General features: G+C 37.9%; 2 protein-coding genes and 1 pseudogene across 2 annotated transcripts; all 3 read left to right on the top strand.

Annotated features, from left to right (window-relative positions):
- The first annotated feature begins 48,159 nt into the window (after positions 1-48,159).
- Positions 48,160-49,263, top strand: LOC120780880 (fatty acid synthase-like). The gene has a single exon (XM_040113115.1). It carries the CDS (start codon positions 48,283-48,285, stop codon positions 49,261-49,263), a length of 981 nt encoding a protein of 326 aa, XP_039969049.1. The 5' UTR covers positions 48,160-48,282.
- Positions 49,264-50,110: 847 nt separating this feature from the next.
- On the top strand, positions 50,111-52,110 carry LOC120780559 (piggyBac transposable element-derived protein 3-like). Its single transcript, XM_040112816.1, has 2 exons — positions 50,111-50,567; positions 50,690-52,110. Exons 1-2 carry the CDS (start codon positions 50,510-50,512, stop codon positions 51,364-51,366), a joined length of 735 nt encoding a protein of 244 aa, XP_039968750.1. The 5' UTR covers positions 50,111-50,509; the 3' UTR covers positions 51,367-52,110.
- A 93-nt stretch (positions 52,111-52,203) lies between these two features.
- Positions 52,204-54,483, top strand: LOC120780558 (annotated as a pseudogene).
- Positions 54,484-72,089: the final 17,606 nt, after the last annotated feature.

The following is a 72,089-nucleotide window of genomic DNA, read 5'->3' as shown; positions in this document are numbered from 1 at the left end:
AGCTGAACATGACGGAATGTCACGAGTCAGCATTTTTTAATGTATAAAATTATATGTATAGAATAATATGAAGCTTAAGCAGTCTTAAGTTTTAAATGGAATAAACAGTTAAAAAACAGAAATCATACAGGGAAGTAACTCTTTTTAGTAGCATTTAGCTTGAATAAAATAACTAGCATTAGCATTACAAACATAACTGGCGCAGTCAGAGCGAACCAAAAACAGAAAAAAACTGTGGACGAAAAAAAACAACAAGAACAAGATGATTATCTCGACAATTGTTAACAGAAGTTAAAGCTAAAATTAAATTAAACAACAAAAACTGCAGTTGTTCAGAAAAAAAATATATACATATGTACTATATATAGTATATAACAATAACAATTTAGTAACAAAACTCAATAGTAAATGCATATCAATTGTTTTACAACGTCTAAAAGCGTAAAACGTCTAATAATAGTAAGAGACAGAGAACAAGAGCATAAGAAAAAAACAGCACCATAGACATCAATACCAGCAGCAGCTATAACAACAAAAACAACATCAACAGCGGAAATAGCAGCAGCAGCTATAATGCAGAGAAGTATCGTAAGAATAAATTAAATATTAATATTTTAATAAAACAGAAGTTCTCGGAAAAGATAAACCAATTTAAATAAAATGGCTCATAATAATAGGAATTTAGAAAATTGTGCAATAGCAATTACACAATTGTTAGAATTAAATGCAATACATAATCAGAGGTCAATAAGACAACGTATTTTGATATCATCGGCCTCAACACCCGCGTCGTTAGTTCTGCTTTCTCCAGGCTGGACAAGGAAGCACAGAAAATGGGTCTGGCAGTGAACGAGGGCAAGACGAAATAACTCCTGTCATCAAACAAACAGTAGTCGCACTCGCGACTTAGCTTTCACGTCACTGCTGACAGTCATAACTTTGAAGTTGTAGATAATTTCGTCTATTTAGGAACCAGTATTAACACCACCAACAATGTCAGCCTAGAAATCCAACGCAGGAGTGCTCTTGCCAACAGGTGCTACTTCGGACTGAGTAGGCAATTGAAAAGTAAAGTCCTCTCTCGACGAATAAAAGCCAAACTCTATAAGTCGCTCATAATTCCCGTCCTGCTATATGGTGCAGAGGCTTGGACGATGACAGCAACCGATGAGTCGACGTTACGAGTTTTTGAGAGAAAGGTTCTGCGAAAGATTTATGGTCCTTTGCGCGTTGGCCACGGCGAATATCGCATTCGATGGAACGATGAGCTGTACGAGATATACGACGACATTGACATAGTTCACCGAATTAAAAGACAGCGGCGAGAAGAAACGACTGGCGCGCTGTTGTAAACTCGGCTATAATCGCGTAAGCGGTGTCAACGTCAATTAAGAAGAAGAATTCTTTTGAAAATTAGACCTTTCAGCTCCTTTCACGATGGAAGTACCAATAATGAGTAGCATTAATCTTAAGTTATTATTTATACTTAAATTAACTAAATTTATACGCACACATATATTCAACCCACTGTGGTGAGAAAACATTGTATAGATTTAATATTAATTGGTTCTTCAATATATCGCTGATTTGCGCCCCAGCAAAAAACGCAAGTCAACAAACACAAGGAATGTTCATCGTCGAGAAGCTGCAATCACAACAGACAGTCGAATGATTTTCTTCTCGACTTGTTTCCCTCTGAGAGGACACGTCAGCAACTCGGTATAAGAGAACTGTGGGACGGCATTTAAGCTCCCACGTACAGCTGCAAACGAGATTATTGGTTTTCGGAAAATGTAAAATAATAGCTGGAACGATGCGGAGTGCCGTGTTGCAGTCAAGAGATAATAGACTGCCCACCTCAAAACGTTACAATCGACCACAACACGTGCGGGATGGGATACTTATTGAGAGTTGAAAAGGCAACAGAGGCGTATTTGCAGACAAAAAATAGAGAGGCCGAAATCCGTGAGTACACAGAGCTTGACATGGTGAACCCGATTCCCCAATCGATGACAATGGAGCGAACGTTCCATTGGCTGACCACGAAGAAACTCGAATAGGAACTACCTGTCCAAAGGACAACAAAGCAGCGGGGCCGAATGATTGCCTGCCCAGCTATTCAAAATTATACTGGCAAGGAGCATTCAGCAGCTGTTTCAAAAAATATGGTCGGACGAAAGCATAGCCAACCAGAATTTAAGTGTTCTCTGCTCAATCCACAAAGAGAGAGATCCCACAATCTGCGCCAACTACCGTGGGTTAAGCCTCCTCAACTTCATATACTAAGTTCTATCGAGCGCATTGTGTGATAGATTAAAAACCACCGTCAGCAAATTGATTTGACCTTATCAGTATGGCTTTAGGCCTGGAAAATCAACAACGGACCAAATATTTACGATGGTCCAAATCATGGAAAAGACCCATGAAAAAAAGAAGAAGAAAAAAACTCTTTTAAGATCGGGAGGGAACTTTTCGCGCCGTAGAGGCACAATCTATTGATATTAGGCTGGGTAAGGAACGAAAGCAAATGTGTCTGGTACTGACCGAGGACAAGACAAAATATTTCCTGTCGTCAAACAAACAGTCGGTAAATTGTTGTTGTTCTGCAGCCGCCCTACAGCCCAGATGTGGCCCCCCCGGACTTTTGTTTGCTTCCTTTCCTTAAACTGATGAAAGGCAAGTATTTTGAGAGGACAGAGGTGATCCAAGAAGCATGCACCTCGGCTCTCAAGACTATTCCCGAGAATGCCTTCCGTGACGCCTTTAATGCTTGGAAACCGCGCTGGCAGCGCTGCATCGACGCAAAAGGAGTCTATTTTGAAAGTTTTTAAAGAATTGTAACGATTGGATTCAGTCCTATTACTTTCCGGACAAACCCTGTATACTGTGAACTTTCCGACAGAAATCTAAAATAGACACAAATATTATAAGATATTTGGATGTACATATGTATATTATAAATTAAATTAAAATATTTTATTATAAATGAATATTTCGCTCACCTTTCATTTTCAGTATCAGTCATGCAAACACAAAATTTCTGTTGCAAGTATCACATAAACCTAAGCGAGAAAGATAAATAGTCAATGTAAAAATTGCACAATGTGGATGGAACCGCCTACTTTTAGGTAAAATCACACATTTTAGAACCGGTTGAGCAGATTTCAACCAAATTCGGTACAAAACATTTTTATGTCGCAATGTGAAAATGGGAAAAATCGGACTGCAACCACGCCTACTTCCAAAATAACACAATTTTAAAATCCATTTCATTCTTTCACCATCGGGTATATGTTCATATCAATAAGAATATAATATAACGGGATAAAACTTTGCTCTAATCGAATTAGAGTATTCCACCTTGTGACCAAAAATATGTTCGAAACAAAACCATTCAATAGTTACTTCTATAGTTGACTTTTGACCGCAAAATCGGTCAATGTTGAAATTCAGGGATAATCTCTTCCTGACAATAGTATGTCTGTGCGTTAAAAATGGGTTGCATCGTGTTGATATTGGGTAGTCGAAAAGTCTTTTCGTATTTCTAATCAAACTTCAGATTGCTTTTTTATTTTTATAATAATAAATAAATAAACAAATATGTACCATTTTGGTAGACCACTTTTTGACATTTTTCCGCTAGAGACATTATTCCATTAGTGTAAATCGAAATTTCTAAATTTCCAGAACGGAAGCGAGCGAACCATTGTTGTGCCAAACGAACTGATACGGCATCGTCTGCGTAAACCTCACTAATTTCATTTGTGGCTTACGTGCCATCCTTCCCTTTTTTATACAAAAATTTCAAAATATAGCGAATTTCTTCATTATTTTCACTAATTTTTGAACAGCTGTAACTTTTTGTCAAATTTCCCGAATTTATTTCACCTCTCCAACACTATATGGTATGACACAATGTAGTTGGTAGTACTGGAGATATACGACTGCAACGACACACATTGACAAATTACGAAAAGACTTTTTGGACTACCCAATATTTCCCTTAACGATTTTCGAACTTCCAGGTGACTTTATCGCGCATATATCGGCCAAAAGTTATCTCTACGAAAATGAGAGAGTTTGGAGATAACAATGTACCTGTGCCCAAAAAATAAGGTGACATTTGAATTTTAGCTGCGCGCGTCGAAGGATTTGGAGAATAATTTCTTTTTCGGTTGGTAGTACTGTCAGTCACATTTATGTCAAATTTCATGTCAAAATATTCATTAGTGTTTGAGATACGTGTCGTTTTGTGAGCTGCTAAAAGTGAGTTTTTCGTTTTTTGCGATGTCGAAATTTGTTGAGCAAAGAATTTGCATTAAATTTTGTTTACGGAATCAATTTTCTGCTGCGGATACATTGAGGATGGTGCAGAAAGCCTTTGGTGATGAGGCTATGTCTAAAAAAAATGTTTACAAGTGGTATAGTGAGTTCCAAGCCGGCCGTGAACGTGTCGAAGACGAAGAGCGTCCAGGGCGACCATCAACCTCAACCGACGAAGCTCACGATCAACAAATCAAAGATTTGGTGTTGAAAAACCGTCGATTAACAATTAGAGACCTTGCTGATGAAGTTGGCATATCGAAAGGCTCAGCCAATACCATTTTGAAGGATGTTTTGGGCCTCAAGCGCGTCAAATCTCGACTGGTACCTAAAACATTGAATATTTTGGAAAAAAGGCGTCGCGTTGAAGTGTGTGAAACAATGCTTTCCGAATATCAGGGTGTCATGAAACGCATTATAGCTGGCGATGAGAATTGGATCTATGCTTACGACCCCGAAACAACCGATTAATCGAGCGAATATCGTGCCAAAAGAGAGCCGAGACCAAAAAAATCGCGCCAAAGTCGCTCAAAAATCAAGGTTATGTTGACTGTTTTCTTCGATTATCTTGGTGTTGTGCATTATGAATTCCTTCCAACCGGTCAAACAGTCAACAAGGAATATTATTTGAACGTTATGCGTCGTTTGTGTAACGCTATCCGCCTAAAAAAGACGGAATTGCGGAAATACAATTCTTGGTTTTTACACCACGATAATGCACCATCCCATACTGCCCTCGTAATTCGTGATCATTTCGCCAAAAACTCAACCCATATCGTTCCGCAACCACCGTATTCACCTGATCTGGCGCCGTGCGACTTCTGGCTGCTCACCAAGCTCAAAAGACCGCTCCGGGGACACCGATTTTATACGATAGAGGAGATTCAAGCCGCAGCGAAGACGGAACTGAAGGCCATCCCGGAAAGTGAGTAACCAGTGTTTCGAAGATTGGAAAATCCGTTGGCATAAGTGCATTGCATCGGGAGGGTATTACTTTGAAGGGGATGAAATTGATTTGGAAGAATAAATAAAGAATTTTCAAAATAAATACAATGTCACCTTATTTTTTGGGCACAGTCTTTCTTCTTAAACTAGATAAAATTGGGTGAAATTTTGATCTAGCCTCCATATAACAAACACATAATATCCGGGTGACCTTACTCTATATTTACGCATTGGTGATGGTATATGAGGTAACTTTAATGAATCTCAGGGGATATTTTGTTAGTCTGTGACATATTAATGGTGATTAAATGAGACACATTTTATTTAGATCATACGCCATGCTTTAGTTAGTTTTGTTTTCTTTTATAACAATTTTATTTAGAACAATAAATTGATATTTTATACAGTCACGAAATATTTGAGAAAGTTATTAAACTAAATATCGGCCAGACTCCAATGACGAAGATAGGCTGCCGGTGTTTGCGATCGAGTTGAACGGGACGTATATGGTGCTAACTGCAGAGCGCAGAATTGAGCTGGTGTCACAAAATGAATGTTTGTATATACGACGAATGCAGCCCGGTGGCTGCTGATGGATCGATGACTTGAAGTATCGTGGACGACTCCAATTAACGCGCACAGGATTGGTGAATTGGATAACCGTCGAGGAGCGTGAGGTGCTATCGCGGCGCAGCGTATAAGCAAAAGTATCAAAAACGAATGTGTTCGCTATCCTTTTGTCCAGCCTTTTTGCTAAGTGGGTTGATTGATGTAAAATTGTGGTGAGTTCTGTTGTGTGGTGATGTATGAGTATGGTGCCATCGGAAGTGTTATATTAGTGTGTGACAGTTTTTCCGGGTAGAGTGGGCAGATGCTCAACTCATTTAAACAAATGGCATGTAGTATTGGCAAAAATAGACAAAATCGATTCATATGTATTACCCCCAACTCCCATATACTACATGTATATAATGATTTTCGTTTTTCTATGAAACCTTTTGTAGATTATGGTGATTCGAGTTGGAGAAATTTAACTGCATATATAATTGCATAGATTCCGATTTCCTCGTTGACGGTTTGCACCTTAAGGTACATCCCTGGGTTTGATTGCAAGTTGCAAGAGTATAAAATGTTTGTTGCACCCCCGATCTTAGCCCTTCCTTTCTTGTTTTTTTTGTATTTGTACTTACGGGTTTCAACCCAACTGCATTTTGGTTGAAGTTTTGAAATTCAGTATTATGGTTTTCAATTCAACCTGTCAAAAAAAAATTGGGTAATAGTGTTATCAAACTTCAACTTTTTTGTAGATTATGGTGATTCGAGTTAGAGAAATTTAACTGCATATATAATTGCATAGATTCCGATTTCCTCGTTGACGGTTTGCACCTTAAGGTACTTCCCTGGGTTTGATTGCAAGTTGCAAGAGTATAAAATGTTTGTTGCACCCCCGATCTTAGCCCTTCCTTTCTTGTTTTTTTTGTATTTGTACTTACGGGTTTCAACCCAACTGCATTTTGGTTGAAGTTTTGAAATTCAGTATTATGGTTTTCAATTCAACCTGTCAAAAAAAAATTGGGTAATAGTGTTATCAAACTTCAACTTTTTTGGGGTTGACTAGAGTCGGCAGTTTTAGTTTAACATTACTGAATTTATTAAGGAAAAATATTAATAGAAAAGGAAATAGAGCTATTTTTTTTTTATTTCAAACTATTTTAAAGAGTTATTATGTACAAATCCATAGAGGGTTAAAAATTTGTTGAGCTCGTGGAGTAAAATCTCGAAACTGGACGAGACAAGCTACAATTTGGAAGCATTAAAATAAAATTGAGCCATTCCGGGAAGTGTTTCCAACATAAAGAGCCAATACAACCCCTAAGAATATACCCTTTGAGTAATATCAGTAAGGAAATTGAAAGTTTGTGGTAACATTCCTTCATCTCATTAAAAAAATTATAATAATAATTAATCGAAAATAACTTATGAATGTGGGTACAAGGAAAATCTTTTTGGTAATGCAGAAAATACTACCAACTCTGGGCAGTTCACACTGCTGATGCCTCTACATGAAACAATTAAAAGCTGCGCATTTGAAAATTTGAAAATTTTCATACATAAAAGGCTGTGAAATACTCCTTATTAAAGGGGTATTCTGGTCTAGAAGCATGAATTTCAAGTAATTTTTAAAGTGACGTAAAAAAAAGGCAATTAATATTTTTAGTATCAATTTTTTTATTAGTTATTTGTTAATTTTAGAAGAGTACATTAAAAAAATAAAAAAATTCAAAAATTATGAGCTGACGAAGTGGGGGGTCTCTAAAAATTTCCACGTGACCATACCCATGATTTCAACCCTCCTAGTTATCTGAAACCAAAAAAAAAGATTATTAATGTAGAATAATGTAGCAATGGCCGGAACTACGGAAAAGGAAAAACAAGCCTATAAAGAAGACTCTATAAAAATTTCAGGTAAATCGGTCTAGTTGAACCTGAGAAATCGTGGGTATCGTTCCGAAAAAGTCAGTTTTGAGGAAAACGCGTTTAAAGTTTCGCGTAAAGTCTTTTGTTCGATTACTTCCGGCCGAACCAGTTTGGATGCCGGGTCAGAAAAATGCCTATGTCTCCGAAAATAATTTGAATTTTGAAAAATCCTCCAGTACACATATTCTTGAATAGTTAAACTTTGAAAATATAAAAAAAAATCGATTTTTTTTTTAATTTCTAGACCAGAACACCCCCTTAATATTCCCACTTTCGAGTTTGCTACCTTACTGGTCGATATCTATTAGATAAGGTACAAATGAGAATGAATAGTGTAAAGATAAAATTTTGTTTAATTTGGAATGGCTTTATGTTAAATGGTTTATTCCAAAAGTAGTAGCTTTAGAGCACTTGATGCAATCTCAGGTTCGTCTATCCTATAGAATTAAAAAAAATCCATAAATGTAATAAAACAATAATATTAAATTTGAATTCAAAATAACTCATAATTCACTACACAACGAGGGAACAGACACCGTGAAATTTTAACATTGTTTTGATTTTTGCAGAAGGGAATCTGTAGAATAACAGCTTTGTTAATATGACCAACCAGGGAATTTTGATAAGGGAACTAGGAATGAATGAATGCTATGTGCTTTTTTTAAATTGTTATTTAATTTATTAAACTTAATTTATACTAACTTAATAACTAACTAACTAATGTATATCCGAGAGGATTTGAATAGGAAATATTTACATATACATACATAACTTGATTAAAAATATCTTAATGAAACTTGGCATGCGAGTTTCTTAGTAGCAAAGAAAAAATGAGGGGTTTGTCATTGGGCGTAAAACCTTTAAGGTGCCATAACTAAGGACTAAATTAAGATATAAAACTCTAATTTTGGTTCAGGGGATCGTAGTAGCAAGGGGCACCTGTGGGTAAAAACTTTTGAAAAAGTAGTCAAGGTCCTGCCCCCTAATAAGTTTAATGTATATATCTCCTAAGCCAATAAAGCTACAACAAGGGAATTCATCCAGCACCACTACTATAAGAAGACCTACCAAGGGTATGAAAGAGGATGAAATCGAATGATAACCCCGCTCACTCCCCATATAACGGTATGGTTAAAAACTACTATAAGCGCAATAAATCAATAAGTATGTAAATACGCCAGAGATGTTAAATTTTACTCACGAGATGAGTTAAGGGGCTTTTATCGGAGCCGGTGTGCAAATGGGACGATGGGCGTGGCACAGCTTACTTTTTGGTACGTGGTTTTCTTTTCATATTCTTTTATTTCAAAATGAAAATGAACTAAGTCGGAGAACAATCACGCTTACTTCCGATATGGCACTTGATTCTTTCACTTTCCAGTACAGAAAGCGAGAAGAAGTTAATAGAACGGGATTAAACTTTGCACAAATAATGCGTTTACTATGTGCCACTTTACGACCAAAAATTTTTCAAATTCAACAAAAACTGTTTAAGCCCCTAGGCACGAAATATTTGGACTCAAGTATCTATTGTTGACTTTTGATTGAAAATATCGGTCAATGTGCGAGATATGTAATTGAAATTCAGGTATTATCCTTCTCTTATAATGGTATGTCTGTATGTCAAAAATTTCTAACATGGCCCTCATATATCTAATATAAAGATTTTGGAACTTCCGGGTGTCTTTGTTCCGCTTATATCGGCAAATATGATAGCTATCTCAATGAAATTGAGAGAACGTGTTTTACTCATAACGGTGTATCTTTGTGCCTAAAATAGATAAATTTGAGCGAAAACTTGACCTATCTCCTATATACCTAATAACAGGATTTTCGAAATTCATGGTGACTTTACTCCATAAGATTGGTTTTTTAGTAAGTGGTATTGGCAAAAAAGATAAAATCGGGCCGATACTACTCCAACTTCCACATGTTATATAAAATGATTTTCGGTTTTCTAACAAACCGTATGTGTCTGTCAGTGGATGAATTATATATAGTATCTTCTTTTTCTTTACTGGCGTAGACACCGCTTATGCGTTTTTAGCCGAGTTAACAACAGCGCGCCAGTCGTTTCTTTTTTTCGCAACTTGGCGCCAATTGGAAACCTCAAGCGAAGCCAGGTCCTTCTCCACCTGGTCTTTCCAACGGAGTGGAGGTCTTCCTCTGCTTACGGGTACTGCGACGAATACTTTCAGATCTGGAGTGTTTTCGTCCATTCGGACAACATGACCTAGCCAGCGTAGCCGCTGTCTTTTAATTCGCTTAACTATGTCAACGTCAGCGTGAGTGAATTATACAGTTTAGTTTTCGTTCGTCGAGAGAGGACTTTACTTCTCAACTGCCTACTCTATCCGAAGTAGCAGAACTGTTGAGGCCAATGATATCAATATCATCGGCATAAGCCAGCAGCTGTACACTCTTATAGAAGATTGTTCCTGCTCGAGTAAGTTTTGCAGCTCGAATTATTTTCTCCAGAAGCAGGTTGAAGAAGTCGCATGATAAGGAGTCGCCTTGTCTGAAACCTCGTTTGGTATCGAACGGCTCGGAGAGGTCTTTCCCGATCCTGACGGAGCTTTTCGTGTTGCTCAACATCAGTTTACACAGCCGTATTAGTTTTGCCGGGATACCAAATTCAGATATCGCGGCATAAAAGCAACTACTTTTCGCGCTGTCGAAAGCAGCTTTGAAACCGACAAAGAGGTGGTGTGTGTCGATTCTTCTTTCACGGGTCTTTTCCAAGATTTGGCGCATGGTGAATATCTGGTCGGTTGTTGATTTGCCAGGTCTAAAGCCACACTGATAAGGTCCAATCAATTTGTTGACGGTGGGCATTAATCTTTCACACAATAAGGTCGATAGAATCTTATACGCGATGTTTAGAAGGGTTTATCCCACGGTAGTTGGCTTGGGCAGAGCACACTTTCATCCGACCATATTTTGAAAAGAAGCTGAAGCATGCTCCTTATCAGTTTTTTGCAGCCGTGTTTGAATATCTCGATCGGCAATCCATCGGCCGCCGTCGCTTTGTTGTTCTTCAGACGGGTAATTGCTATTCGAACTTCTTCATGGTCGGGCAATGGAACGTCTGCTCCATCGTCATCGATTGGAGAAACGGGGTCGCCTTCTCCTGGCGTTATACTTTCACTGCCATTCAGCAGGCTGGAGAAGTGTTCCCATCCCGCACGTGTTGTGGTCGATGTTATAGTAAGTGGTTTAAAATGAAACATTAATTTACAATAGTATGGTATTGATTGGGCTGTGTTATCCATTAGATCATTATTCACAATTTTAAATAAAGGGTATTGCATTAGATTTAACGTGATTTCTGGAAGCGGGCACAGTAGAAAGAAGCAACTCCAGTCTTAATAAACGCAAAATGTGTAAGAGAGCTGTTAACTTATGATAGAGGCATGAATGAATTATTTAGTTGCTTGATAAAAAGGCTTTAATACCATTTAATATTATTTTAAATATTAAAATGGTTAAAAATATACAAACCAAGTGGCATACAAAAACAGTATCTACTAAAAATACAACACCAAAGAAGTGTAGTGTTAGTACTAAAGTTAAAACTAGCAATATCTGCAAATTCAAATAGTCACAAGGCATAAGGAGATTCGCAGATTTCCGTGTGATAATTCTGCGAGGGGAAGACAAAGCTATGACCCTCCTCAAGTTAAGGTTTGTGCAGCTGTACTTGATCTTATGGTTGAAATTACGATTCAGACCGCTCCATACTTCGGGCAGCTCAATAAAACACACTTTAAACATATTTTAAAGTTATCTATTACTAGATTTTACTTTGTTATGTAAAAAACGACATCCTCCATCGAGACCTAACTATACCTCTTGATTGGATATCGATGATTATGGATTTGCGATCCAACTTATCGACAATAGTCAACAGCGTAGAAAAAATATACCACCAATTAGATCTACCCTTTGTTTCAATTGATTTTAACTTTATTTATGTAAAATTACTGTCATTGAACCTTACATGATTGTTGTTGTCAAAAGCGTTTGATACTGTCAATCACACAACGCCATTGCAGGACATCGAAAAACCTACGTTACCTCCAGGACTGAAGAGGTGAACCATTATCTACCTGAGCGTTGGACAATCATCTGTACTATTTCGAGGAGAAACATCTAAACTGAGAAGAATTAAAAAGGGGGTTCCGCAGGGTGGTGTCATCTCCCCGCTACTGTTTAGTACGCCGACCGGACCTCGGACGCAACTAACTTCCGACAGGTACTGACCGCCATTAACAATTGAGCTATCATCACCTTCACCGACTCCCTTTCAGTGAATGGCGATCTGGCGCGAGTGATCATTGCGCAGCTTCGTTATGGTTACTGTAGCAGGTTAAACTCCTACTTGTCCAGAATAGACCCGGACATATCCAACATATGAGTATCCGCATGACACTGGCGACCTCTTTGCATCATCCGCCAACCCCACTCATCTAACACTCTTTTCCCCTTTGGTCCAACCCCTTCGAAACAGCACGTTTCCTAGGCCTCTCGCTAGATGACGTGGACGACAACCTAGATAACCCTTATCATCCTAACGGGGATTAGATAACCATTAGACCAACAACAACAAACATTTATTTCTTTCATTCTTATTGTATTCCAAGGTATTATTTTTTCTGGGGCTTTTATTACATGAGATTCTTTTTCACGTATTTTTTTGATATCCCTAACTTAATTTTTACTCAATCTCAAAACATTTCTTAATTACCTAAGATTGGAGGAGAAGACGATGTCAAAATAAAGAAACAGTGTTTAAGATTATGTTTTTCAAGTTTTAGTTGGAAACAGTAGAGACGATGAAAACGAAGCCGGAAAAGAGGATTGCAGTTGAAATGACTTTCTTACCGCAAGTTTTATTCGGCAAGGTATGAAAAAGACACAATGAGTGTGCGCGCACCGACTGGATTCGGTAGAGGGCATTCCTGGCTAACGAACGAGCGGCTGGTCAGTTGTCTCCGAGTACCTGGAGAGTCTGGACAAACATTTTCGCGCGACGTGTTTCTGTGAGTGGTGCAAGACGAAAATGCAGCGTTCGTTAGAACAGATGTACGCGATTAAATTCTATGTGAAACTCGGTAAATCTGCGACAGAGACGTTTGATATGATCAAGCAGGCTTACCCAGATGTTGCTTTAGCATGAAGTGGTGTTTTTCGGTGGCACCAGGCCTTTTTGGATGGCTGGGAAGAGATCGCTGATGAAGACCGTGCTGGGAGACCTGCGACTTCGACAAACACCGACAATGTGAAAATCTGTGCTTCATGGCATTCTGATGGAGCACTTGAACATGCGCAAGGTGTGCGCGAAGATGGTCCCACAAGTGCTCACTGACGAACAGAATATGCCGCGAGTGGAAGTATGACAAAAAATCTTGAACATACTATATGTTAAAGTGACCTCCAATTTTTGAATAAGGTAATCATAGGTCCCCCAGGACTTTTTTGTTTCCTTGCCTGAAAAGGCCGATGAAAGGCAGTCATTTTGAGATGACAGAGGGGATCCAAGCAGCATGTACCTCGGCTCTGGGAGCTATTCCGGAGAATGTCGCAGAAGGATTGAAAGTTTCTAAAGAATTGTCACGATTGGAATGATAGTGGGTGATGGAAATACTTTTTGGATATAAGTGAAATATGTTTCAAATAATGTGCATGTTTCAAATAATATGCATGACGTTTTATGTTAAAAGTCAAAACAAATTATATTTCAAATCATATGCAAGTAGTCAATATGCATGTATGTAAGAATCATTTTAATATTTTTTGCATCAAAAACACAGAATAACATCACACAACAACTGACAGGGTGCAGTAAGAATTATATTGATAGTTTTTACCGAGCAAGAAACATCGAATTCTGTCTTGTGGCTGATACTCCGTCAGAAGAGTTTATGTTTGTGAGGGTTTTGGCTTCTCTGCAGTCTTTTAATGTTTTGCCGTTTCAAGGACAGCACAGAGAGATTCGACCTAAATACGACCGGAAACTAATTTACCTTTCGACGTATGAATTCGCGCAACGATTTCTTTTCCTTCGGCATTTAAAATTAATCACCATGGCACGCAAAACTTGTTTGGTAATTCGCAGATCGATTCCTAAGCTTAAAATAGTCGCCAAATGTTTTTGTAATAATGAGCACTTGACATTGTTGCCAACTGAATCAACTGAATTATAAAATCGTTAGAGTAAACAAAATAAGGATTTCTCTTTTGTTTCCGAATAAAATGTAACAACATACCTTAAAATGCAAAAAAAAACACCAGCAACGTGTTTTTATGAGACTTAAACTCGGCCATACTAAACTAAAGCACGGATATCTACTTTCTTTTTTTTGGTTTTTAGTATGTCTATAAATTTATTTACAGGTCATACTAAAATAAATAAATGAATAAAGTCAACAGGAATGTCAAGGGTCACTATACTGGGTACAGTGGCGGATTAACGTATAAGCACTACAAGCACGTGCTTGGGGCCTCTGTTCTCCAGGGGCCTCCATCCTCTGCAGGCGTTTCATTTTATACCTACATTTTATCGAGATTCATCCACAATAAATTTGTCCGAAAGCACAAGGCGCGAGCAGTCCGGGAGTGACCCTTCATACACCCCCGCAGAGCCCTGCCCCTGCCCCAAATTACATTGAAGTGAAAGGTATTAGTATGGCCACAACGAAATTGTGGACATGCGTTGTTTTGTGCACATGCCGGCCATTGTTGTGTCACTGCCTTCTTACAAATGTTCATGTAGTAGGATTTACGACGCCATTTTCAGCTCACTGTCGTGCTGCCATGTCGTGTCGCGCTCAATGTGTTCAGCACATCAGTCGCCGGCGCAATAAGTACCGAAAGTCGGTAACCGACTACTACTTACCTACCGAGTATCGTATTTTTTGATTTTATAACTTCACACGGAAATATCTCGGAAATGATGAGATTTACGTCATTTTTTCAAAGAGTAATTATTAGATAAGTAAGAGTACTTAGTTTTAGATAATATTTTCTATCGATTGGCCTAGGTTTCTATTGACCTGTACACAAAAAAAAAATACATTTCATGTATTTACAAGTTAAGATATGTTTGGCTCCATACAAAAAGGTTCGATGTCTTTTGCACTTTGTTTATTACTTTGTAATAACCTACTATACACTGCCTACACATACGCAATAAAAGCCCCTATTATATATTTTTTTAACTATAACTAATTTATTTCTGGTTCCAGAGGGCACCGTACGTATACAGAAGGTGATATTTGTTATTGATACTAATCATCTACATATATTAAAAATGAAACGCCATCATCTTAATGGCGCGCAAAAACGCAAACAGGCAGAGCTGAAGAAGAAAAAAAACAGATGCACTCCCAAAAATGAAATTTTTTTTTCCAACCAATCAGTTAGAATCTGGTAAAGATAATAATGAATGTCAAGAATCTCAATCTTTATCATCTGCTTTCTTGATAAAAACAGTACTACAGACGATGAAATAAATAGCGAAATTAAAACACCTGTTCCTGTTCCCGATAAATCTGAACCTGTTATTGTTGCGATTCCTGAAGTTTCAAAAATTGAAATCGTAAATTCCAATAAAAAGACAGATGCTGGGCTGTGGACGGAATTTGCTGAGGAAGATATTTGCTATCCTATTGACCACGGTTCAGAAAATTGTCAGCACCATCAGGGCCCATTTTATGAATCGCGCCGGACATATGTTACTGGTAAAAGTGTCTGTTTTTAATTGCAATTGAGTTCATGGTGCTCAATAGTTCAGCTCATAAGGACTTTATGCTAATTTATTTGAGTCGAAGACAAGATCTAGAGATCACCAAAAATCTAGAGGCACAAGTGAAAGAAGAAAGAAAATATTGGCAAAATGTATTGCAACGAGTTATTGCAGTTATATACAAACGCTTGCAGAACGTGGTTTGGCGTTTAGGGGACATGATGAGTCTTGATGATGCAGCAAAAAATTTTAGAGCATAATAAATACTTATGTTGTATTTATACCATGCGCTGCACATACTCTAAACTTTATTGGTCGTAGTGCTGTTGATTGATTTTTTTTTCGATTGTGCAGTTGTCATACAATTTTTTTTCGGCTTCTACTCATCGTTGGGCAGTTTTAAAAGAATTAATAGGCAACTATTGCGTTCTGAAGTCGCTGTCGGACACTCGTTGGGAAGCTCACGCTGTAGCTACGAGTGCAATATTACAATCCTATCCGAAAATTTTGGATGCTTTAGATGAAATTGCTGAGGACACACACCAAAAAGGTGAGACCAGGTTAGAATCACAAAATATTTCAAACAAAATGCAAGATTTTGAGTTTATACTTATGCTCACTTTGTGGTATGAATTCTACAAGTTTTTCATCGCACCAGCAAAGAAGAGGGATTAGATCTTAAAACGTGTTCCAATTTGTATCATTATTTATCAGGTCATCTCGTTGAAATGAGGAATCAATTTGAAAAGTTTGAAGGCGAGGCAAGAAAAATGTTTCCCAATGGGGAATATAAGGAAACTCGAAGACGAATTAGGAAGAAACAAGTAAATGATGGAAATGCAGAGGAACTTGATTTGAGTCCTAGAAACAAATTCCGCATTGAGACTTTCAGTGTAATAATTGACACACTTAATGCTCAAATGCAAAGAAGAGGTGATGTATACCACGAAGTTTCACAAAAGTTTTCATTTCTTGCGGATCTAAATAAGTCATGTTCATAATATGAAAAAGATATCCAATTGCTCTTAGAATCTTACCCAGAAGACTTCAATGAAAACTTCCTTAATCATTTTCACAAATATGTTCGAATAAAATATGAATTTTCAGAAACAAAGGTCACCCATTCCGATCTATATGAAATGATTATTAAAGATAAAGTAAAGTACGTTTTCCCAAATATAGAAGTGGCGTTTAGAATCTTCCACAGCTTAATGATTACTAACTGCTCTGCTAAACGATCCTTCTCACAACTAAAAAGATTAAAAATCCCGCAAAGAACAAAAATCCGTTCAGACAAGCTTAATTCTTTAGCATTAATGTGTATTGAGGCAGACATACTTCGTCAGATAAATTTCGACGCTGTAAATTCGGAGTTTGCTCTGATTAAGGCAAGGAAAAAATGTTTTAAGTTTTAAATTATACCTACTACACTTTCTATTTTGATGTACTTTCATTTTATACTTTCTACCTTCCATTCCATTCCTTCCATTTCCATTTAAGAAATAGAGGACCTACACAGGCTCTGTGCTTAGGGCCTCGGATACTCTTAATCCGCCACTGACTGGGTATAATGGGTTTGAGGAACTTTGTTATTTGTTGTATTTCAATTTCGTTCATTTTATGTCATGCCAAAAAAAATTATGCTTATTTTGTCATTGAGATATGAAATTTCATTTAAAAATGGAATGTGCTATGACCAATTTATTATTGATAATTTTAACACTGAGTCACATAAACATGCCATTATTCTATGACGAGTTAATGGATTTTTCCATTATCTGCTGACGATGTAGCAGTTTAGGTTAAGGGAAAATTCCCGAATACCGTTGCTTACTTTATGCAGACTGAACTTGAATTCTAGCAAGACAGAGGTAGCATTGTTCAACATTCCAGAAATTGTGCCGACATTAATAAAAGGTTCCAGGCTTGTAATAGAAGATAAGACAAACAACTTGGGACTTATTTTGGACAGGAAGCCCTCATGGAAACCAACGCCTTGGGTAACTCACTGACTCTACATAGCAGGTCATGACTTAGTGGAAAATAACGGAAAAGAGTAGAAAAGGGCCGGGTAGACAACGGCGTAGGGTTAAAAATCTATACGGATGGATCCAAAATAGATAACCGAGTTAAGAAGTGGTGTCTTCTCTGTTAAACTAGATACCAAAATCGTTTTCCGTCTACCAGACCACTGTAGTGTCTTCCAAGTGGAGATAACACCAATTAAAGAAAGCCTTCTCTAAGAAGGTGTGTGCTCTCAACAAGGATATATATCTATATACGAGATACAGAGAGACAGGCGGCTTTGAGGTCACTTAAGTCTCTAAGTGTTTCGTCTAAGTTAGTGAAAGAATGCCTTTATCTCTTAGTGGATCTAATGCCCTACTTCACGATTAACCTGCAATGGGTCCCAGGACAAATGTATATATTCCAAAACACTGTGAAGCAGATGAATTAGCCGGAACCAGCAGCATCTAGACTATATAATCGATAAATCTATATATTTACATATATCGGCTTTTCCAATATTGATGACATGATTTCTGAGTGTCGTTTCGCCCATTTTTAATATGTCCTGATTTGTTATTTTTTTTCATTGCATTCAGTAATGTTTACAATTTCATAATGAAAGATGTATGTAAGCAGAACGTTTACAAATTATTAAATTTTATAATCAAAACGATCTTCCTCCAATTGCAACTTTCCGTGCGCTTTTGCCATTTTATGGTCGTAATAATCGTTCACTTGTGCTCGGTTTTCGTCGAATTGTTGAAAATTTCGAATGTACATTTTCTTTACATATTGTTCAAGAGCCAATAACATAAAGAACCTGTTGAAGTAATGCTGCCGTTCAGGCAAGTGTTGGTGAAGACCGCAATTTATCGATTCCAAGACGTTCTCAAGAATTGGAACTGTCCCAAACCTCAGCCTGGAAGATTCTAAGAAAAGATTTGGGCTTGCATCCGTATAAAATTGTTTTCACTCAAGAACTGAAGCCATTGGGCCACCGTAATCGTAATGAATTTGCTGATTTACCTTGGAACAACTTGAAAAATTACATAAACAAAAAAAAATATATGTACTAATTCTACCAATATTTCTTTACAGAAATTATTAATAAAAAATTGTTTAATAATAATGGTTTTTTAAGAAAATCAGTTTTTCCGATGAGGCTCACTTTCATCTGAGATATGCGGTAAATAAACAAAATTGTCGATTCTGGTGCGAAAAAAAGCCACATGTTGTTCATGAACAACCATTACATTCACATAAATTGACAGTTTGGTGTGCTTTTTGGTTTGGTGGAATCATCAGTCCGTACTTACTTCGAAATAAACCTGGTGACGACGTCGCTGTCAACGAAGAGCGGTATGGATCGATTATAACTGGAGTGGAGGAGTGGAGGTCTTCCTCTTCCTCTGCTTCCCCCGGCGGGTACTGCGTCGCATACTTTCAGAGCTGGAGTGTTTTCGTCCATCCGGACAACATGACCTAGCCAGCGTAGCCGCTGTCTTTTAATTCGCTGAACTATGTCAATGTCGTCGTATATCTCGTACAGCTCATCGTTTCATCGAATGCGATATTCGCCGTGGCCAACGCGCAAAGGACCATAAATCTTTCGCAGAACTTTTCTCTCGAAAACTCGTAACGTCGACTCATCGGTTGCTGTCATCGTCCAAGCCTCTGCACCATATAACAGGACGGGAATCATGAGCGACTTATAGAGTTTGGCATTTGTTCGCAGAGAGAGGATTTATGTACTTTTCAATTGCCTACTCAGTCCGAAGTAGCACCTGTTGGCAAGAGCAATCCTGCTTTGGATTTCCAGGCTGACATTGTTGGTGGTGTTAATACTGGTTCCTAAATAGACGAAACTATCTACAACTTCAAATTTATGACTGTCAACAGTGAGGTGAGAGCCAAGTCGCGAGTGCGACGACTGTTTGTTTGATGACAGGAGATATTTCGTCTTGCCCTCGTTCACTGCCAGACCCATTTTCTGTACTTCCTTGTCCAACCTGGAGAAAGCAGAACTAACGGCGCGGGTGTTGAGGCCGATGATATCAATATCATCAGCATACGCCAGCAGCTGTACTTTCTTATAGAAGATGGTACCTTTTCTATTTAGTTCTGCAGCTCGAACTATTTTCTCCAGAAGCAGGTTGAAAAAGTCACACGATAGGGAATCGCCTTGTCCTCGTTTGGTATCGAACGGCTCGGAGAGGTCCTTCCTGATTCTGACGGAGCTCAACGTCAGCTTACACAGCCGTATCAGTTTTGCGGGGATACCAAATTCAGACATTGCGGCATAAAGGCAGCTCCTTTTCGTGCTGTCGAAAGCAGCTTTGAAATCGACGAAGAGGTGGTGTGTGTCGATTCTTCTTTCACGGGTCTTTTTCAAGATTTGGCGCATGGTGAATATCTGGTCGGTTGTTGATTTTCCAGGTCTAAAGTCACACTGATAACGTAACGTTTGTTGACGGTGGGCTTTAATCTTTCACACAATACGCTCAATAGAACCTTATGTGCGATGTTGAGGAAGCTAATCCCACGGTAGTTGGCGCAGATTGTGGGGTCTCTTTTTTTATGGATTGGGTATAGCACACCTAAATTCCAATCGTTGGGCATGCTTTCGTCCGACCATATTTTACAAAGAAGCTGATGCATGCTCCTTATCAGTTCTTCGCCGCCGTGTTTGAATAGCTCGGCCGGTAATCTATCGGCCCCCGCCGCTTTGTTGTTTTTCAGGCGGGTAATTGCTATTTGAACTTTTTCATGGTCGGGCAATGGAACGTCTGCTCCATCGTCATCGATTGGGGAATCGGGTTCGCCTTCTCCTGGCGTTGTGCGTTCACTGCCATTCAGCAGGCTGGAGAAGTGTTCTCTCCATAATTTAAGTATGCTCTGAGCATCGGTGACTAGATCACCTTTGGGGGTTCTACAAGAGTATGCTCCGGTTTTGAAACCTTCTGTAAGCCGCCGCATTTGTTCGTAGAATTTATGCTGAAATCTAGTACTACAGATAACCATATTTCGGGCCCCGGCGAAGTCGATCAGCTTCAACCCATTTGGGGATGTTTCGTCGTGGAGGCTGAATTTGCCGACCGTTGTGCCAAAGATACCATCTTTGCCCACCCTGGCGTTAAAGTCGCCAAGCACGATTTTGACATCGTGGCGGGGGCAGCTCTCATAAGTGCGCTCCAAGCACTCATAAAAGGCATCTTTGGTCACAACGTCTTTCTCTTCCGTCGGGGCGTGGGCGCAAATAAGCGATATGTTGAAGAACCTCGCTTTGATGCGGATTGTGGCTAGACGTTCATTCACCGGAGTGAATGATAGTACTCGGCGACGGAGTCTCTCTCCCACCACGAATCCAACACCAAACTGGCGCTCCTTTATATGGCCACTATAGTAAATGCTAGGACCTACTCGTCTCTGTCCTTGTCCCGTCCATCGCATTTCTTGGACGGCGGTGATGTCAGCCTTTATTTTCACGAGGACATCAACCAGCTGGGCAGCGGCACCTTCCCAATTAAGGGACCGGACATTCCAGGTGCATGCCCTCAAATCGTAGTCCTTATTTCGTTTGCCATGGTCGTCATCAAAAGGGGGGTCTCTCATCCGAGGCTTGCTGCTTCCTTTCATTGAGGGTGTGTTTTTACGTGGCGGGTCCCAAACCCAGCGCACAACCCTATATAGGGGATATTTCGCCTTCTCACTTTAGCTCGCCTTCAAACGGATGTTCTTAGGCTGCCCAGATGATACGTGGGTCCCTCACTCTCTCTGTCTTAGAGAGAGAGAGTGGCGAATAACAAAAAATTCGGGGAGGTGGCGTTGGACGTCTCTGTCAACCGGAAGTTGGGTCGTCGGGTGGTGGTCCAGGGGGTCCATACGGACGTGAGGATGGTCAGTCGCCCCTGGAAGGTGACCGCTGACGGTAGCACCAATGCCCGCCCTCTTGGAGGCCGGTCGGTGCTACATTAAGTGGTTCTTCTTTAGGGTGCGACCGGATAGCCCCGTCGCAGGCTGCTTCCGATGTATGGGATTTGACCACAGGGTGCGTGAATGTAGGGCTTTAGCAGATGTCTGCCGGAGGTGCGGTGTATGTTTAGCAATAGAAGGGGAGTTCGGTAGGATGATTGTCGCTAGTATTTACTGTAAATATAGCGAGCCCCTAGAGCCCTAGCTGGGCTACATGGATAAGCTACTACTACTTGCGAGTAGTAGCCCATTTATCCTAGGGTTGGATGCGAATGCCTCGTCCTCGATGTGGTTTAGTAAAGTATCCCGGCATTCGTCTGGATACCAAAGCCACTGTCGAGGCGAGGCATTAAGCGAATGGGTGGTGGCTAAAAGCCTCCACATTTTGAATGAGCCGAGCGAATGGTATACGTTTGATGGGCCTGGGGGCGTGAGCGACATCGACGTGACGCTTATGAATGAGGCAGCAAGTAGGGCTTTCAGCGTTAGATGGGAGGTTAAGGGAGGGTGGGGATTGAGTGACCATAATTTGATTCAAATTATGGTTACCCCTCGATCCCCTCCCTTGCCTTATGAGAGTCCATTGCGGCGATGGCGTACCGGTGGTACTGACTGGAACCAATATGGACTCTCGGTTAGGGAAGCGGTATTTAGCATACCGCTTGGAGAGTTTGAGGAGTTGGGGGTTGACGAGCAAGTTGCTCGTCTATATGAGGTAGTGTGGGGGGTGAATGATGGGTTTTTGGTAGGTATGAGTGCTCCAGAGTTAGTAAGATTAAATGGTGGACGCATGAGTTAACCCTGAAGAGGAGGACTGTCAGGCGATTGAGGCGAAAGTTTCAACGCGCTCGACGGTCCAATTCTGATAGGCTGTCCCAGCTTAGGGATGAATTTAGTTGTGCGGATAGAGAGTATAAAGAGATGCTAGTTAAAGTTAAAGAGGATGAGTGGAGGAGTTTTGTGCGAGAGAATAGGAACCACCCCTGGGGTCAGGTCTATAGGATCTGCCGGGGTCGTAGAAGGGAGGATGTCACCTCTCTTCGCGTCGGTGACACTCTGTTATCGTCGTGGAGAGAGTGTGCGGGGGTTCTGTTAAGTGCGTTCTTTCCTAGGTCGGAGGTGCAGGTACCTCAAGCACAAGGGGTGCCTGTTCCTCCATTAGATGATGGGGAGTTGGGCTACGCCTTTGGCCTGGTTAGGTCTAAACGGTCCCCAGGTTTTGATGGTTTGAACGGAGAGATGTGTAAAAGCTTATGGAAGTTCATTCCGGAATACCTGGAGGCCATTTATAATAAATGTGTCTGGGAGGGATACTTTCCACGCGAGTGGAAAAGTGCTAGGGTTGTTCCTCTCCTGAAGTCCCCTGATAAGATCAGGAGCGATCCTCGATCTTATCGGGGCATCAGTCTCTTTTTAGTACTTGGAAAAGTGCTGGAAAGAGTCATGGTGGAACGGCTTCAGGAGCTAACGCGGGGTATGTGGTCGGATAGGCAGTTTGAGTTCAGGAAAGGACGCAGTATAGAGGATGCGTGGTTTTTTGTGCAGAATGTTGTTAGGGAGAATGTCAACAAATATGTCCTTGGCATAGTCCCTCTTGTCGGCATGAATGGGAGTGTGGAGATCGGAGTTGTTCGTGGCTGCCCGCAGGGTTCCATCTGTGGTCCATATATATGGAACATTATGATGGACACTCTGCTTGGGCATCTCCAGAAACTCTGTAAGTGTTGTGCATATGCGGACGACCTTCTTCTTATGGTTGAAGGTCGTTCAAGGTCTGAGTTGGAGCTGGCGGGAGGAGATCTCTTAGAGATTGTTAATTCTTGGGGTTTAGGTGTGGGGGTTGACATATCGATGGACAAAACGGTGGCAATGCTGCTGAAAGGTAGATTGTCACCGGGTCGTCCACCGATTGTCCGTGTGAATGAGGTCAGCATCAGATATGTGACGCAAGTCGTTGGGACAATAGTCCTAACGGCCGAATGACGTACGAGTACATTCGGGACGTTGGGTTCGTTGTTGATAACCCAGACTTCAGTTTTTGTCTGAGTCTGGGTTTCCTGCTTACGGGGAATGGGCCTCTGAATGCATTTTTGCATCAGAGGCACCTATCGGATACGTCGGGGTATTTTTGTGGGGCGGAGTTGGAAAATTGGTCGCATTTAATTGCGGAGTGCCCGATGTACTCGGAAATTAGGGATCTGGGTGGTATGAGGATTAGCTGGACTGATGGACAATTAGATGTTAGTGGTGTGATCTCCACTAGTCGGAATACCGAACAGTTAGGGTCGTTTGCGCGTGAACTGTTTAAACGGCGAAGGCGGTTAGCTGGAAGTTAGGGTTAGTTTTTGTATGATTGGTGTGTGTAAGTGTTGTATGTATGGGGTCCAACCCCTGGCCACCAGTCCAGAGCAGTATGGAAGCTCAACTGGTAGTAGTTTCGGCTACGATATCTGACCGGAGACTTAATTCTGGTACCACGGGGAGCAGGAGCCCTTGGAGGTACTCCAATCTGCTCATGCGGGCTGGCCCCTCGGGGAGTATCGTAGTGGTTGTGGTTGAAACCCAAATGCGGGAAGAACTGACTTTGCCGGTTGCAACCGGGTGCCGGACTCAAAGCACGGCAGAGGTTTTAGATGGGCCTCGAACCCTACCAAGTTGGTTAGTGTGTCCATTCCACACTGCCAATTGGTACTGAAAATGCTTAGCATTCTCAGGGCGCTGATCAACGCATTGATTTGATCCGCTGTGCTTTTGAGCGCCGTGGAGTAAGGCTGTCGTCAGCAGGTGCCCACGTAAAACACACCGGACTTTGCCCAGATGATACTTGGTCAAAGACCGGAAGTCGTGAGCTGCTTGAGCCATATGTATTTATCACTATTAGACTACTTATTGAGGGGTTATTTGAAATCATTGGACTTTAGTCATAAACCAGGCTTTCTTCAATCTTTAGAAGTCAATATTGAACTAGCTATTCATAACATACGACTTAATTTAGTGGGAAGACTACTGAAAAATTGGGTTCATCGAATTCGTTCCTGCTAAAGAAGTCGTAACATATAGCTTATGGAAGAGAGGCAATAATTTTCGTATACTTACACTCATACATATATGGATTATTTGCTATTGAACAAAGCAGTTTGTTTGACGTTTGCTTCGCAAAGGGTTTCCGGCTACTTTACTAGCTTATGGGCAAAGGACGCACATGTGTTCATAACAAACCAAAGGCGACATCGGACATAAAGAATAGCGGAATAACAGGAATAGCAGAGTTGCTAAATAGGTATATTTTAATTTGAGTTATACACAAATATTCTCGAAGCATTGCACTGACCAATGCAATATGTAAACGGGGACAATGAAGTCTTCAGTTCCGGTCATTCCTCGCTTTTCTTATATATGTGACCAAACTCATCTTCTTTCAGAAATAATAAAATTGCTAGATATTGGGAATGATCAAATAGAATTCTAACCAATAGATAATAACTGGCTCAGTACTCACTAGATCAGTGGTTCCCAAACTTATTTTGTCTACCGCCCACTTTGAGAATAAATATTTTTTTAGCGCTCCCATTTTTTCACCTATTTAAAAACCTCTATAACTTCCAATTAATTATTGTGACCTATATATGTATATTAACGGAGAATTCTAAACGAAACTTTTACTTTAACCAGCAACTTGAAACCTAAGCGCAGTAGGTAACATACAACGGCGCTTAGGTCTCAAGTTAACTCTTACGGGCTCCACCTGCAAATAAGAATGATTATTGAAACACAACTTTATAGTATTAAAACAGAGAATATTTTATTAAAAATAAAACTAAAATAATCAATCCATATATAAAAACTAATATGAAGGATGAATCTGATGCTGTTTAATAAGTTTGTTAATATCAGGTTCCAATTTACTCAAGAACAGTGGCAAGTCGCCACGTTCGGTAACAAGCAAACGATTTCTATTTTTAGTAAGCAGTGTTGTCACAGCACTAAATCCACGTTCACACAAATATGACGATGGGAATGCTATCAAGAATCGTTGAACGATTGACCACAATCCAGGGTAACCATTTTTGAACTCAATCCTGGACTCATCCAGCTGAATTGAAAATTGACTTGACCTCAGGTGATCGCACTATGATTCTTTAATGTTTTCAGCCATTTCATCAATTCGTCTCTGCAGAGAATTATTACTCAACTATTTCTATTTTTCAGATAATATCTGCGGCCGGTTTATGAAGCACGGTAGTTATTACTTCATTTATTGCTGGCAATATTAACTCTTTTCCGATGTTATGTGGTTTGCCTTTTTGAGCAATTAACAAAGAGATATTGTACGAAGCTCGAAGTCCGTCGTCATCTTGCTTAGCAGCCGCCGAAAATAGTTTTGCTACACTTGGCTGAGTATTATGCTTCTTCTCTAGGTCTTGAAAATAAGATACATTCTTGTCTCTCTTATCTGGATGCATCACCAGTACATTTCCTTCACTATCGATACTGGAACAAACGCTAACCAGCACAGGAAAAAGACTGCAACACGGAAGTGGAACATTTCGAAGCTAAATACTTCGAAACTGATCTCTGCAATAGACGACCAAAACCCATCTAGCAGCTCCCCAAATAATGCAAAAGAAATTGTCGAGCACACAATGTTTAATATAATAAGAGCCTATAAAAAATCAATGCCCAAGGCTTCCCACAGCAAACATAAGGCAGCAGTCTACTGGTGGACTGAAAATATCGCCCAACTCAGACGCACATGCCTCCGCCTTCGCAGATCCTACACGAGATCCAGGCGCAGAGGAGCCGCACCCGAAGAAGCCGAGCAATACAAAGCAGCAAAAAAGGAGCTGAAGCACGCCATCGACGACAGCAAAAAGAAAAAATAGGAGGAACTACGCGATATAAACAGAAACCCCTGGGGACTCGGATATAAAGTATTTATGAAGAAACTCGGCGCTTGAGCAAAGCCGCCTGACTTAACCGCTGTCAACACCCCGTCGACGGGGTGCTAAGAATACCGCAACCAAAAAATGTGAAAACAATCGCTTATGCGGATGACCTCGTAGTGGTAGCTGTAGCTAAACATCTGGATGACCTCCGGATCAAATGCAATGACAGCATAAATGGTCTGCGCCGATGGTTTACTACCAAGAGTCTAGAGCTGGCTGAGCAGAAAACAGAAGTCCTGCTCATAAGCTCAAGGAAAATTGAGGAGAAAATATCGCTGACCATAGGAGAATGTAAGATTACTTCACAGCCGCAGTTGAAGTATCTTGGGGTAATAGTGGACTCAAGACTCAAGTTCAAAGAACACTTAGAAAATGCGGCAGATAAAGCTAATCAAATATATAATGCGTTATCTAGAATGATGGCAAATAAAGGCTGTGTGCGTTCAAGCCGACGATGTTTAATAGCTAAGGCAATAAGTTCAGTGATCCTGTATGCGGCTCCAATATGGATACAGGCGCTAGAAACAAAATCATATGCTAGACCAATTAACACAGTGCATAGGCTTTCAGCAATACGAGTGATAAGTGCTTTCCGAACCATTTCAAATGACGCTGCTGAGGTATTAGCCAGTATGGCACCGATTGACATCCAGGGAGACGAATTCGCGTGAATATATAATTTATCAGAAACGTCTACCACAGCAAAAAGAGAAAAGAGAATAAAAAGCATTGCAATGTGGCAGCAGCGGTGGCAAACTTCATGCAAAGGACGGTGGACCTACCGACTGATTTCGAACATACACTCGTGGATAGGTAGGCAACATGGAGACCATTTCCACCTTACCCAAATACTCAGTGGGCATGGTTGCTTCAGAAGCTATCTATTCAAATATCGTCATGACTTTAGTCAATACTGTCCGACGTGTACAGCGTGTATAGAAGACTCTGAAAAGTGTTCTTTTATTGCCTTCGGTTTTCTAGTATAAGGGAAAAGCTGAAAACCACCACTGGAGGTAGTATCACGGTGGAAAATTTGACAGCACTTATGTGCGGGTCCTCTGTAAAGTGGAATGCTGTCAGCGAAGCGGCCAATCAAATTATGACAAAATTGAGACATTTAGAACAGATTAGGCGTCAGGCAGTCCGTGCAATAGAGGAGACTTAAACGTCTTATTCTCTCCCATGAAGTAATACTTTGTCTAGTAGTCCCTTGGGAGAGACATGAGGTGGGAGTAGGTTAGGTTTAGCGGATTAAATTATGACAAAATTGAGACATTTAGAACAGATTAGGCGTCAGTCAGTCCGTGCAATAGAGGAGACTTAAACGTCTTCTTCTCTCCCATGAAGTAATACTTTGTCTAGTGGTCCCGTGGGAGAGACATGAGGTGGGAGTAGGTTAGGTTTAGCGGATTAAAGTCCCGCACTCCGGCTTTCGATGCTTCCTCCTACTATAAAAAAAAAAAACAAAAAAAAAAAAAACCGCTGTCAAAATGGATCACATCGTGAACGCGCTGTTCCCCACACACGAAAGCAGGGCTAGTGATCCAGAACAAACACTAAGATCTGCGCAAATCCCCCTGTTCACCCTTGAAGAGCTGCAGTTAGCCACTGGCAAGCTCAAGGCCAACAAATCACCCGGCCCGGACGGGATCCCAGCAGAAATCCTCAAAATAATCGCTGCAGAGCGCCCGGCAGTACTACTGAAAATGTACAACGCCTGCCTTGAAACCGGAATATTCCCTGAACCATGGAAGAAGCAACGGCTAGTGTTAATCAGTAAGGGAAAAGGAGACCCCAATTCGCCATCAGCTTACCGTCCTCTATGCATGCTTGATACAGCGGGAAAGCTATACGAAAGCCTCATAAAACCCAGACTCTAAGCGGCCATTAACGAAGCTGGAGGATTGTCCCTAGACAATATGGTTTCAGACCCGGTAGATCAACAATAGGAGCCATAAAATGCGTCGTCGAAAGCGTAGAAGCAGCGCAGCGTAGATGGCATAAATATAAAAGAATAGTGTTACTGGCGACTCTAGATGTCCGAAACGCTTTCAACAGTGCTAGATGGGTGGACATGATTGACGCTCTCGAAAAAAGCTTCAAGATACCCGACTACCTCAGGGCTGTGGTGCGGAGCTACCTTAGCAACAGAAAACTGCTGCATGAAACCAAAGAAGGGTCACGACAGATAGCGGTTACGTCAGGAGCAGCACAAGGATCCATTCTAGGCCCAGACTTATAGAACATCAGCTACGACGCTATATTAAAACTAGAAATGCCAGACGAATCATATTTAATTGGCTACGCGGACGACATTGCGGCAGTAATCACAGCAAGGGACACAGAAGAAGCGCGAAGAAAGCTGAATAAGGTCATGATACGGACGCAAACATGGCTTGACACCCACAACCTCCAGCTCGCTACGGAGAAAACAGAGCTACTGTTGCTAACAAACAAGCACATACCTCTCGAGATAAGCATGCACACAACTACGGATATTCTTAGGACGCAGAGAGCAGTAAACTACCTAGGCGTAAGACTGGACTCCAGACTAACCTTCTGGGTTCAAATCCAGCACGCCGCAGGAAAGGCAGCGAAGATCACCTCTCAACTGAGTCGATTAATGGCCAACATAGGGGGCCCCAGCCAAGAAAAGAGAAAGCTCCTAATGTCGACGACAATAAGCGTCTTACTATACGGAGCCGAGATCTGGGCAGACGCTCTTAAAAAGGAAAATCGGCGTAAGGTAATGGCCAGAGTGCACCGCACCGCAGCCCTCAGAGTTGCATCAGCGTACCGGACATTATCAGGCGATGCAATATTAGTTATAAGCGGTAATGCCCCAATTGACCTTCTAGCATATGAAAGGAAAAAGCTTTGGGAGCTAAAGAAATCATCCAATAACAACAAGAGCGCAATTCAACAAATAAGGAAAGACACAATAACAACATAGCAACAAAGATGGGAGAATGGAAGTCGCGGCAGATGGACGGCCAGGCTAATAAAAAATCTAGACTTATGGACAAGCCGTAAATTCGGAGAAGTCGATTTTTACACAACTCAGTTACTATCCGAACACGGATACTTCAAAAAGTTCCTCCACAGAATGGGAAAAGTCGAAGAGCCGTCATGCCTATATAACGACGCGCCAGAAGACGACGCTGAACACACATTCTTTGAATGTGTGCGCTGGCAACAAGAACGCACCGCCGTAGAAAACCTGGTTGGCCCAATAAACGCGGACAATTTAGTCAGCGTCATGTTGGAGAGTGAAGCAAACTGGGAGATCATCAAGAATTTCGCAGCAATTTTGCTTCGCAGCAATAAGCGGGACCTGGACGCAGGTGCGCAGATGTAAATCTCTCAATGAGAAAAATGGAACGCCACCCTGAAGTAATGCAAACGCGGTCCCAGGGTGGGCGACGGTTCCTTAGAGGGGGGGTTTTTAGTGACCTGCAAATGGCACATACCGCTGCTGTGACGATAGCACCGATGATGCGGAAGGCATTTTCCACCCCCTCACCCGCAAAAAAAAAAAAAAAAAATCTGGATGCATTTTATTCAAATGATCTTGCAGTCTTGAAGGCTTCATTGCTTCATTCGAAAATGTTTTTAGACATAGAAGACACAAAGGCGGGGATGGGTTTGTGGGATTTTCAATGAATCCGAATTTAATGTATTCCGCACAGTATTGCCGCCTCTTCTTTTTTACTTCCGACATTGTTTTGCTTTGAGAAATACGTTTAACTTCACGAGTAGTGTAAAGGAGGCGTAAGTAATGCTCATCTATTGCGCGCAAAACCCCAAATGAATATAAAATAAATATTACATTATTTATATAGGAATGCTTAAGTACAATTATTATATAGTAGTCCAAAAATATGAATTCTTATTTTTCGTAGAAATACATTTGTAAAAAAAGGATTTTTATTTTCCACATAAAAGATTTAAGGAGTTCAAAAGCTCAAAACGTGCGTTACATCAGCTACCTACCCGACGTCATTTCGCAAGTGATAAAATAATTTATTCAAGAGCTCAAAGCATTCGCTACATCAGCTCGAACCTACCTACCCTACACCTTTGCGCAAATGATTATATTATGATAGCAAATGCCCACATACAGATTTGGAAATGGCAATAGCAATACGTTTGACAATTAGTATTCTATAAATTCTATCCTGTCGAGATGCCCCGTTATGAAACGGAGCGACCGATTGACATGATTTTAATTTTTTTTATATTCAATAAAATAGGACAGATATATGAACTACGCGGAGAGAAATATAGAACCTAGTTTGAGCAATCTTTTAATTCACATTAGTTGATGTTCACAAGTTGTTGTTGAGAGTCGAGAGCTCATGTAGTCGTTGTCTAACAGGCCTCCTAGCTAAATAAAATTACAAATAACCCCCCAGGCCTCTACACAACACTCCCCATTTTCTTTCTGGGTCTCTTACCGTCCCCCTTGATACCTGCAGCGCCCACAAGGGGCGTTATCGCCCACTTTGGGAAACACTGCACTAGATGAATGAAATACCACCTATGTACATCCCAAAATTCTGATGTCATAACCCTACCAGCCGACTTTTACGCCTATCCACGCTTGGGGGTCGGTACATCATGTACAGTCCACTCGGCTGACTGTCGATTGTACTCCAGTGTGAAATGGATGAGGCGCGTTTCATCTAATGTCACATATAGACGCAAAGATTCGGTTTTATTACGATTGAAGAGATACAAATACTCCTCAAAATCAGCAATTCGTTGTTGTTTTTGTAGGATAGTTCGCATACCCATACATTCATTCACAATATACTTGTATTCAGTACGTTCTTTTGATGTCTTAGGGGCTGACTAAAAATGAAGTAAATTTAACATAAGGAGTGTCATCTATGTAGAGGCCTACGAATTTTTCAGCCCATCTGCTAGCTTATAATTAATGTGACATATACATTATCCATAGTATGTTATTAATTTAGCTGAATCTCGGTAGAGTCAATCCTTGACTTGCTCAATAAGTTGGAAAATGTGGCATGAATGGAATATGAGCCGCACATGCTGACTATTAATATTTAAAAGGAATGATATGAAAACTCCAGTAGGAGTATTAGACAGTGACCTGTTAAGCAGACAATCCAATAGACTAGGACCGCCTTATAACGACTATTGTAGAAGCTGGATATAGAAGAAGAGAAGAATAATCATAACTATCAGGCGAAGGTTTCTTGACAACGTCTCGGAGGTTGCTCAGATAAAACTTTTCACGCTGAACTAGTCTACCTACCTACCTACATAACAGTTGTATGGGGTTTATAATCCTATATCGCCAATTTCTAAACGGAAGTAATGGCGGCAAATGCTTGCAGCAAGTCTTTATCGTTTTTTTATTGTTCACACAAATGGCGGCTGCTGACCTATAATGCATATATGCACTTAGTAAGCCAATCAATGTGAAAGGCTTTGACGGGGCTCCTTTCTTTTTATATATGCATTAACTTATGTTGTATGTACCTAGAAGTGAAAAGTTTTTAGCATGTTCCTGTCAATTAGTACTAATTAGGCTTCGTTTTGAAATAAGTAAGTATCCGACATTTTTTCAACTTCTAAAATTTAACGGAACTCTGTCATTCAATATATAGGATATGTTTTAAACTCAAGTCTGCATTTCAAATTTAAAGTAAATACTTGTATGTTCAAAAAGTAAATACTAACTAAGCATCGCCTATTTTAGGTTAATGTAAACAAAATTTGTCTTAAATGAAATACAGCGCAGTATTTTGAATATATTAAATATTTATTTTGCTTAAATCACTGCACTTTCTCTTTTGAAATATTCATTTATTTTGATGTTAGGGGTATGACCGATTTGAAATATTTGGTTTAAAATGTTTTTCCAGTAATATTGAATGCATTGGTGTAATAAATTATGTTAAAATAATGATTAATATGTATATGTATATAATTATGGATATTGATTTACGTTACTAACAAAACTATCATTAGTAATCTCAAATATGGGATATAAATTCTACTGGGAAATAACCTCTAGTTCTCTATAGATATTTATTTGTTAATAAAAAAAACATATATGTACATTTTTTTTAAATACATTTCTGATGAATGGAATTTAATTTCGTGAAAATAGAAACTAAATTAAAGAAGTTCACTTCCTATTCAGTCATCAAACAAACTTTACGCATATTCCATACATTACTTTAAAGGCATTATGGTCAAATTTTGTTTTGTAAAATAACATTCATGTAATGCATTTGTCAATTAAAATGTAGATTATACGTAAGATTGAACTAAATAATCTATGAAATTATTTATTAATATTTTCTTACTTGATTATGGGCATATATTTTCAAATATCATTTATTAATTAAGTCCTAGGTGATTCTAAATATTTCAATTTTTCTCCCAGATTTTTTTTTTTGCGCTAAAGAAATAAGTTTTATTGAAAGCAATACATTCTATGAACTAAGTATACATAATACGCTATTGGATATTTAAAACGAAAATGTTTACATACCGCTGTTTTAAATATACATTCAGGGTTAACATCATTTACTTTATTTTTTTGTGTTGGGAAAACGCAACAACGAACAATATTTTCATATACAGTATATGTACATACATACATACATATATAGTTAGGCTGTTCACGGTAAGGTGGTTATCGGGTTATGTGATTATTAAATTAAAAATAACCTCTGTGCTCCGTGAACATCCTATGTATGGTTATTTGCTTATTTTTACACAAACAGCTGTTCATTGTTTACAATTCTAGTTCAATGAAATTCCTACTTATAAAATGCCTAAACAAAGTTTAAAAAGCAAAATAATCGAATTTAAAATAAGTTCTGCTATTCAGGAAATGTACTTTATTGAAGGTATGTGCTTATTAAGTAATCCGAATTTTAAGGGTTCAAAAAGTTCTTTGTATAAATAATAATTTTTGATAATTATTGATGATTTTTCATGCTTTGTGATGCTTTTCGATGCTTTTTATTTCGGTTTTAATTTGCTGATTGTAAACAAAAAACAGCTGTTAATAGCAGATTTTCCAATAAGAAAATGTAAATGGAAATGCCATTCGCTTAGTTTTATTTATTTTTTGTGCTGCCATTTAGTAAAATTCCAACGACTTTCTAACACTGGAAATAAGCAAACAACCACATAATTTGTAAACAAGGGTCGAGGTTGGTCAAAGTTGGTTATTTTGTCATACCGCATTTTGTTGTTGTTTACTTAATCACATAACCCGATAACCACCTTATCGTGAACAGCCTATCTGTACTCGTCGTGTAAAGTATTATTATAAAAGTAGCTTCAAGTTTGAAGTCTCAAACCATTGCTATTCGTTTGGCAAGTCGTGCGTATACGCCCGGTGGTTTTGTGTTAACTTTAAGTACAGTGTGTTCAACCAGGACAATTTTCAAATCCTATGCTGTATTCCAGTGTTTAATTTATAAACTAAACCATGTCAACTAATAACGAAACACAGCAGTTAGACCTTTTTTTAATTAAGGAAACCACTTCAAAAAAACATAAAAAATATTCAAGATTATTTCCTGAATCTGAAGGCGATGAAATTGTTATCTCCGGAATGACAGGGAAATTTCTAAACTCTCATAATATTGCGGAGTATGAGCGAAATCTCTATAATAAGGTGCATAACATACTAAAATATATAATATAAAAATGTGATTACACGAATTAAACATGAGTTTAAGATGTGAATTTGAAAGTAACATACTATGAATAAGAATTTCTTATAAAATTATAGTTTGATGTGAACAAAATACAAATGTATGCACGAATAAGTCGTTTTCACACTAAGAACTAAGAAACTATAAGTTAAGAAATTTGATGTTAATTTCTTTTAAAAAAAATTTTATTTATTGTTCGTTTCATTACAGAGCTAAGACTAAGACTAAACTTAAGAATTAATTTACTTAAAACCTAAGCTACGTTGCACCGGCCAACTGCTGACTTTGTTGCCGATTCTCCGAATTGGCTTATTTCGGTTGCGCGTGTTGGATTTCCGCTTCATGCCGAAAAATGAGCTTTTATGCTGATGAAAGCGTCTGGCTTTTACTGTGGGAAATGTTGTGCAACTAAAGTTGCATTTCCGCTGGCTTTGCTAATTATTGCTGATTATGTGTTATTACTTATTTAGTAATTGTTAACATTTGCCATGTTAACACTTCCCCTCTTAAAAGCGATCGTCCCGAGAGCCTATCAAAAATAGGGGAGGTTGTTAAAATTGATGTAAGTATTTTGATCATTGGAAAGATCTTTGATCTCCTTAAGATCAATATTCGCCGGAGGCATCTGGTTAAGGTCCAGGCTTGAAGATATGATTATTCTGTTTTGGTGCTTTTTCCAGAATTTTCGAAAAAATATTATACCGAGAATGATAGTTGCAACGGCTCCAAGTGAAAGGGAGCTATTGGATATCGTTGCTGTCTTCAGAAGATTTATTCTTCGTATGTTATCAATGTGAAACTCCTTTAAGGCCTGGAGAGAAAGTAATTCAATTCGATTTCTTTCGATTGGTGCTGGTTGCAGGGCTGCTGGGATTGCCGGCAGTGGAACCAAATCGTAATTAATGTAAAATTGATGATTTATTTTTAACGTTGAGTTATGAAAATTAATAAGGTGTGTCCCTGATAAATTTTTCTGCATTCCGTCAGCATCTATTATCCCTTGAAAGCCATTAAGTAATATGGTGCCGGGTTTTACTTCTTCGATTTGTTGGATATGTTGGCCGTTTGTTAAAGTGCAAGATGAATTTAGGCTATTTACTACTCTAGGTATACAACTACTATTACTTATATTTACTAGTTGAGTTTGCTTACAAATCTCAATTTTCTTATAATTATTACATACTTCTTTAATTCCATAGGTATCTTTTGTACCCTTTAATATTTTATCAAATTCGACATTAATTATAATTTTGTTTTGCTTAACAACTGGTCTTATAATCATTTTTTGAAAATTTTCCTTAATAGTTAATGGTATTTTTACCAAGTAAAATATTGTCATATTTTGACTAATTACATTTATATTTGATATTTCTAGTGCTTCTTCAGCATTTTTGAAAGGTATTTCGTCATTTTCTAAATTTTCTAACGCAATTTCGATTTCATTTTTATTTAACAATAATGTATTTAAAATGTCTTTCTTTGCCCACTGTATGGCGTATTTAATGTTAATCAACTCTTCTTTTATTAATCTTATTCTATTCTGCAAATTTATAATAGTTTCGTTTTCTATATAAGTATCTTTCCTTATGTTATTAAGAAGATTATTTACTATCATGCTAATGTTATTAATTTTTCGTTAAAAATATTGTTAATTAGTACTTGTTTATTATTATTATTATTGATATCATTAAGATTTTTGGTTATTACATCCAGATCTTCGTGATCGGGGCTTCCGGCTATGAATTTCCAAGCCGTTCCTAAACTATCTATGGATCTTTTCTGTCTTCTTTCGACAGGTTTTATTGTATCTAAAATTTGAAGAGATTGGGTTAATTCGTGTTTTAGGATGGGATAAAGGATTGTGTCCTTAGGTATGTCCGAAGAGGTGAATTTGTACATGTCCGTCAAAAATTGTTCGTACTTGTTGAGGTCGATTATGTGTATTAGTCTGAAGTCTCCATTCTGGATTTTTACTAGTCCGTCATTTATAGTAACTATTTGTGAAGTGGAGTAGTCATAAATGTCTATTGATGCGAATATTGGGTAAATAAGGAGAAGTCTGGAAACAAAAAATTTTAGTTTTGATTTTTATATTGCGTTTATGAACTACTTTTCCTGATTCTGTCAAAACGGTGGAATTTTTGTCTTCCTTTACTATTTCTTTTCTAAATTTTGGAGATATTTTGGTTCCTAGTCGTTTGTTTATCCTAACGTAAATTGTTTCTCCAGGGTTATATGTTCTAATTGGATGTCGGGATTTATTATGGTAGGAAAGATCTTTTAGTTGTCTATTTTTAGTTCCGAGATAATTTCTTCCCTAGCTCTTTCAAATTGGCTTGGGTCTGTGGAGATTCTTCTCCCGAAAAATACCTCTATTGGTTTTTCTTTGTGGAGGAGTGGACTGAAAAATTGTACTCGTAGACGGAGTTATCGAGGAGTTCGCCGAATGAGGTGAAACTTCGCTCTGCTTTTAAACAGCGCATTATTTCTGTGAGGGTCGAGTGAAATCGCTCTACTTGACCATTTACGGAACTTGCATAAGGTGGTGTTCTAAAAATTTGTATATTTAGGGTATCTTCCAATAAAAATCGAATGGAAGCTGAATTCAAAGACGTTTCATTGTCTATAACTACCGTTTCTGGTACGCCAAATTGAAACAGTAGTTCGCGGAGAGGTTCCTTAACGTGTTCTACGGCTCTGGAGCGAAGGATTTTGGTTTGAGCATACTTTGAAAATTTGTCTATGGCTGTAAGGACGAAATTTCGTTCAGTTATGTAAATATCAATATGTAAGATTTGTCCTGGAAATTGTGGAATAGGGGTTTCTCCTAGTTTTGGTTTGGTAGGGTGGCGGTCGTACTTCTTTTCTTTGCAAACTGAGCATTGCTGAATAATTCTTTTTATTGTTTTGGTCATGGAGGAAAATAGTAATTTTCTAAAATTTGAAGTTTGTTTTCACGAGAATTCCTATGTGCTCTTTTATGGGTATTTATGATTATTTCTTCTTGTTGCTGTTCGTCTGTCACATCCTGGACTTGGAGTTGAGAAAACCTGGTTTTATAGTTACTAAAGTGGATCGGGTATATTTCTTGAATTTTACCCATAGTTCTTTCGTCGGTTTTGATGCAATTTATTATGGAGGGGTTTAGGTACCTTTTAGGAGATTTATTAATGTTTCTGAGTTATATTCCGGTTCTTCAATGACGTGTCTATGGTATGTGGGGAATACTATCTTGAATTGATAGGTAGAAATTGGGCCTGAATTTAGGAAGATTTGGTTTTGAAAACGTTAATTGGGGATTCTACATGCCAAATTAAGTTATCGGATGAGCTCTCGTCACTATGCTGGGTTACTGACAAGGAGTTAATTGGTTCGGGAGGCGTTCTTGATAGTGCGTCGGCTACCACGTTAGTTGTGCCTGGTTTGTAATGGAGTTCATGATTGTATTCTTCCAGTGTGGCTTTCCAACGTTTCATTTTTGAGTTGTTATTTTTATTGCTGAGGGCCTGTGTAAGGGGTTGGTGGTCTGTATAAATTTTTACTTTGGCTGAACCGTATAGATAATTCCTGAAATTGTTTAGAGCCCAGATGATTGCTAAAAACTCTTTTTCGTTCGTAGCATAGGCTTCTTCTGTTTTGGTTAGTGTTCGGGAGATGAAGGCGATGGGGTGTTTGTCCTGCGAAAGGACTGCACCAATTGCAAAGTTTGACGCGTCGGTCGTTAGATGGAATTCTTTATTGAAGTCAGGATAGGAAAGTATGACGTCGTCAGACATGAGTGAATTTTTAATTTTGTTGAAGGCATCTTTTGCGTCTTCATCCAATTCGATATTAATTTTGCTGGACTTGTTTTTAGATATACGTCCTTCCCTCCCTCTTAAGAGTATGGTTAGGGGTTTAGCCAGCATGGCGTAATCTTTAATAAAGCGACGATAGTAGCCGGAAAGGCCTAAAAATGAGCGAAGTTGCTTAATATTTTTGGGGTAAGGTATTTTAGCTATTGCTTCTACCTTTGAGGGATTCTTTGTTATTCCTTTTGAGGAAATAATAAATCCTAGAAACTCTACTGAGTCCCTGAAAAAATGGCATTTGTCTAATTGTATTTTCATGTTTGCGTCTTCAAGGGTTTTGAAAATTTGGTTTAAGTGGAGGGTGTGCTCTTCTTCAGAGTTGCTGAAAACGACTATATCATCGATATAGACATAGCAAATTTTCCCAATGTGATGACGAAGAATGTCATCTAAGGCTCGCTGGAAAATTGAAGGGGCATTCTTGAGTCCGAATGGCAGTCTTGTGAATTCGTATTTGCCATTGTTTATTGAGAAAGCTGTTTTCTCAATATCGGATTCTTTGAGAGGGATTTGATGGAATCCACTCTTTAAATCCAAAACGGAAAAGTATTTGTTTTTCCCAAGCTGGGATAGTACCTCATTAATTTGGGGTATTGGGTAGCGGTCTGCTACAGTAATCGAGTTAAGCTTCCTATAGTCAATAACGATTCGGTATTGCTTATTGCCTTGGGAATCGGGTTTTTAGCTACAACCCAAACGGGTGAATTATAAGGTGATCTTGATGGTCGAATGATGCCATCGTCTAACATTTTGTTGATTTGGGTTTCGACTTCACCTTTTAATGACATTGGGTAAGGGTAATACCTTGTATAAACGGGAGTGTCCTTGTGCGTTCTGATTTCTCCTATGACTTTAGTGGTATAGGTAAGTTTATCGTTTGGTTCCGTAAAGAGATTAGAAAAATTTTCGACTAAATTATTAATTTCCTTCTGATGTTTTTGTGACAAGTTATCTTCCTTAATATGTATTTTGTTAACAGATCTTGAAGCTAGCTGCTTGATTTTAATTTTGGTATTGCCTTCTAACTCCATGAAGTTATTCTTTACGTGGATGACTGCGTCAAGCTCCTTAAGGCTATCATTCCCAATAATACCATGGAATGATGTCAGAGTTGGGAGGAGGTAAATTTCAGTTTTTGTCTGAGTTAAATAGGTTTAGAAAGGTATGCTGTTTGATTTCGATGTCTCCTGCTATGGATTTCGCAAAAAAATGCTTTCGTTATTTATTGGATTGGGCACGATAGAGGATCGTATATAGTTTTCGTAGATCCTGTATCTACTAAAATTTTCACAATATCTCCACTCTTCAGCCTGCATTCAACATAGGGCAGCGAAGAGGTGACTCATTCTAAAAAATGTAAATCAGTCGTGTCTATGTAGCTATCGTCCTGACCTTCATCATTTCTGTCTCTGTAACATTCGTCATCGTAATGGCTAGAGTTGTCGTTCGTCTGCTTGTCAATTGTTGTGGTAGGATAGTAAGCTTGGGGTTGTTCGGAATCTATATGGAAATTCCTTTGGATTTTATTAGGGGGCACAGGAGCTGGAGGGTTGCCAGGAGGAGGTCTTTTGTTAATAGGGTCATTATTACGTGGCCTATTCATATAATTAATATTCCTAGTTCGCAGTGATGGGTCAATGTCCATTGGTTCTGGACGTGGCTGTGGCTTATGCAAAGGACGTGGTGGTGGATTGTAATGCTGTTGTGCATATTGGGGCGCCTGTTGCTGGCGTTGAACTTGATAGTTCATTTGCGGTGGTCTATGTGGAGTGGCTGCGTACAACCTTGGTTGGGGCAAGTATGCCAATTCGGGGTAAAACTCATTGTTCATCCTTCTGGGAGGTAGTGGTGGATGAAACTCTTGTGGTTTCCTGTTGATATTGTTATTATTGCTCAAGGCATAATGTGACCTGAAGGTTTGGTTCTCTAGTTTGAGACACAGGTGGAGTGCCTGAGGGAGATCTGCTGGTTCCCTCATTCCAAGGAGTCTCGGTAGATCTCCTTTGAGTCCGCGAACGAACGTGTCTAGGGCTTTATCCCTATACGTACGAGTTAGAAGGTGCATGGCTTCTGCGCCGACTTCCATGCATCCCAGTTTGTTCAGAATTAGTGAGAGATGAGAATATACCTTTTGGTAAAATTCTTGAATTGTATTGCTACCCTGTACGAGAGAGGTCATTTGGTACTCAAGGGTACCAAGGTCGCGTTTATCCGCGTAATGCAATGTTAGGCAACTGGAGATCGCCTTCCAATCCAGTGGAGTGTTATAGGACTCCAAGGCAATGTCGGCATTGCCCACGATTTTGTTTCTAATGACATTGAGGATGCCATAATATTTTGGGGTACCTCTTTGAGGCTCATATATCTGGAGGATCCTGTCCACGCTTTTCCTCCAAGATGTGAATTCTCCCGGATTTCCGGAGAACTCCCGAAGACATCGTACCACATCTGGTATTTTGTCTAATTCAGAGATATTCCCGGGTAGTCTTGAGTCTATGGTAATGTCCGTGAAATTTGAAAAGTTGGAATTTGGGTTAAGGGCGGCTTGAACCATGTTTCGCCCTTCAGTCCTTAAGACATTGTTCACAATTCCTGTGATTACGGAAGTTAACTCATCCATCGAGAATGAATTAGAAGAGGCAAGAGGCTGACCACAAGGTGCTGGTGGCCCTTGGGGTGCATTAAGTATTGGTGGCCGAACGAGGTTGGCAGGATTAACTGGCATGATTGATATATTTCTATTATTCACTTTTTATTTTAAAAATTTAATTTATCCCTAGCTTATTTTGTTTTGAGTTAAAAGTTTCCTTTTTAAATTTTTCACTTTTAGTTAGCTTTTCGTTATAATATTATCTCGTCTAGTTCAATTATTTTTTCTGAATTGCGCTCTCTTTCTTAAATTATGTCACTATTCTTAAATTATGTTCACCTTTGCATTAAAGATTTCTTAAACATAGTTTGTTTCACATTAAACAGTTTCACTTTTTATATTTTAAAAATTCTTTTACATATGTGAATATATTAATATTTATTCTTAAAATTAATTCTTACTCTAGTAGCAGGAACATTCTCCTGGGCAGGCGGCTAACGTCTTGCGTTTCCCGTTTGCTATTGGCGACTAGGGGGCCTCTTTTCCTGCACTTCTGTTGAGTCCTAGCCCAAGCCTTCGCCGTCTATGGGGTGGTCAGTATTATCCTTGTCTTCTAATGGTAGCCGCTGAGTATCACGACAGCACAAACTTTTTAACCAAGACTTGTGGATACACCCGCGAATTGTATTGATACGAAACGCGACTAGCGAAGGCCCCACGTTGGGCGCCAGTTAAGAAATTTGATGTTAATTTCTTTTAAAAAAAATTTTATTTATTGTTCGTTTCATTACAGAGCTAAGACTAAGACTAAACTTAAGAATTAATTTACTTAAAACCTAAGCTACGTTGCACCGGCCAACTGCTGACTTTGTTGCCGATTCTCCGAATTGGCTTATTTTGGTTGCGCGTGTTGGATTTCCGCTTCACGCCGAAAAATGAGCTTTTGTGCTGATGAAAGCGTCTGGCTTTTACTGTGGGAAATGTTGTGCAATTAAAGATGCATTTCCGCTATGATTTGCTAATTATTGCTGATTATGTGTTATTACTTATTTATTAATTGTTAACATTTGCCATGTTAACATATATATGAGCTTTCGAAAGACTTTGTACACATAAACTTATTGGTTTTTTATTGAATATTTGATCCACAAATAATGTTTAAACTACAGTTACACTTCACAACCATTAAAAAGTAATGCTTGTAAAATCAAAACAGCTCCTACTATTACTTATAAGAAAAAAATTCTAACATAAATTTAGAGGTCAGAGATTCGGTAATTTAATTTTTTTAATTTTTTGATAATAGTTTATCCAAACATTCTAAAAAACGAAATCAGTTTTTTTACCAAACCCCAAACATCCCGTTAGAAAGTTTAGCTTAATTGAAATATTTATATCAAACTTAATTTTTTCATTTAACGCCTGCTATAGACTTTATATACTATTAAATTCGTTTATTCATAAATATACATTTGCTGTAAAAAAACTTGGACAATAAGTAAGGAAGGGCTTAGTTCGGGTGCAACCGAATAAAAGTCCGGGAAATTCCTTCAGAGCAGCGATCAGAAAAAATTAACGATTTGGAAAAATTTGACGCAACATTTTTTGGCGTTCATTTTAAACAAGCCCATACGATGGATCCTGAAACACGTATTTTAATCGAAACTGCATATGAAGCTGTAATAGATGCCTGCTTAAATCCGACATGGTTTTATGAAAAAGTGTCTTCAGGTGGTTTTGGTATAACTGGATGCAGTCGAGCAATGATGGCAAATAGAATTTCGTATTGCTTAGGCTTACAAGGTCATCCTTTTTATTGGATACAGCTTGTTCTAGCTCAATGTTTGCCTTAAACAATGATTTCTCCGCTTTACGTAATTGAGAAATAGACGCAGCTATTATTGGTGGATCAAATTTAATATTGCACCCAGTTTGCCAGGTACATAAGCAAAGCAACTTGTGTTTCCATTCATTATTGTTGTATTGTTCTTTTTGCGGTATTTAAAGTATTCATAAATAATGAATAATGCTCTTCATCAAAGAATATTACAATAAATAAATCTTAGTTAAATTATTTTTTTAATTTTCAAGACTTGGTGTACTTGCTCCTAACGGCTATTGTCGACTTTTTGATAAAAATGTATCAGGGTATACGCGATCTGAAGCTATAAGTTGTCTATTCTTACAACGTAGACGTGATGCTAAACGTATATACATATAGTATGCCAGCGTTGTTTACTCGAAAACCAATTGCGACGGGTATAAACCGGAAGGAATTACCTTCCCGTCTGGAAAACTTCAGGGGCAACTTATTGCTGAATTGATATGAAATTGATATAAAACCTAATGATTTCGGTTACCTAGAAGCCCACAGTACTGGAACTGTGGTCGGAGACCCCGAAGAATGCCAAGCAATTGACAGCATATTATAAAGTGGGCGTGAGAAGCCTCTATTAGTTGGTTCAGTAAAATCAAATATAGGTCATTCGGAGGCAGCTTCTGGTATTTGCTCTTTGGTGAAGGCATGTTTAGCATTTCAAAATGGGAAAATTGCTCCAAATATTAACTTCACTGAAGTAAAACCAGAAATTACTGCTTTATCGGAAGGCCGTCTGATTGTCGTAAAAGATGTCGTTGACCTAGAGAAACCATATATAGGTGTGAATTCTTTTGGGTTTGACAAAAAGAAAATAAATTGCGGTGTGCCAAATGATGATATACCAAGGTTACTAACTTGGGCTGAAAGGACTGAGGATTCGGTCAATTATGTATTCAACGCTATAGAAAATCAATCCTTGGATGCCGAATTTTCTGCTTTATTAAATATGTAATATTCAAAAGGAAGAAGTTTCCGGCATGGTGTATCGGGGATATGCGGTTTTTGTTAAAAATGGAACCGACCAAATGAAAAGGTTAGAGATGTACACCATTGTACCGGTATAAAGCGTCCTATAGTCTGGGTGTTTAGCGGAATGGGTTCGCAGTGGGCCGAAATGGGAGCATCATTGCTCCAGATTCCTACTTTTTTGCATTTGAGCAGAGCCATAAAACTCTACAATCGAAGGGACTTGACTTAATGAACACATTCGCAAATCACAGTACAATCGAAAATATAATGCACTCCTTCGTAGGAATAGCCGCAATTCAAATCGGTTTGGTAGATCTCTTGCGCTCATTAAACATAGAACCCAGCTACATTATTGGTCATTCAGTAGGTGAGTTGGGCTGCGGCTATGCCGATGGATGCTTTACTGCAGAACAAATGATTCTAGCTGCTTATTGCCGTGAAAAAGTCAGTCTGGAAATTGAGAAAATAAAAGGATCAATGGCAGCTGTGGGAATGGGTTTTAGGAAGATTATCAGTCTAATTCCAGATGGCATTGAAGTAGTTTTTTGGAATAGTGCGGAATCTTGTACCATTTCCGGGCCAGCTGAAGATATAGCAAAATTTGTGGAGGAGTTAAAGGCTAAACATTTTTTTGCGAAAGAAGTGCCTTGCTCAAATATTGCTTATCATTCTCGTTACATAGCTCATATGGGTCCTTATTTTTTTAAATATTTACAACAAATCATACCAGATCAAAAACTAAGAAGTTCAAAATAGTTGAGTACCTAAAGAAGATTGGGAGCAATTTGGACATAATTTATGTTCAGCAGAGTATCACGCCAACAATCTTCTGAATAGCGTATTATTTGAAGAAACATTTGAAATGCTACCCAAAAATTCTTTAACTATTGAAATAGCACCCCACGGATTACTCCAAGCAATACTCAAACGATCAATGCCCAATGGTATTCATGTTCCGCTCACACAACGGAACAACAGCAATAATACCCTGTTTTTCCTCACGGCATTAGGAAAGTAAGTACTCTTATAGCGGGATTCTGTAACCAGTCTCTTCTTCTCTATTTGAGACATTTTGAGGTAAAGTATCAATTTGTGACTAGTTACTATTCACTAAACAGTCTCTAGCGTTAGTCTCAAAATATTGCCTCAAATTTGAGACCTGATAGTTAGCAGGTCTCAAATCTAAAAAGAGCTCTTGTCTGCCATTTTGAATATACTGAATAGAGATCATCATAGATATCAATCGATTGTCGTATTTTTATATTTTGTAACCAACTCAAACACGAAAAGGTTAGAAATAAATCAATTTTACATAAATTTAGTAAATATTATGAAACAAAATCAACATATATTTTTATTTTTATTGATAATTATGTTTTTTGACTATGTTATAGAAAATTTAATATTTGTTATCGACATATTTATTTTCATTCAAGTGTAAAAACATCTCTGAATAATGGAATGTAATAGATTTTGTGACTGTCACTTACAGAATAGCAAAATCGTCTCAAGTCTCAAAAATTGTCTCTAACTTAAAATCTCAAATTTAGAGACTTGAGACTGTATCACAGTACAGAATCGCACGGTTATTGTTGACTTAACATGTTTATGATCTCGGGCCGTAAAAAGAATTGTATTTATACAAATTTCAACCAAAAATATTTGTGCATTTTTTTTAAGGAAACTTTTTACACACATATTATGTTTGCATGCTAAAGTCATAAATTATAAATTATTATAAATAATATTTTATTAAATATTTGTGTGGAGTAACGTTCCCCGTAGAAAATTTATATTCGAAAATTGAATTCCCAGTATCGAAGGGTACTCCTGGAATCAGCTCATTAATTCGCTGGGATCACAGTGAAGACTAGTTTGTGACGAAATATGATAACATGAAAACTAAATCGAGTGGAGAACGCTTATTTAAAATAAACTTAAGTAGCGATAATGAGGAATTTATGAGCGGGCATGTTATTGATGGGAAAATACTAATTCCGGCTACATGCTACCTTCAATATGCTTGGGAAACATTCTCTTTGATGTATCATGGTCCAAGCTACATGGCTGTTCCGATTGAGTTCGAGGACGTACGATTCATACGTGCGACAAATATGACTTTGAATGGAAGTGTGGAACTGAATGTCATGATTCACTATGGAACAGGGCAATTGGAGGCATAAATTTTAATGACATTTTGATACATAGTATTGCTCATATATATAAATAGGTGTTCCAGACCCCGAATGAAATGTGATTTCGTTTTTACCAAACTGAATGATTTCATTTATTTCGAAGTATTTCTATTCCACATCGAAACATGCTTTACTTTACTTAGAGCAAGTTCTCGCAAACGGTTCACTGACGAAAGTTGAGAAAAAACTCGTAAATGTTAATTTTGTTGCTGGGGGTGTTTTCTCTGTCTGTACTGTATTCTCTGTGTTGAAATAGACTATTTGGTCATTCTCCAAATTAACTGCGAGACGCACAACAGTCGGAAAACCAGGAATAATGGGATGCCCAACTTATTCCAGTGTGAGAGCGCCTCAAAATAAGCGTTTTTTATAACATTTTCCATTATGGCCAGATCGAACAAAATAATAATTTTTGGGCATTTACTAACCCAACACCCAACATTTAATACGTATAAAAATTACTAAATAGTGGTTATTTATTATATGGAGAAACTAATTAAATCTTTTTAAAGAATATTAGAACAACTGACTTTGGTTCTTTCAATACCCAATAAAAGGATTTAAGCTTGTTAGCTCTCTATCATTAAAAGTTTTTAATCATTTTCCATTGAAAATAAATCTACGATGCTTCAAATTACAAAAAGTTTCATCAAATATCTTTAAATTTCCCAAATTTATTTAATATTCATTGTTTTACATTTTTTATAAGAGGTCTTGAACGATGCAACAAATCCCTCCGTTTATATATTTTTTTGGTAAGATTTCAATATGGCCATCGCTCGTTTCCAATTGCTAAACGTCAAAACCTCCCCAATCCAGTCAACTGTCAAAGTTTAGGTGGTTTGGACGTTTAGCAATTGTTCTCTCACTTCCAGTGAGAGAGGAGTTGGGCATCCCATTATTCCTGCGGAAAACGTTCATGAATCGCAAAAGTAAATATCATACAAAGCGCTTTATTGCAGTTCACGTATCGACCGTATCGTTCAAGATCAGTAACCGCCATGTTGCTTCCTTTGGTGACGTATTTACACACGTATTTTATCGATTACACCAAACTGCAATACGCAACATTGACATGACATCTGAATGTGAATTAGACAACAGTGGCGAATATGGTACGATCCATATGTTGTCGACTTCGATGTGTTGTTAACTTCGATATTCACGCCTCTAAATTGAATGCTAAATGTTCTGCCATTGTCATCTGGTGAGCGACGCTGATACATTGGATATCCATCATTTCTAGTTTGTGTTTCCGAAAGAAAAGCACCTGGATACTGTTTCGTACATTTATTGTCAGACATACAAACCGAAGTGGTATTGTGATGTCCGTAAGGTACATGAATCATATTGGTTTCGTATAATTCTGCTTCTATCTCTGGATCAGGAATTTCCGCAGAAATTATTTCATCAATTTGATTTGGTGTAACCACCATCCAAAGAAGAATATGTGCGTGCGGCAAACCTCTCTTTTTTCCACTCAACAGAGTACATCCAGCATCTAACAGAACCACATATACATACGTTGCTTTAAGATAAAGTTTACAAAACATCGCAACTGTTGTTTGAAAAGTTGTCCTCTGACATCGTGACGATCACTTGCTGATTGCCCGCGATCCATAATTTCATTCGTATGTCATCGCATCCTGGGAATACTCGGTCATGTGCCATGGGCTGTCAATATATATACTTATGTTGCCAAAACGAACGCGACCTCTTCGTGGCATCGTAACAAATTTCAATCTGTAATTGAGCACTTTGTGTGAAACACACATAACGTTTACACGGAATAAATTTCAATAATTTTTTTTTGAATAACCGGAATAAAGAAAGCAAACGACAAATTTGACAATTGAAAAACAAAAGGAAAAAAGTTGAAAAAAAAAATTTTGTATGAAAAAAAGTTATTTTCTTGGAAGTTTCAAACTTTCTAACTTTTCCTCACGAAAAGCATACGGTTTTTTTATTTCTAAACTTTCCTCGATCCACAGCGAACAAACTCTGAAAATTTCATCAAGATTGGTTCAGCTGTTCTCGAGCATTAGCGTTACTAACAGCATTCATTCGTTTGTATGGGAAAAAGAAAAGGGCTCTTTTTACGGGTTTTCCGGCAATTATTCGAATTTTTTTCGCCATGAAAACCATCCTTGAGCCTCAACGAACATTTTAAAAAAAGAATTGACAAAATTGGTCCAGGCGTTTTTAGTTATGCGCCAGCATTTAAAATCACGTTCGTTTTTATTTCCTTTTTAAAATCGTACATACATATTTGAAAATTTATTTTCTTCATAATTTTTTTTTTCGGAAAATTTTCTAGAATTTTCTTAAGTATTCTCCTTGTTTGGGCGGAGACCTGTTTGAATTGGTGGTAATCAGCGAAATCGGTCCAGGCGTTCTCCAGTTATAAGCGTAGTAACTAACGTCACTTTCTTTTATATATGTATATAGATTAAGCTTTCGAATACCTGATAATTTGGACCGGCTTTGATAGAGTATAAAATGTTCGGTTACACCCGAACTTAGCCCAACTTACTTCTTATTTATCCCATTTTATGTTTTATAGATTACCGAGTCGGGAAACTTGGTAGTGACGGGGCGAATAAGAGAAATTGAAAATCCAGCAATTCCAAATATTCACGAACCATATAAGGATTCGGAATTCTCAATGTTATCTAAGAAAGACTTTTACAAAGAGCTTAGGCTGAGAGGATATCACTATAATGGTGCTTCCCGCGCAGTGACACTCGCGCGTGGAGATGGTTTATATGGAAAAGTAGAATGGAAATATAATTGGGTAACATTTATGGATGCCATGTTACAAATTGAAATTTTGGGAACTGATTCACGTACCTTGCTTATACCAACAAAAATAAGAAAATTAAGGATTAATGGCTCTCACCATTTTGACCTTATGACTAAAATGGATCCTGAAAACAGAGTTTTTGATGTTTACGTTGAGCCTAAATATGATCGCATTGTTGCCGGTGGTATTGAACTAATTGGACTACATGCTAGCCCAGTTCAAAGACGTAAAGCTCCCGGAATACCTGTACTCGAAAGATATCAATTTGTTTCACATTTTCCAACACCAACTCTGGATATAACAGAAGCAGTTCGTATGTGCGTCCAGTTAGCCCTTGAAAATACTCCAGTATTAAAACTAAAAATTGTGGAAGTAGGCGCGAAGAATAAAGAACCGGTCGTAACGAAATTTGTAGAAGCAGTTGAGGATTTACCATTGGTAGCAGGGGATTTTCTGCTCTTCACAGATCAACAAGTTGATGATATTGCCGGTGTTCATATAGAAAATGCAAAATTCGTCAATCAAACCAACTGCCATTTTATAATTGCCAATGGTCTAAGCCATGAGGAAAACGTTACAACAGTAAAAGCAGCATATAAAAGTTTAGTTGAAAAAGGCTTTTTAGTTACAAGAGAAAAAAAATTCAAGCCTACTCATAGTGCAACAACTTTTGAAAATTTCAGTTTAATAGCAAATATCCGTTTGTGTGGTGATGAGCAACTGTTATTATTGCAAAAGGTTGGAAAAAAACTGACATTAGAGCCGTTAGTTATAAAAATTTCTGAAGAAGATAATGAATTTGAATGGATTACCCATATTCAAACATCTTTCAAACAAAGTTAAATTACTGGCGTCAGTGCGCTGCTTGGGGCATGGTGGACATTTCTTAGAAATTGGAAAGTTTGATATGTCAAATGACACCAAACTTGGGATGAGCTGCTTCCTCAAAGAGATAACGTTCCATGCTGTTCTGGCCGACTGAGTAGAATTTACTTCAGATGAGGATATTGGAGTGAGTTTAAATTCATTGTAATACATTCGTCCTTAACACATATTCGGTCGCTGGTCGATTTTTCGACCAACAACTTTGGAGGTCCATATTTCTGAAGCTAAGTGCTATTTTCATGATTTGTTTTCAGAAAAATTAAATTCTGAATTTTATTAAAACATAAGGGATAGTTTTTTTCAGTTAAAACATTAAATGAAAAATTTGGTAGAATCATAAAAAAATTAATTTTTTAAAGTGTTTTTGTTTAATTTAAAAAAATTGGGAAAACAAAAAAAATTGTTTTTATATTTAATTGTATACGAAGACAAAAGATCAACTTTTAACAATCAAAAGAAACTCACCTCTATATTACAAGTTTTTTAACTTTTAAAACTACATACTCTTTGGTGGTCGAAAAATCGACCACTGGCCAGAAATCGTCAAGTAGGACAAAATTTTTTCAAGCATGATTTTTGTTATTATTAAGTAAAAGGCAAGTATATATCTTCAAAATATCAAATATTTAACGGCCCTTGCTTTAGTTTTTTCGGATTTTATACTTTTATCGTTTTAAGTCTGGCATCACCTGTCCGCATGTAACCTTTTCGTCTCATATATTTGTCTCCCTCTGACTATCGTAACGTAAAATTTAAAAAGGGAGTTCCCCGAATTGATTCTGTTGGCTTTTGTTATTGCAAAAAGAAAGATTTCGAACTTGCGTAGTACAATAAAATCAATTGGTGAAGATAATGCCGAAGCAATAAAAATTAGTGAAATCATGGCCATTTTAAATGAGCCATCTTCAGATGACAAGGAGGATCAAGCTGTATTCAAGGCAACAGATGTCGACGTCGTATACATTCCACCACCTCATGTGGAGTGTATGACAGATGAAGAAGATCTGGACGATGACCGGATTAATCTGAATGACAACAATGATGATTTTTTAACTGAAATCACTGGTCATGTTGAACTTCAATACTCATTGGAAGGAGAGAACATTCAGGATGTAGGTAATGGACTCAGTGTCAACATCTAATGCACATGGAAATGTTATGATAACTGGCGGATTTAAGAGGAAATCTGATTTGCTGTCCCCATATGGCGAAAACCCAGAAATTCAAAGCTTTCAAAATGGAAGAAATTTTTTCTGAAATTGGTAAGCAATTGATTAACTATTTCTAATTATTTAGTTTAAATTGCCATTTATATATTTGCATAAATTCATATATATACTTATATACGTATACGAGTATTTATTCATACTTAACTTTTTTGCAGGCTCTAAATCTCCGTGTGATATTTTCTCGTTGTATTTTGATAAATTAATAATTGCAGAGATAACGCATTTCACAAACGAATATGCGAATCAGCACAATGCTGCCATTAACGTCACGCCAGTGGAAATACGTAGGTTCATTGGTATTTTGTACATTTCGGGGTATCACACCTTGCCTCATATTGACCATTATTGGTCTGTTCGGCCCGACATGGAAATTCCAATTGTAAAACAAGTGTTGAGTCGTAATCGGTTTAAAATAATAAAACGGTTCTTACATCTCGCTGATAACACCGATTTAAATGCAGTAGATCGTTTTGCCAAGGTTTGCCCGCTTATTGATGCTCTCAATAAAAATATTATGCAGTTCGGAGTTTTTAGCCATATTCTTTCCGTAGACGAACAGATGATTCCATACTTTGGTCGACACTCATGCAAAATGTTTATCAAAGGAAAACCGATTCGTTTTGGATTTAAGTCGTGGTTCTTATGTTCAGAAAGTGGATATTTATTTTCTAGTATACTATATGGGGGTGCAGCAACCCCTCACGATAAGAATATCGGTCTAGGAGCACAAACTGTTTTAGATTTGCTTGCTAACGTAACTGACCCCGACTGCCATATTATTTTCTTTCACAATTTTTTTTTTATCCTATCATCTTATGTGCCTATTGAATGAGCCTCGATTTTTTGCAACCGGTACTATACGTGAAAATAGGATAGCAAAATCGCCCTTAAGGAATTTAAAAAAAGAGAAACGCGGGGCGTTTGACCAGCTACTCGATGGTCAACAAGAAATATTGACGGTGGAACGATAACGCTGTTGTCAATGTTATTACTAATAACTCAGCCGAACCAATGGTATGTACATACATATGTGCTAAAAGATATTGTCGGAAGCAAAAGAAAACTATCAAAATTCCACAGTCCAAAGTAATACAAGAATATAATCACGGTATGGGTGGAGTGGATCTTCATGACAATGCTGTGGCCAACTATCGGATATGTATACGAGGAAAAAAATGGTGGTGGCCAATATGGATTAATGCTCTTGGTAACGCAATGGTCAATGCATGGAAGTTGCATTGTATGTTAGCAAAATTTTAAAAGACGAAACCACTTTCACAAATTGATTTTCGATCTGAAGTCACAAACAATTTGTCGACTTACGACAATAAGGAAGATTACGAGAATGGAGATGAAGATGAGGACTCTGGACATCCATTGAACCTCTCTCAGATCAACGAAAAGGTACACGCCGTCATGAGAAGTCTTAAAAATAAATATCGGCGCTGTAAGTTATGCAAGAAACATACTATTTTTACTTGCAAAAAATTTAACGTTTATTTACATACTAAATGTTTTGATGAATATCATAAAAACTACAATATACATGTCTTATATAAAAAATACATATCTTTTAAATAAGAGCAAATAATTTTAATTAAAATCATTAAATTTTTCTTAAAGAAAATAAAACAAAAAATATATATTTTTTCATACTTGACGGTTTTTGGCCAGCGGTCGATTTTTCGACCAGTTCATATCAAGAAAACGGTTGGTCAAAAAAAAATTTTTTTTTTAAATTATTCTTGATTATGATCATAAAACCACCCCTTCGAAAGGAAATTAAAAACTTACTGTGATTTCATGTAGCGGCCGAAGATGGGTTAAACATATGCCATGACATGAAATTGAACAAGCGTTTAGGCATCTCATAGGAGGGAAACATATTGGAAAGGTTTCAATTCAAGTTCGAGAGAGTTCCGAATCGAAACTAACGTTGCCAGTGAAAGTCTTAAAACAGATATATTTTAAACCGGACGTTACCTATATAATACCGAGTGGTTTAGCTGGTCTTGGGTTAGAGTTGGCTGATTGGATGGTAACACGAGGCGCACGTAAATTGATTCTGAGTTCCAGTCGAGGTATATCGAAAGACTATCAAGCTTACAGAATAGCGTATCTTAACAGTTGATTCATATTTATCTACTGTTATTTTAATTCTAATATTTAATTTGTTTCCTTTTTTAGATTATGGGAGAGCTACGGTTGTAAAGTCATTGTTAGCACTTTTGATATTAGCACGATTGAGGGCTGTATAGCTCTCCTTAATCTTGCTAAAAATGTAGGACCTGTTGCTGGAATTTTCAATTTAGCTGTCGTTTTGAGAGACGGAATATTTGCAAACCAAACCAAATGAAAGTTTTTGGAAAGCTTAGCATCGAAAGCAATAACAACAAAAAATTTGGACCAACTATCTAGATTACATTGTCCGCATCTGGAATATTTTGTTGTATTTTCGAGTGTTTCATGCGGGCGTGGCAACGCTGGACAATCTAATTACGGCATGGCTGATTCAATCATGGAACGAATAGTTGAAAATCGTGTTAAAGATGGTTATCCCGGAAAAGCAATCCAATGGGGAGCGGTTGGTGAAGTTGGTTAAGTGGCAGATATGGCTGAAGATAAAATTGACATGGAAATTGGCGGAACTCTGCAGCTGCGCATTTCATCTTGCTTAAATGAGTTGGACACATCGTTATCTACCCCAGATCCAGTAGTTTCTAGTATGGTAGTAGCTGAAAAACATTCCGGCCGCTTAGGTAATGAAATCATTCTTGATACAATCATGAATATTATGGGCATACGAGATTTGAAATCAATTTCACTGGGAACCACACTTTCTGAAATGGGAATGATCTCCCTCATGGCTGTCGAAATAAAACAAATTTTGGAGAGAGATTTCGATCTTATATTAAAACTACAAGATTTACGTGCCCTTCCAAAAGCTGCAAAAGTATGCAGATTCCCGGGACAGAGAAAGTACGGACGCTTTTAACATGATGTTTGCTTCACACACTAATCTTTTAGGAATGGAAATCTTATTAAGAAATTTGGGCGACGAAACATTATAATACCAGGTTTAGAGGGTACAGCAGGCCAAACTTGGTATAATATCGGATCATACATAAAGAATAATACAAATGTTTTACAACTCCACAAATTCAGTGAATGTACAACAGTTAAGGAAGTTGCCGAAGCATGTTTTGAAGTATGCAAAAATTCATTATTCTATATAAAATTCTTATGTTTTACTATTTTCAGGACGTGAAAGCAGAATTAAAATCTACGGAACCGTTTTATATCATTGGATATTCCTATGGATCATTTATTGCACTAAAATTAGCTGCAATGCTTGAAAAGGCTGGCTTTCGAGGACAACTCTTACTCATCGACGGATCGCCACATTTCCTAAAAAAATTAACTCTAGCACACCTTGGGGAAGATTTCAATGATAATGATTTGTATAATTTACTCCTTTCAAGTATTGTGAAACAAATATTTCCGGAAGAAACCAAGAATTAGTGGCTTTAGAATTTAGTGAACGGGAAGAACTAACAAACAAAATGCTAAAATTTGTGGAATACGTAAACAAGCAAGATTTATATAGCGAAGAATATGCAAAAAAAATGGTGCATGCAACGTTTCGACGTATACGAATGGCGGCAAATTATGATCTAAATACTAGTGACATACTTACAACACCCATAGTTTTAATAAGGCCAAGGATAATCCATTGCTTCCACAATTAATTAATGTAATGGATCCCTCTCTTCAAGAAGATAAAAATTTTGAAGAATACATACGCGATGTTAAGCCAATTACCCTCGTACTCCATCCATAACTAACTAATCCATACTCATTATGTTGTTGCATACATATGTATGTATATAATAAGATGTACATTTTTTACTCATAATAAATAGTTAAGATGCCCTTTACATTAAAACTACTTATACATACCGTACTTTTATAAAAATTTTATGTGGGAATAAGGTCTAAGAAACTAATTGCTTTTGTTGTATCTCTAGGACTAACATAATTTAAGGATAGAGATGCGTTCACTCTTCAATTACTTATGTTTGCAGCACAATAAAGCCAATTGGATTTTCCACGTATTTCTACTGATCGTCAGAAGATAATTATTTCAGTCCAAATATTGTAATGCTATTATGCGTTCAGGATATTTCGATCAATGTTCAGTAACGAACTAAAGTAAGACATAAGTTTGTAAGTATTTCATACATTTCAAGGTTGCTTTAAGAGTTTTACAAAATTTCGTTCAAATGTGCTATTGAGGAGGGTAGTTGGGGTGTGTTCGTTGTGCAATTACTGCTGCAGTGATGCCTTTGATGAGAAAGCATCAAGTTGTACGCTAAAATTCTGGCAACACTGTCAAAGTCACACGTTCTATCGACAAATTGTTACGCATCTGTTGCGTATCACTAGCGTTATAAATGGAACATAAACATCAGGGATAAAGGAATCCCCAACTTATTCCAGTGTTAGAGCGCCGCAAAATTAGCGTTTTTGATAACATTTTCCTTTATGGCTACATTGGACAAAATAATTACTTTTGGGTATTTAAATAAAAAGAACTAAGAATTATTTCGATTAAAAATTACTTTATAGAGGTCGTTTAATATATGGAGAAAATATTTACATATTTTTGTGGCATGTTAAAACTACTGACTTTTGACCTTTTAATAACCAAAAAAAGGATTTAAGCTTGTTAGCTGTCTTTAATCATTTTCCATTGAAAATTAAATTAATACGTTTCATCAAATACATTAAAATTTCATTGTTTTACATTTTTTATTAGTGGTCTTGACCGATGTAACAAATCCTTCAGTTAACATATTTTTTTGGTAAGATTTCAATTTGGTCATCCCTCGTTTCCAATTGCCAAACGTCAAAACCACCTGAACTTTGACAGTTGATCGAGCTCAGTAGGTTTTGACCTTAAGCAATTGCTCTCTTACTTCCAATGCGAGAAGAGTTGGGTATCTCTTTATCTCTGATAAACATTTTGGATGCGCGATAAGATGGAGGAATTGTAAGTGAATATTCTATTAAATATTAATATTATGTTTGATATAATGTATTAATGTAATAAAGAATATCATCAGGGTATAATTCAATACTTCGGAAAAAGTCTTTTACTTTTATCACCTTTCTTTTTTGAAATATTCTTTAAACAAACGATTTCTTCTTTGCCTTCTTTTGTTCGTATTTTTCATGAAATACTCACCTTAATTTTACAATATTTCGTCAGCAATTATATACGTTAAAATTTACAATTTTGCTTAGAACCCTTCTGCAAGAAATAAAAACTGTAATATACATATCAGCAAAATATCAGCTGAGCATCAGCAACAGATTATCAAGTTAGTAACATTATTGCGGTAATTATTAAGCAGCTCGAACACAGCCTTGATCCAAAACCTGATTTTATATTTTTATTAACACAGATTACAATAGTCTTGTTCACCTAATAGCATGAAATTAGGAAGTGAAAGTCACATGGCCAGAAAGTCTTTCCATATAAAACTTTGCATATTTGTTGATTGATTCGTCAACTGATTCAATTCCAAGAATTCGTTTCAGATCGTGACTGAGGACATACCAAGGCGCATTGACGGCGCATCTTAAAAATTTGCTTTGGAAACGCTGGATTTGTGCTTGGGCAGCCCACAAGTCTAAACTAATTTGAGAACTTGCCTGTAAACAAGAGTTTCGTTATATATGGATAGGGCAGAGTTTCTACCCAGTAGCTATTACATGTTTCTGAATTTTATTTCTAATTCCTCTTTTTTCTTTTTAACATGTGCATTGCATCTAAGTTTTGTGTACAGGGTATTACTTATGTAGGTATTTGATCACCGTTTCTGTACAGTGGCATATACATATGTAGAACGAAGAAATGCGACCGTGCGGACTGAACGTTTTTGACACACGACAACACAGATTGAACGAAATAGACGCAAACGGAATAACACCAAAAACGGACACCAGAGATAAAGAGATGTCCAACTCCTCTGTACAGAAAAAGACTTCTTTTTAATCCGTACTGTGAGAGTTCACGTTTGACTCTGACATTCTTTATTTAAATTTGTTTCGTCAATACATTTATTAATTCTAATCTCTTAACTAGGTACATATGCATATGTGTGTATGCTTAGTGTACATACACATGTGTAAATATGTATTTTATCTTTATTGCATTCTTCAGATACCAAGCCATTGATATTTTACAGCTATTTAGATTAGTACATCTAACACACTTATACACATATGGAAGTACATATGTACGTACATACGCTTGATACTTTCTTATCTGTTGCTTGTGTGCATTAATATTTGGAGTATGTATGTTTTGTATAGTAATATTAGTATTATGTATACTCTAATTTATAAGTTTTCTTTTATATGCAATGATTTTCACATTTTTATGAGTAAGTCTTATATTACAATTTTGTTGCTTACCATTGCACTTGACAGTTAGTGGACTGTATATACTTTTTATTTAATTTATTGCTTACATGTGTATTTTTATGTATTAATGTATTTGTGTCAAAAATATAATGTTCTCACTGAAAGTGATAGAGCAATTGCTAAACGTCAAAACCTACTGAACTTTGACAGCTAATCAAGTTCAGTAGGTTTTGACGTTTATCAATTGGAAACGAGCGATGGCCATATTGAAATCTTACCAAAAAAATATATAAACGGAGGGATTTGTTGCATCGTTCAAGACCTCTTATAAAAAATGTAAAACAATGAATATTAAATAAATTTGGGAAATTTAAAGATATTTGATGAAACTTTTTGTAATTTGAAGCATCGTAGATTTATTTTCAATGGAAAATGATTAAAAACTTTTAATGATAGAGAGCTAACAAGCTTAAATCCTTTTATTGGGTATTGAAAGGTCAAAAGTCAGTTGTTCTAATATACTTTAAAAAGATTTAAATAGTTTCTCCATATAATAAATAGCCACTATATAGTAATTTTTATTCGTACTAAATGTTGGGTGTTTAAATTTAAATGCCCACAAATTATTATTTTGTTCAATCTGGCCATAATGGAAAATGTTATAAAAAACGCTTATTTTGAAGCGTTCTCACACTGGAATAAGTTGGACATCCCTTTATTCCTGACGGACACTTCACTTGGATAACGGACGTCAAAGCAGAAAGTCGAATAAACACCAAATTATATTATACTCGGAAATTAGTCTTTTTAATTTTCATAAATCGGACTTGCTCATTTTTTCTTTTCCACAAATTGGGGGCTCAACCGATCACCAGTACAGTGGGGTGCATAAAAGCCATAAACTGGAAGTACAGGTGAAGCAAAGAACTTAAAACAAAGAGAAGGTGCAAATTGAATTCTGTATGATGTTCGATTTGACGGCCAACAGATCTGATAAACTTGAAGTACGGAATTCACCATTCTCGCTGCTATTTAGCAGAAATGAGCACGTTCAATGGCAGAAATACATATATGTAAAACGACTGATTTTGTGCGAGAATGAATAAAGAGAAATGCTTTGAAGAAAAAATATGCAAAGTCTCATATGCGTGATTATTTTGTATTGTATGAACCATTTTTTCCGAAAAATGGTAACAATTTTAATTTTTTTACAAAATTCGGAAAAGTTAGATAAAAAGTAATTTTATATAAATTAATGTTTCAAATAAATTATACATACATATTTCGACAATTGCAAGATGAAGATGTGCCAAATGAACTTAAATGTGCTCATATAAACACGTCTTGGGTCATTCCTTTCATTTCTTCAAAAAAAAAAATTGATGACCTTCACATATTTACGTATATTCCCATTATTCCCTTATCATATCTACATTTGTACCAATAGAATTTCTATGGCATATACATACATATATTATTTCTTTGGCACATTCTTCTGTATGTTGACGAAAGCAAATGCGCGCCACATACATATGTACATACATTCATAATAACAAGTGTCGCAGGCATCTTTCTCATCTCCGTGGTCACGGACAACCAATGGCCGAAAATAATTTGTCAAAGAGTCAATGTGTCGAAGCACTGACAGGACGACAAAGCGTCACAACATTGTGTTGTTAGAAAATCGGAACTGTGCGGAAAAACTCAAACGAAGGAACGCCGCTTGTCACTGCTTCCCTTGCCACAGCTTCGCCAATAAACTAGCGTAAATATGTATGAATGGATACGTATGAGCATGAATACATATCGACGCAGATTTTTGCGAGCCACCGAAAAATATTTTAGAATTGACAATTATTTTAAATCGACAACAGCTATGTTGTCACTTTTCTCACTTCTATTTTAGAACAAACATCAGAAAGTTGTTCAATTTATGATTTTTAACTTTTGCCATCGTCTGTTTTTATGAATGAAGTGAGGTCGCTTGTGGAATGTGCGCCTGCGTTTTGAATGAAAATGTGAAAAGATTTACTACATTTTGGCTTCGCCATATTGACTTGCCATGTTTTTGTAGAACTTTGTTTGTTTGTGACATATTTACATTTGTTCGCATATGTATGTTTCAATCCCTGCCAACCACGAGCGGTTAAAAAACTAGTGAAACAGTAGGTACAAAAGTAGTGAAAGTGGTTAGATTGCCATAGGCCGCGTGAAGATTCTAACCACTTTTCCCCTCACACGTACGTATACATGTGATCATACATCTCTTTTGCGCTCATTCAGCAGTGTTACATAATCGCGGGTTGCATTTTCTCTTTCCTAATTTAAATTTTCTTAAAATTTCAAAAAAGCTTTTTAATTTTTAAATTTTTTTTATACATATTTACATAAAATTTATTATAATTTATATAAATAAAAATATATTTAATTTAAAAAAATAATTAATACCTGGAAAAAGATTTATTAAAGAAAAACCTGATACCTGAAAATAAAAGACAAATATCTGAATAAAGGTTGAAACAAAATAAATATTATTAATACCTGAAAATAAATAATAATTACAATGAATTTGTAATATCTAAAAGAAAATGAAAGATTAATTGTATAAAGTGATAATAATATCTCTAATTAAATAAAAATAGTGATAAAATAGAATAGAAATATAATTAAATAAAAATAATAATAACATCTAGAAGAAAAGATAAATATTATTTGATCATTTAAAATATAAAACAAACATTTGTTTTCACATATTATATTGGATTGTATTTATTTTTGCGTATTATATTAGACTGCGCAGTCCAATTTCAAACAACACACACTTACTTAACAATTTATATTTGCTCCTTCTGATGATATTGCTGTTGCTGCTATTTACAATTCAGTTCTGATTTCCAATGCTATAAAAACAAATGAAGTAATTATTTGGAAATTATTAAAAAAAAAAAATTACATAAAAATCATTCACTTACCTTCTTGTTGTACGAGCTTCCTTTACGATGGTACGATCACGAATGACATGCGTCTTCCAATTTTTCTTTTAATTACCCTTTTTGAGATCTTCTTTTGGCACTATTGACAATTATGTTTTCCCCTTGGCACTCATTCAAAAAACAAACAAAAAATAACCCGAAAATGTGCGTTGGTGTTAGTGTATACAGAAAAAATGTGTACCCTGCCAACCGTGAGCGGGTAAAAAACCAGATAATAAGTGGGTAAATAGTTTGCCATAGGCCGCGTGAAGATTCTACACTGTTTTCCCCTCACACGTACGTATACATGTGATCATACATCTCTGTTGCGCTCATTCAGCAGTGTCATATAAAAAAGTATATCTGTCCTGCTCTAATATCCCCAATCGACAGCTGATGCAGGGTTGCATTTGCTCTTTTTAAAAAGCTGATGCAGGGTTGCACTTCCTTTTTCCTAATTTAAAATTCTAAACATTTTAAATTTAATTTTTTTATTTTTCTTTATTAATAAGCATTTTTAACAGAATTACAAATTTGTACATATGTTTAATAAAAAAATTATTAATATCTGAAAATAAAGATTAACCCTGGTCGAGACTAACGGTCTGATACACTTAGTCGAGACCAATGGTGCTTGGCTAGGCCTAGGCTAGTTTACATACATTTGTATGGAAATACGTGTTGTATTTACGCTCATATATGTACAATATAGAAATATTTTTGAAATTTCTTACCTCTCGATTTGGTTGAAATCAAATTGACTGCCTTGTTCACGCTTGGCGTGGCAATAGCGTTCACAAAAATGTAACATTTTGAGAAAAATTACATGTTTTCTTAACCTTTTAAAACGCTCTAGCGGCTAAAGTATTTGATCTAGATAAACATACAAACCAATTTGGACATGTAACGAACATGAAAACAGATAAATCAACCGTGCGAAGTGATTGAAACATACCACAGTTCATATATTTTCATACAAAATACATTACATGGTTTTTTTTTTTTGTTTTTTGTTTTTAGGGGAAGCATCGACAGCCGGAGTGCGGAACTTTAATCCGCCAAACCTAACATACTCCCAACTCAAGACTCTCCCAGGGAACCACCGGTTAAGTATTACTTCGTGGGAGGGACAAGACATTTAAGTCTCCTCTATTGCGCGGACTGACGGACGCCTAGTCTGTTGAAGAGATCTCAGTTTGGTCATTATGAATGCTGACGCTTCGCTGACAGCTTTCCATTCATCAGTCCATTGGCACATGAGTGTCGTTAAATTATCGACCGTAAGACTACCTCCGAGTGTGGTTTTTAGCTTTTCCCTTGTGTTCGAAAATCGAGGGCAATAAAATAATACATGTTCAGAGTCTTCTATATACTCTGTACACGTCGGACAGTTCGGACTAAAGTCGTTGTGGAATTTGAAAAGATAGCTTCTAAGGCGTCCACGTCCACTAAGTATTTGGGTCAGATAAAAGTCTATGTTCCCATGTCGTCTGTCTATCCATGAGTGGATGTCTGGTATAAGTCGGTGAGTCCATCGCCCTTTGGATGATGAATTCCACCGCTCCTGCCACATTTTAGTGCTCTTGTCCTTGCCGATATTGTTTTAGGCGTTGATAGCTGATATAGACGCTCTAGTTCGTCTCCCTGGATGTCAGTAGGCGGCATGCTGGCTAATACTTCAGCAGCGTCGGTTGATATAGTCCGGAAAGCACTTATTACCCGAATTGCAGAAAGCCTATGCACTGCAATTAGTTGTTTAGCATACGCTTTTATATCCATTGCCTCTATCCATACTGGTGCCGCATACAGTATTACGGAACTCATTGCTTTCGCTATTAAGAATCGCCGGTTGGAACACACACAGCCTCTATTGGTCATCATTCTCGATAGGGCATTATAAATTTTGTTTGCCTTCGCGGAAGAATACTCCAGGTGCTCTTTAAATTTTAATTTAGAATCCAATATTACTCCCAGATACTTCAGTTGCGGCTGCGAGGTAAACTCGCACTCCCCTATAGTGAGCTCTATTCGTTCTTCTATCTTCCTACTGCTTATGAGTAAAACTTCTGTTTTTTCCTCCGCCAGTTTCAGACTCACAGAAGAGAACCATTGGCGTAGACCATTTAAGCACTCATTACATTTATTTCTCAGGTCGGCTTGGCCACTGCTACGACCATGAGATCATCCGCATAAGCTGCTAGTTTAACGTCTGCTGGTTGCTGTCTTCTTAGCACCCCGTTATACATAACACTGACACTTAGGGTAATCCACTCGAGATAGAGTAGCTCTTGGTGCCTTCGTCCGTATCAAAAATCAGCCTTCTGTTTTTAAAATAACTCACTATTATGTTTATGAGGTAGTCAGGGGCCCGTATTTCATCCAGGGCTTTTATTATATCTGCCCATTTTGCCCAGCCAGGGTAATCAGCGTGCAGTACTTTTTTGTGCCACATTTCGCAGTATCGACGACTTCTCGTAGTGCGACAATAGTGGATCTCTTTTTTTATTTTTTCCAAGCGGTTTCGTATTATACTTTCGTACACTTTACCCATTGTGTCGAGCATACACAGAGGTCGGTACGATGACGGTTCTTCAGGTGGTTTCTTTGGTTTTGGGAACAGAACCAAGCGTTGTACCTTCCAAGAGTCGGGAAATATCTCATCCTTTATACAAGCGTTGTACATTTTAGCGAAAACTAGAGGTTTTGAGCTTATGGCTTCCTTCAGAGCTCTGTTTGGTATGCCATCCAACCCAGGCGCTTTGGCGTTTTTGATTTTCTTTGCTATTGCCAATAGTTCGTCTTCCGTGACTAGCGGAGGTGACTCTGCAGCTTCGTTTCGTCGCTTGGCATATAAAATCCGGTCGTGTTTCGGAAATAATGCTTCGACGACCTTTCCCATAAAAGATGCATCTTTAGGTTGCTGCTGCTTATTTTTAAATCTTGACATACATATTTGGTAAGCAGTACCCTAAGTGTCAATGTTTGCTTCCTCACACAGCTTCTCAAAATATGATTTTTTGCTTCGGGTAATTGCCGACTTCAGGAGCTTCTTGTGGCTTTTAAATTCTTCCCTAAAGTGATTTTCGTTCGTTTCACCCCAGTTACGCTGTAGACACCATCTAGCTGAGTGACAGAGCTTTCTCAGCGTGGAAATTTCCTCATTCCACCAATATACAGGCCGCCGCTTGTTGTGATGTGACGTTCTACGCATTGTTGCATCGCATGCTGCGACCAGTTCTTTTCGAACTGCTGATACCAGGTGAGCGGCGCCCGTCACCTGATGCCTTTGATACACTCCAGACTAGCTCAAAATCAGGTGTGGGTCGAATTCTTGTTGTTTCCAGCTTCGCTTTCGGCAGGGGTTTCTGCTAAAAAGTTCTTGCTCTAGGGAGTACGGAATTTGTGCTATAATTGCCATATGATCACTGTTGGTGTATGTGTCAGACACCGCCCACTTAATGTGCCTGCTCAGCGAATCGTTAACAAACATAATGTCAATTATGGATCCTTTATTGCCTTTTTGGTAAGTGTTTCGAGTTCCGGTGTTCATTATTGTTAAGTGCGTTTGACTCAGAAATTCATGAATTAGCCGCCCGCGGTGGTTTGTACATCTGCTGCCCCATACACTTGAACAAGCATTAAAATCACCCGCTATTATAATAGGTGTTTTGCCTCTGGTTTCTAAAGATAGCCTTAAGAGGAAATCCTCGAATTCTGCGATTGCTGCGCTTACAAAAAAAGCAACTTACAAAATAAATCCCCTGAATATTCGCCCATGTGAAGCAATTATGTTTTTCTCTGGAGCAGGTCTTAAAAGGTTGCCCTTTGCAGGACCATATTGCTGCCTTGCCAGATTTGTCTGCAATCCATGTGCTTTCCGGACGCTGGGAGTATTGCTCACTTAGTATGGCGACATCAATGTTCTCTTCTATGATTGTCTGATCTAGCAGATCTTGTGCTGCTGCGCAATGGTTTAGATTCAGCTGGAGTATCTTCATTTACTTAGAAACTTCATCATCTCGAGGTACTTTGGGCAAGCCGTGCTCAATACAGAGTGCTCCCCTTTGCAGAGCATACAGCTCGGAACGTTTGTGCACGACTTTGCTAAGTGTCCTGTCTGTCAAACTGCAGCATTTACGAGCCATGTGACCCAAATGGAAACACTTATAACACCTGGGAATAGGCGAGTATTCTCGAAGGCGACATATTGACCACCCAATCTTTATTTTTCTCAATTTGAGTGCAGCCTTAGCATCTTGAGCGTGCATGCATACAAGTGCTATTTGTGTGCCACTACGCGTTTTTCGCAGACTTTTGACATTCGTTGTCTCCAGACTTTGGATTCCACACTCCCTTTTCAGTGCTGAGCAAATTTCTTCTGGAGTTGTTATTTCGTCCAGGTCTTTGCATACAATGGTAACGTTGTGGGTCTTAGGCTGTATCATAGCCATTTCTCCAACCACTCCTTCCAAGACGCTTTGGAAAGATTCGGCTTTCGTGTCTGCTCCATTTTTCAGTTCTAAAAGAAGGTCTCCTTTGAGTGTTTTCCGAACATAGGTTACGTTCGAACCCAGCTCCTCAAGCCCGCTGTCACTCTTTATTTTCCGCAGAATATCTGCATACGACGCCCCTTCTTTCTTCGTGATAATGATGGCATCTGGTTTTGTTTTTATTTTCTTTTCTATCGGTTTCCTCTTTTTAACCACGTCTACCCATCTTTCATTTGCGTTTTGGAGAGTCGTGGTATCCTTTTGGGCGTTTTTTACTGCTCCTCTATACGACAATTGCTCCTTTTCAGCTACGTTTTTTGGCTTTTTTATGGGTGGTAAAAAGCCTGGTGCCTCTTGCATTCTTTTTGGGGTATTATCATCTCTACCAATAGTGACTTGAGATGATTTTCCTATTATCACTCTTCTCGGTGGGTTTTCTACTTTTTCCGATTTTGCGTGTAACGCCACTATACCAGAGAACTTAAAAGTATAGAGAAGGTGCAGGTTCGACAGCGAACATTCGTTAGATTTATAGTAGAGAATTCACCTCACAAGCACAGAATTCGCACTGTAAAATGTTAACATTTTTAACAGTTCTCCACATATTCAACAAAGAATATGAGAGAAAGAAATATATGTATGTATTTTCGGCATATGATGGCATGGCATATATGCCAAAGCAGATAATATGAAGAGAGATAAATATATTAACATGCCCATGACGATTTTCGTTTTGCTTGTTTATATTTCATTCCATTTCTGACAGCGAAAAATGTGTGCAAAACACAAATCTCACACAGAGAACATAAAGACATTTTTTTATGTTTTCTATCTCACCCAGAGAAACAGCAGAAATGCTTTATTTTCTTTGGTCTCACATATCCAAGAATATGAAGAGACATAAATACATATAAGTATGTATGCATGCCCATTATGATATAATATGAATATGAAGTGACATACATATGTATGCATGATACTCCCAAACAGAGAATATTGAACAAAAATATTTTCTTTGATATTCCATAGGAAATATGTATGTATGTATGTTCCATTTTGTATGGAAATATGTATTTAGAACTTTTATTATTTTTCAAATTATTTTATGTTAATTTGATCTTATTTTACAATAAGTCATTTTAAGTAAATAAAAGATTTACCCAAAAGTTATGATGATATATTCATGATTCATGTCAACGAGGCATTTCCTTTCATACGCAATGTGCGAATATCAAGAATTTTCGTTTGTATAAATGCATGCATAGTAATATTTATAGTCAATTTGGACTTGCATATTTAATAATTTTCTTTGATTTTTACATAATATACTATTCTAATAAATGTTTTTGTATTATATTAGGGGTATTCTCTTGATCTTGCAAAACCCTAGCACGGTGCAAGAATTGCATATACATATTTCCTCTTGATGCACCGGCACAACAACAAACACACACAGAAAATTATTTGCAATGGCTTTAAAATATGTCGGACCAAAACCCATGTATATTTGCGTGCACTGTCACGCAAAAATATAATTGCAACCCTGTTTTTACTGTCATTTTACATAAAGACATATTATGTCGTTAAATTTTTGAGGAAGGTAAGTTTTAAATAGATTTTATAATTTCTATTTAAATTATAAAGATTTGTTACAGTTTTTTTAAAACTTTATGCAGAAGCTGCGTCGATTCACAATAGCCATGCATAACAGTCATTCACAATACATTGACCGAATCAGCCGTTCATATATCACTAGATTCTGCAATGGGTGCTCTCGTGCTCTTGTATATTTCGGTATAGTATTTTTGCAATCTGCAATCTTGCAAGAGCAAGGGAATACCCCTACTGTATTTCCCACTAATAGAAATTAAATTTATCACAACAATATATACATATGTATGTATGTATGCATGTATGTACTTCTTCTATCATATTAATCTTATGTCTCTGCACATGCTCATATCATAATCTTATTATGTATGCGCATGTGCGCATTCAGAAATTCAAATCATGATTTTATCACTTATCAATATAATGTATTACATGCGCGCGCATTGATCTGCATGTTCATGCATTCATATATATTTATATGTACATATATTTGCATACACTTCCGAACAAATAATGCACAAGCATACAAACATACATATGCGTCCACATGTGAATATGTCACCAACAATAAATTGAAGCATTGTTCTACAAAAACCACAATTATCTAAATAGCAGAAGCACCACAAGTCAATATGACAGCCGAATTGGCGAAGCTCAAATGTAGTAAATTTTACAACAAAAACGATTTCATTTATAAACGCAGGCGCAAATTCCACAAGCGATCTCGCTTCATTCATAAAAACAGAGGCCGTAACATCTCCCCGAGCATGCCTTTGCCAACAAGTCGTCTTTTCGCGACGATGGCAAAAGCTAAAAATCATAAATTGATCAACTTGTTGATGCTTCTTCACAGAAAGAAGTGACAAAAGTGACAACATAGCTGTTGTCGATTTACAATATTTGTCTAAAATATTTTTCCGTGACTCGCAAAAATCTGCGTCGATATGTATGCACGCTCATACATCTTCATACATATTTACGCTGGTTTGAAGGCGGAGCTGTACAGCGGCAAGGGAAGCGGTGACAATTGGCGGCCATTCGTTTATTTTTGTCGGCACAGCTTGGATTTTCTTTCATCACACAAGTGCTGAACACAATGAGCGCGACAAACTGCAAGCGACATTTGTCAAATATTAGAATACACACGTTCTTAGGGACACATTTATTGAGGCAGCTTCACAACTATATAACTGTGTCCATAAGGACGTGTGTATTCGCGCTCAATGTGTTCAGCACTTGACTCTTTGACGAACGCCAGTTTCGGCCATTGGTTGACCGTGACAACGGAGATGCGAAAGATGCCTGCGACACTTGTTATTATGAATGTATGTACATTAGACATATAACAAATTTTGACGAAAAGTTTGGCATACCACCACGTGGTGGCAAATATTGTACAAGTAATTGACACTTAGCTTCTTGTCAAATGGACCTTTCGGTTTTATTACTTCTTGGCAACTGATTTTATTAGCATTGAATACAAACTTGAACTCAAAATTAACAAATACAGAAAATGAATGAAAATGAATACATAGACGAAAATGAACAAGTGTATGAGTATATGTAAAAGAAATAGAGATGACACGTCATAGTGATGACAACTCGGCCTCTCCTGACAAAACTCGTCCCGAGTTTACCTGGTGTCAACTTCGTCTTCCGAACTATAATTGTCGTCTACTTCCGGAAACAGGGCACACCAAGGTTTCATTTTGTCGGAGGCTGCAATTGTACTGTATCGTCTTCGTGTACATTGCGCCCCATCAACGTCTTCAATCACGTACCTGTCGAACCTTAACACCTTCTTAACAACGTAGGGCCCCTTGTATTTGGGTTGGAGTTAACGCGACTCTCCAGTACTTTGTGGTGGTGCTTCTAGTAGTACTAGGTCGCCTTCTTGATATGGAACTGGTTTGCTGTACTTAGCGTCGATTTTTGCTTTCCATTTCAGACGCGCCTTCTTGATATTTTCAATCGCCTCAGAACGTCGACCATTCATATGAAATTGTTCATCATGCAATGCGGCCAACACCCTATTTCCCTTCAGATCGCGCAATGGAAAATCGTACACCAGATCTATTGGCGCAAACTTGGTAGTGGTATTAACCCTTGTGTTCATTGTCCATTGTAGTTGACGAATATGCGCATCCCAGTCTTTGGGATAACTTGTGGACGTCTTCAAGTAAGCCAGCACCGCTTGGTTAACCCGCTCCGCTAACCCATTGTGGTGTTCTCACGGCCACTTTAATGTGTTGCATGCTGTAGGTTTCACAATAGGTTGTAAATGCTGCCGACGTGAATGCTGTGCCACGGTCCGTGACAATTCGTTGCGGTAAGCCAAAATACAGTGTTAGCTGGTTCAAGGCATCAATAACTGGTTTCGTTTTTGTTGACCGGGTCGGTACGACAACTGTGTACCTCGTCAATGCATCGACAATGACTAATACATATTCATACCCATGTCGACTCTTGACAAACGGACCTAAATGATCTAGGTGTATAGTTACAAACGGCAGAGGCGGGATATCCATCCCATAAAGTTCGCATTGCTTCCGTGATGGCTCACGACTATAACAGCAATCGATGCACGACTTAACAAAAGATTTTACAAAGTTTCTAAGTCGAGGGAACCAGAAGTGTTGCAGAATTCTCTTAACTGTCCCATCCACTCGCGGATGACCCACATCGTCATGACACATCTTTACTATTCTCCAACGCATTCCCTTTGGCACAACAAGCAACGGCTCCCCCTTCCCGGTTTTGCGAAACAATCTGTGATTTTTCAACGTGTATTCTGAATTTATATTGGACCTTTGATCGGACTGCACAATCCCTTGCAATACGCCCATAATATGCTTGAGGTTGTCGTCTTGCATTTGCATTGTAGCCATCCAATCATCAACTGACAACATCAATATATTGGCCCCTACGTCTTCTACTTCTTCTGACACCTTGATTGGTGCCCGACTCATCGCATCAACGTGACCCAGCCCGATGTATTATATTGCAATCGTACTCAAGTAACTTAAGGAGCCATCGGGCCACCCTAGGTATCATCGGTTTCGATAGTTTTGCAGTTGTTATTGCTTGGCAATCAGTAACAATATTGAAGCGCTTTCCTAAAAGGAACATTCGAAAACGCTGGCACGCTTCCACAACAGCAAGCACCTCTAGTTCGTAGGCATGATATTTCGCTTCTTGGGCTGTACACGCCCTGCTGTAGTAAGCGATCGGCTGCAAACTTGCATTGGCTTCTGTCTGAAGAAGAATTGCGGCGACGCCAACACTGGAAGCATCAGTGTGCAGCTCATGCTCTTTCGAGACGTCGTATATGGTGAGGACTGGCGCGGTTGTCACTGACCGGACCAGATGCTGAAATGCTTCTTCACATGCTGTGGTCCATACGAATTCTGCACTCTTCTTCGTAAGCTGGGTGAGCGGTTTGGCGGTCAAGGCACACCCAGGCACAAATTTGCGGAAAAATCCCGTCAAACCCAAAAAGCGTCGAACATCTAACTGGCTACTCGGTGTCGGATACTCTCTAATGGCTGCCGTCTTCACAGCCCCCGGTTGAATACCATTCGCGTCTACCACATGGCCCAAAAAATTCACGCTATAACGAAGAAATGAACATTTCGAAAGCCTCAACGTTAACCCTTCCTCTTGAATAATTTGCAAAAATTGCTCTAAATACCTCACATTTTCTTCCCTTGTATCCGTCGCTATAACAACCTCATCCACATAACACACCACTCTATCCCCCAACGGTTCTATTAATTGTGACATCATTCGTTGAAACACGCATGGCGCATTCCGAAGCCCAAACGGCATTCGGTTGAACTCGTAATGGCCATTATGCGTCACAAACGCTGTGAAAGGTTTAGCACTTTCTTCCAGTTCTACCTGGTAGTATCCTGACATAAGGTCTAACGTCGTGAAATATTTCTTGCCTGACAACGTGGCTAAAACTCCATCTACCGTGGGCATCAACCATGGCTGTTTCTCTGTTACCGCATTTAGCTCCCGGAAATCGATACATAATCTGTCCTCCCCATTTTGCTTACGCACCAACACAATTGGTGACGCATACAATGAGGAAGACCTGCGAATTATCCCTAGCTGTAGCAACTTTTCAATAATACCCTCTACTACACGTTGTTTTGGAATGGGGATACCATACGGCTTTTTTGAAATCGGCCTCGGTGACGTTACCTGGATATCCATTTTGAACCGCTTCGATTTCCCTAACTCTATTAGCCTTTCTCCAAAACAATGTGCGTACGTATTTAACAACTCAAGTAGTTCTTGCTCAACCCTAAACTGCAACTCACTCCCTACGTCAATGTCACTTCTTTCAATCGCCATTATCCTACACGTACCTCCCTCAATTACCACCTTTCCCTTTGACAGTATGTCGATACCAATTATGGCATCGTAATCCATTACGTCATCATTTATAACCAATAAATCAACTAAACGCGTGACCTTATCAAATTTTACTTTCACCGACACCTTTTCCCTGCAAATTATCTCACCTCCCGCAAAACCAATCAGCTTTTCAAAACATGTTGATGTACTTTCACCACACTTTCCTACAAATGAACGCTTAACAAGCGACCTGCCGCTACCCGAGTCAATGAGCGCACTGCAGCTGACATACTTTTGACCAATAATAATGACATCCTTACGGAGTTCTGTGCATTTTTTACTAGGAACAATTTTGTTTACTGATGCACCACTGTTTTCTGTTACTTCAATGCACTCGTCGCTCACTATCTGATTTACATGCTCAGTTCGGTTCACTTTACTAAATTTATTTCTTGGTTTCTTGCAATTTCGGGCGATATGCCCCCTTTCCCTACAAGTATAGCAAACAGGCCCAATACCATTTCTATTTGATTCAACCACAGCAGTTGGCATTTGCTGTGGAACCCGCATTGAAACGAATTCATTTGACCTACATATTGGTCAATTGTTACATGAAAAAAGTTTTAAGTTTAAAGTATGTGATGATTTACACAATGGTAAAATGTCTTGCATAATTTTGATTGCACGCTCTGCGCAGATGTTACTTCGCTGAACTTCCTTAATAGCTGATGGTTTATTTACCCAATGTCTGAGAAAACATTCATTTGCTTTTGTGAAGCCGGCCAATGATTTCTGTAGTGCGGCGAAATTATTTTTGTTGAAAGTATGATCGGAAAGCCAGATTTCGCTTCAAGCACCGCACACAAACTTACAAATAGGATATAATTGCAAACGATATTCAGGAATAAGTATAAAGGCTAAAAGTGCCAAAATAGCTCTAGAATTCCAACGGGCATTACTCAGTGCTGGTATTGCTTTAAATTGTATGTAGGGAAAACGTTCATTTTTCTCGAAGTATTTAAAAGATTCGACCAATTCATATAAGTATTGCATGTCATTTCGCCATTTAATGCTTTTAACCTTTATACACTCTTTATTTTGTTCATACTCTTTTTTTAGATCATCGTAATTTTCTAATAAATTTGGAATAAAATTGTATGAAATATTGGGCGCTGATGTGTGGCACTTCCCTTAGGTCCATTAAAAGGCGTTTGGAATAATAGGAAGATTATAAGTTAAATAAATATTATCAGTGTACAAAACTTTTTTTGTTTTTTTCAGCAGTTCTGATAAAAAAGTAATTTCGTTTTGCGCGGAAACTTTTTTGCAATTTCGCATAAAAAAAAAATAATGGAGTTCATACTTTTTTATTCTCTATTCGACTATGGTATGCCGTTTTTCATATTTGCAAAAATTGTAAAAAGTTATATGCCTAATGTACATACATATGTACGTGGCTCGCATTTGCTTTCGTAAACATACAGACAAATGTGCCAAGGAAATAATATATGTACATATGTATGTGTATGCCATAAAAATTCTATTGGTACAAATATGGAAATGATAACGAAAAAATGCGAATATGCATATTTCATGAAGGTCATTAATTTTTTTGAAGAAATTAAAAGAATGAATGGAAGTGTTTATATGAGCACATTTAAGTTCATTTTATAATAGTCGAAATT

The sequence above is a fragment of the Bactrocera tryoni genome, unplaced genomic scaffold, assembly GCF_016617805.1.
Source record: "Bactrocera tryoni isolate S06 unplaced genomic scaffold, CSIRO_BtryS06_freeze2 scaffold_25, whole genome shotgun sequence".
In the NCBI taxonomy this organism is placed as follows: Eukaryota; Metazoa; Arthropoda; class Insecta; order Diptera; family Tephritidae; genus Bactrocera; species Bactrocera tryoni.
This window is presented reverse-complemented; position numbering and strand designations above follow the sequence as displayed.

Coding starts and splice junctions, on each gene's coding strand:
- LOC120780880 (XM_040113115.1), top strand. CDS start 48,283: ATGTTATCTAAGAAAGACTTTTACAAAGAGCTTAGGCTGAGAGGATAT.
- LOC120780559 (XM_040112816.1), top strand. CDS start 50,510: ATGGCGAAAACCCAGAAATTCAAAGCTTTCAAAATGGAAGAAATTTTT. Junction 50,568..50,689: donor AGAAATTTTTTCTGAAATTG/GTAAGCAATTGA, acceptor ACTTTTTTGCAG/GCTCTAAATCTCCGTGTGAT.